The sequence below is a fragment of the Sorex araneus genome, chromosome X (genome assembly GCF_027595985.1).
Source record: "Sorex araneus isolate mSorAra2 chromosome X, mSorAra2.pri, whole genome shotgun sequence".
Lineage (NCBI taxonomy): Eukaryota > Metazoa > Chordata > Mammalia > Eulipotyphla > Soricidae > Sorex > Sorex araneus.
This window is the reverse complement of record NC_073313.1, coordinates 154,471,997-154,544,085: the sequence shown is the minus strand read 5'-3', so window position 1 is coordinate 154,544,085 and position 72,089 is coordinate 154,471,997. Positions and strand designations below refer to the sequence as shown.

General features: G+C 45.4%; 4 gene segments (V, D, J or C); all 4 read left to right on the top strand.

Annotated features, from left to right (window-relative positions):
* Positions 1-33,997: 33,997 nt before the first annotated feature.
* LOC129399823 (Ig heavy chain V region PJ14-like) lies at positions 33,998-35,184 on the top strand. The segment is given in 3 exon segments: positions 33,998-34,064; positions 34,144-34,439; positions 35,119-35,184. Coding segments are annotated over 3 exon segments (429 nt in total).
* Positions 35,185-47,619: 12,435 nt separating this feature from the next.
* On the top strand, positions 47,620-48,060 carry LOC129399980 (immunoglobulin heavy variable 1-69-like). The segment is given in 2 exon segments: positions 47,620-47,665; positions 47,744-48,060. Coding segments are annotated over 2 exon segments (363 nt in total).
* Positions 48,061-60,413: 12,353 nt separating this feature from the next.
* LOC129399822 (immunoglobulin heavy variable 3-23-like) lies at positions 60,414-64,025 on the top strand. The segment is given in 3 exon segments: positions 60,414-60,459; positions 60,561-60,925; positions 63,861-64,025. Coding segments are annotated over 3 exon segments (576 nt in total).
* A 7,716-nt stretch (positions 64,026-71,741) lies between these two features.
* The window catches only part of LOC129399821 (immunoglobulin heavy variable 1-69-2-like), a 441-nt gene continuing 93 nt past the window's right edge, over positions 71,742-72,089 (top strand). Inside the window, 2 exon segments of the V gene segment in view lie at positions 71,742-71,787; positions 71,866-72,089. The exon segment at positions 71,866-72,089 is cut by the window's right edge and continues 93 nt beyond it. Of these exon segments, the coding sequence occupies positions 71,742-71,787; positions 71,866-72,089 (270 nt within the window).

Sequence of the window (72,089 nt, the reverse complement as noted above, 5' to 3'; positions counted from 1 at the left end):
ACAGGGGCTTGAGTGGATGGGATGGATATACCCTGGTAATAGTGCTACAGGATACGCACCAAATTTCCAGGGCAGACTCACACTCACTGCAGATAATTCCAAGAACACAGCCTACATGGAACTGAGCAGGCTGAGCACTGGGGACACGGCCGTGTATTACTGTGTGAGATACAGACACACAGTGTAACAACCACATCCTGAATGTGTCAAAAAGCTGAGGGAGAGACAGCTGTGCTGGGTGAGGAGATGACAGGGACACTGATCCTCCTGACTTCCTCCTCAGAGAGTCAGGGTCTGAGGCACTAACTGGGGCTCACAGGGTCAGGCTTCATTTGAGGGAAAGGCTCAGGATCTCTCTCTGTCCCTCAACAACAGGCAAAAGGCGAATGGCTTCTCTCGAAAAGACCTGTGTCACTCAGATTTTCTTATAGGATTTTGTATTGATCACCACAGATGACATAGGAAGAACCACATATAAGTTTGGGCTGGGGTCATTGCAGGTTCCTGAACTGTAGTTCTACCCATGGCAGACTACCAGTGTTACATATTTTGTTTGAAATTCGGTCTCTGCAAGAAATCCTTTTCTCTGAGCTGAAATCCTGGTGTTGCCAGACCACCTTCTGGAGTTTCTATGGAGCCCTGAAACGTTGTACATCTTCATATCTCTATATTGCTGAGCTGGAATCCTGCCACTGACAAGGGACAGTGTAAGAGATGACCGGCTACTGAGATGTGACCCCGGGGGCCCCACTCGTGTGCGGCTCCTCCGCAGCTGCACGAGCGTGAATCCAGACCCAGCTGAACCAATCTCAACATGGGCAGCTACTTGCAGAATGTCTCCAGCCTGAGAACTAAGTCGCGACCCCATGCCCACCCAGGAGGGGAAAGGTATTTCTCTCTCTCGCCTGTCCCTTCTTGAGGATGAAGGGCATGGGGACCGCCATATTATGACAACCACAGATGGGGTTTACAAGCTTACAATGATCCAATATCCGGAAGAAATCTCCCTGGACTTAGTTGTTAAAGTACAGAAATACAAAACCGCGCGACCTCATTTCTCTTCACAGCAGGTCTGACTCTAGTGGGGTGCTCCTAACAATAATGTTGAGGTTTGTGTTGAAATATTGAATGTAACCAAAGTAAATAGAAAGTAAAGTGAAATTTATCAGTTACAAGGCGGGAGGGGGGTTGGGGGCGGGCGGGATGGGAGGTGTACTGTGTTTTGGTTTTTTTTTTTGGTGGTGGGATATGGGCACTGGTGAAGGGATGGTTGTTTCAGCATTGTATGACTAAAACTTAAGCCTGAAAGCATTGTAATTTTCCACATGGTGATTCAATAAAATAAAATTTTAAAAAAAGAGATGACCCTCTATGAAAGGGACGATGGTCACATTTCTCCTATCATGTAAGGAAAAGGTCAGGGTTAGGGTCAGGATCAGGGTCTATGAAGTCCTGATGCTGGGGTCAACTTAGCCCAGCTCAGTGAAAGGTCATTACCGAAGCACAGACACATGGTCTGGGATGTGTCCAGGAGGGCTGGCAGTAGCATGGATCAGCAGACAGGATCTAGAGGTAGGTCTCAGATGTTGCTGCCACGACCCAACGGTCATGCATTCAAGCTGAGTTTACCTGGGGCCTGATTGAACCAACTGACAAATATTCCTGGGAAATACATGCTATTGAGTGAGACATTAATTTTGTCCATGCCTTGTAATATGGTAATAAATTATCACAATTTATCACTTGCTCTTAATTTATATCAAGGACATATATCCATGCACAAATGCATAAGTCGTGTGAACAGTTCGCCACCAACATCTGTCTCCATACTCCCTGCCCACCCACAGTACCGGGATAGAATTGACCTCAGACCCCTATTGGAGCCTTTTCCAGCCCATTCCACCCCTTGCTTCCCACTGTCCCATCACATGGGAAAGCCAGAGGAACCACCTCAGCCCATGGCACCCAAACACTTTCGTCCTTGTCACCCCAAACTTTTTCAATCAAGGGCTTGAGAGAAGCCGTGTCCACCAAGAGGCTACCTTGAAAAGAGGCATCTGGTACCAGCTTCTATCAGATCTGGGGCTCAGAGCCCCTAAACTGGGCTGCAAACAAGCCTCCCCCACCACCACTCTAGGGGTGCAGAGCCCCAACTCATTGAGTCACATGGCCCAGCACAGCTGTACCCACCTGTCACAGTCTTGGAGACACGGTATCCCAATGTTGTTAGTCATCCCAGGGAGATTTCTGACAACACTAGGAAACAAAGAGTTAAGTCCGATGGGCACTTTCTATGAGGTAAGATGGTAAATATTGAATGTTGCTGTTGAGGGGGAAGAGGTCTGTGGGCAGGATTCTATGAACTCTTTATGCTCCTTCTCCCAGAAGAAATACCCCTGAGATAAACCCACTTTAGAGACGTTGCCCCTCAGTCCTGCAGTGCAGAGAAGCTTTGGCAGTAAACAGCTTCCCTGGGCAGGTTAGCAGGTGAATGTCTGTAGTAGCCGCCCCTGAGCTTCTGATGACCGTTGGTGTAGAGCAGTGAGAAGGGGCGAGTCAGGACTCTCAGTCCACGATCCTGTGAGCCCCCGGCCCCGTGCTTCTCTTGTGTGTCTGTCTCGTTTCCTTAGTCCTGGCGTTGACCCTGCTTCAGCTCCGTTCCCTTGGGGTCGGTCCCCGGCAGGTGTGTGCTGACCCTCTGCAGGGCCTGCTGACCATGTCCCATTCTCTGAGAGCTATTGAGATGCAGCTCAGTTCCTCACTGCAGTTGCCTGTCCTGCTCCAGATTTTCTCGGGACCCTCTCCTATCCTGAGATCTGACCACACTGTCCCTCCACATGGTTCTGTGTGTTCTGATGGACAGGAACAGGATTCTTTGCTCAGGGGCAGAGCAGGGGAGTGACGACACACCCAGGTCTGGGGTCTGTGTTGTAACTCTGTGGCTGGGATATCAGCTCATCGTTCCTTGACACCCCCCCGTGTACCTAAGCCCGCTAGCACCCTTTCCCCGTTGCTCCTCTCTATCCTCTCTCCCCTCCCCTTTAAACTCTGGGACCAGTCCTTTAAATCCTCCCTTTAAATTATTGCATTTCCTCATCCAGTTGACAGAAACACCACATATAAAAATGTCCCCATGTGTTCATCATTCTCCTGGCTTACTTCATTTAACATGATATCTTACAGTTCCACCCATGTTTCAGCAAACTGCATAATATCTTCATTCCTTAAAATAATTTTAAAGTCTTTCTGTTTTGTAACAGTGACTAATAATGAGAAAAACCAAAGTAAATGATCTGGACTTTCATTTCTAATGTTTCTTTAAGTATCTGTAATATATTACTAACTAAAATCTAGAATACTTTACTTATAATGAAATTAATGTAAGCAAAATATTTTATTTAGTTTACATCTGAAGGCATGGAACACCGATAAAATGAATGAATAATGAGAAAAATATCTATGTAATGTAATGACATGAAAATAAAGCAAAGAGGTTAATAAAATCTTCAGTTAAAGTTGGTGCTTGGAACCACGTTTTCATAGAGTTAAGGAGCGTCCCATTGATCTGTTGGTATAGCTCTAGGAAAGGGTCCCATTTCCTGTGCTCTGGTCCAAGGACAGGATTGGGTGGAGATTGTCCTTGGTCCTGACCTGACCTCACCCTCCCACGTGGACCTCATCTATAAAATACTTGTGAGTCAGCAATTCACAGATACATCAGTGTGAGGACTGTGCTCCCAGCACTTTTGTAGGAGAAGGGTCACGAGATCAGAGCTTTAACACAATTATTTTCAGTAGTCATGAGGGATGGAATTTCATGATTGAAGATCTAGCAGACCTTGAGAGCAAAGATACACTTCAGGGATCATGCCCCTCGGAACTAAGTGACCCTCTAACTTCCTAGTTCTTCCCCATCACACATTAAACTCTGCAAGCCATGTACCTGTTTATAACCATCATGGGCACCTATTCCTCTGCAGAATTTTCCATGAACCACCAAGCAATCCTTAGAATAACCTGGTGCTGTACACATTCTCCTTGATTCTGCAAATTTCCCTGGATGCAGCATCACACCCGCAGGTTCAATCTCAGTGCGGGAAGAACCACAGGATACTCCTGGGCTTCTGACCAACCCTTACTGAAGGGGGTCTCACGACTTCATCTTTAGTGAGATTACTATGATCAACTTGGTCATAGAATGTAGAAAATAATTTTTGTTAGAGAAACGCTATTTCTCTAACAATTCTCAATGTTGAACTGAAGATGAGTAGAAGGAAGAGTTGCACAGGGCAGGTGAGAGGAAGGCCACAGAGTCAGTCTCTCTCTGGCACCCCGCTCTCGTGAACTTCACCAACCCATGGTCTGCTTGAACTCCTTATACTTAGGTTAATGGAGACCATTGCAGATATGATTCTTAATGTGTTTGTCATGTTGACTAACCTCTTTCTCCACTCAACTTTATCAAGAACATGAAATGTAAGGATTAGAATCTAAATTCCTCCTCCCTCACAAGTGACCCCACTGAGCAGCTCTCCTGTTCTGGTGACCTTCCACAGTGCCTGTTAGACATTCAAAATGAACCATTAAGTCTTTCCTAATCAATAAAGATATAATACTTTAATGTCAGAAACAAAGACTGAAACTGTGTTTCTTATGTGAATCTCACTCTCATCCAAGGACAGTTATTACATGAGGATAAAATTGGGAAAACTGTGACAGACAGACAGTGACTGGGGCTGTTACAGGACTTCTCTGCAGGGGGCACTCACATACACTCAGCAGAGCTGCAGCCCCCGAGCAGGAGCACAGGGCCGGGAGGCATTCTCACCAAGGGTCCCGGTTTCCTGTTGGAACAGCAGCAGAAACGCTCTGATGACAGGTCAGCAGGAGCGTGTTACCCAGTGCGGGTTTCTGTCTAACACCAGAGTCACTGTGAGAACTGACCTACTCAGGGCAGCCGAGACATTATTAATGACAGTTTTGGGCATCAGGACCCTCACCCGCTGGACAGTGGACAGTTACATGTGCATGTGAGTGGACCCAAATTGGCCCTTCTGTCCACACACCGGCCCTGCTGGAGACAGGATTCGAGGACACACAGGGCCCGTCAGCCCCCGACTTCTGCAGCCCAGGGCTGTGTCACACCACACTGTTACCTCCTGAACCCTGTCCTCAGGTGACATGGAACCTACCCCAACAACCTCTGCCCACGTCTAAATTCTCCCCCACTCTGTGCTGCCCTGAGGCCCAGGGGCTGGACTCCTGCTCACTCTCCCTGCTGAGTCTCAGTTCGTCGCTAATGTCCATCTCTGCTGTCTGCCCCCATGGACCTGCAGACATGTGACTCTCACATGGACTGGTGAGGCCTCACCCTGCTCACCCACATGCCCTGCAGACAGGGACTCAGGGCCAGGGAGGCCACACACGGCTGCTGAGCCAGCAGCTCTCAACAATCTACAACCCGTGGTACTGGGAGAATCGTGGGGGTCATCCCATGGTGTCAATGGAGAGACCCAGTCAGGAACGGGGAGCTTGTCACTCATACACCCCCTCTGCATGCTGGCTGCCCCATCTGCATCCGGTCTTTCTGAGGGGCAGGACAGGAACTGTGCAGCTCTCTCTTGGGTGCTGTGAAAACACTGTTCTCTGACGTGAGAAATCAGTGCTGGTGACCCGGAGAGCAGGTAAAGGACCCTGCACAGTGTGAGTCTGTGCATTGAGTCCAGATCCCGAGCTAATAGACTGAGAGCTGAGGACCCCCCACTAGCTCTGCCCTGAGTTCCTGCAGGGTTGGGACCCCTCAGCGATCACCCCATGAAGAGGGTCCTGAGATTCAATGCGACTGGCTGGACTCTGAACTGTCTGTGGAATTGAGCAGAATTAAGTGCCTTGACCAGGCAACCCACAGCAGGAGCCATGGCACAGAGGCAGAAGCATCTTCCTTGTCCCAATAATGAGTTGCTGGAGGGTTCCACAGGTCACAACTGTGAAGTGGAGGAGGAGTGAGACAGCAGCATCGCAGCCAGGAGGAAGATCCACCGCATTCCTGTGCTTGTCTGTGACGTGAAGAGAATTGCTCTTCGCAGGAAGGAAAACTAGTCCTAGACATTCCCCGAGGTTTATGGGTTTGTTTTTTATCACAAAGAAGAATTCAAATAGGAGAAAAGCAGTGAAGCAAATTGGCTTTTATTTAGTTAATCTGAGGAAGAGGAGGGAGAGACAGGAGAGAGACAGAGAGAGAGAGACAGACAGAGACAGAGATAGAGAGACAAAGAAATAGAGATAAACAGAGAGAGAGACAAACAGTCTGAGACAGAGAGAGAAAGAGAGTCACAAACCTGAGATAATCGGACTTCTGGAGAGGCAGAGAGAGCTGAGGGTCATGTCTCAAGAGGGGAGACATGGGCAGCTCGTGTGAGGGCAGCATGGGCTGGCTCCATGCCCGCTCTCTTCACTGTCCCGTGTAGTCTATATCCACATCTCCCTACCTGTGCCACGTGGAAATTTCACCCAGGGATGAGACCAGTTGCTTGTCATTGTCAAGTAGTCGAGACTGAGACTTTCCTGGTCGTCCTTTGATACTCTTTCCCTGGCTTCTGTTCACTCTGTGACTTCTCACTGTAGGGTTTCTGGTGGTGCTTATCAAGGTCTTATTAGGCCTCAGGTGGGTTTTTAGCGCTTTTGAATTATGTCCCAAGAATTCGATGGCAGGCTGTTCCTTCAATACTTGCCTGAATGTCTGCATCAGCACCATCAGTGACAATGAAAAGATCCACCCTTATAACTATCTTTAAATGTCAGAGTTTCACTCACAAGGTAAGTGAGTGAACAAATACTGAGAAATTTGAATAATCTTGGATTGGTCATGCCCTGTGTGAATTTCACTGGGACAATGACCCTGCGTGTTAGATCCCAGGATTTGCATTCACAGTGGGAGAACAGGAGCCACCACACAGGGACACAGAGGGACAGGGATCTGTCTACATGGTAGAAGCCCTGGGGGGGGGGGGCGCTGGTTTTGGTCATCAGGGACCTAAGACACGGGGACTCTCCTCCCCAGCTGCTGTTTCCCCCTCAGCAATTCCTGTTTCCTGAGAGCTCCTCAGGATGTTTCCTGTGCTGGAGGAAGTGGCCCGGCTCTGACAGGGCCCCAGGGAAAGGCCTGAGTGCTCTGAGCCACAGTCAGCACCTCCTCCAAGGGAGCCCACACGCCAATCTCCCCTGGGTCCCCTCCTTTCTCTACAGAGGCTCCCACATGCAAATCTGCACTCAGGACCCAGGGTTAAAACCACGTTCATACTCACCCCAACTCGGGTTCCCTCTCTCCCTGGCACAGTGTCTGAGATCATGGACCTCATGTGTAGGAACATGCATCAGTGCTGGTTTTTCCTCTTTCTGGTGGCAGCTCCCAGATGTGAGTATCCCCTGTACAGAGGCTCCAAGGTGGGCATGGGGCCTCTGAGCCTGTGACTCACTGTAGTTCTCTGTCCCCAGGTGTCCTGTCCCAGGAATAGCTGCAGGAGTCGCAACCAAGCCTGGTGACGCCCTCGCAGACACTGTCCCTCACCTGCTCGGTTTCTGGATTCTCTCTAACTGGCTATAATATAAACTGGGTCCGCCAGGCCCCTGGAAAGGGGCTGGATTGGATTGGTGCTATATGGAGTGGTGGAAGTACATACTATAACCCAAGTCTTCAGTCCCGAGTCAGCATCTCCAGGGACACCTCCAAGAACCAAGTTTACCTAAAACTGAGCAACTCAGTGACTGAGGACACAGCCGTGTATTATTGTGCAAGATACACAGTGAGGGCAAGTCCCTGTGATACACAAACCTGCTGAGGATGACAGGGGAGCTGCAGGGGTGCGTGTGACCACCAGGGGGCGCTCTGCTCCTGGGACTCTGGGCAGGGGAGAGGGGCTTTAAGGGCTCACTTTTTCCTCTTTTGTTGAAATATATATTGAAAAGGCTGGAGCGATAGCACAGTGGGTAGGGTGTTTGCCTTGCACGTGCCTACCCGGGTTCGATTCCTCCGCCTCTCTCAGAGAGGCCAGCAAGCTACCGAGAGTATCCCGCCCACACAACAAAGCCTGGCAAAGTACCCGTGGCTTATTCGATATGCCAAAAACAGTAACAACAAGTTTCACAATGGAGACGTTACTGGTGCCCGCTCGAACAAATCGATGAGCCATGGGATGACAGTGACAGTGACTTTTTTTTATCAATTCACCGTGAGATACAGTAACAAAAATTTCATGTTTGCACTTTGATCCAACAGTTATCCAACACCAGTGCAAATTTTCCACCACCAAAATCCACATTATTCCCTCCTTCTTTAATGTACCGCTCCTGCTTGTGTGGCAGACAATTTACAAGGTATCCTTTCTTTAGTTACCTTCGAAATTTCGAGACCAATCTTATATCTGCCGAAAATAAGCAATGTGTTTTGTATTGCTTGTTATGGATATAATATAATGTTGCTTTAGAAATTCTAAGATTTTAGTAACAAAAGACCACCGGAACCTAGCTTCAGCCATGCTCGAAGCCCCTCTCCACACGTTCGGACAGACCTCATGCATGAAGGTACTGGCAGAGGAACCCAGGTGTGTGTAATCCCATCACAACATCCAGAGAAAGACTTAAAAGCAAGCTCTCAGAAGAGAGTGATGCAGAGAGTCTCTTGCCCACACACCTGGCTGTCTTCCCCGGGGCCCCTCGGAGGGGATGGGCTCCAGCTTTCCTCCCCACCCCGAGCAGAGCTCCTGAAAGCAGAAGACCACCGGAACCTAGCTACAGCCATGCTCGAGGCCCCTCTCCACACGTTCGGACAGGCCTCACACATGAAAGTACCGGCAGAGGAACCCAGGTGTGTGTAATCCCATCAAAGGCCAACATCCAGAGACTTAAAAGCAAGCTCCAGAAGCGCTTGCTTTTAAGTGCAAAGCGGCAGCCTGATTGATATCTTTAGCCTACTTCTCCCTCTGGGAGAAACTGGCAAGCTTCTGAGAGTTTCCTGCCCACATGGGACAGCCTTGCAAGCTTCCCATGGTGTATTCATATGCTAAATCCAGTAACAAGCTGGATCTCATTCCCCTGACCCTGAAATAACCCCCAGTGCGACATCTTTGGGAGGGCCAAGTCGACATAGCCTTCTAAGATCTCAGGGAAAGGACGAAATGAGATGTTACTGAGCCCGCTCGAGAAATCGGTGATTAACGGGATTTCGTGATCGTGATCACGAAGATTTTAATAATTAGAGTCTGAAGAAATTGCTGCTGCAGGTTGCTCATGTCCGAGATTCCTGTGTGTGTCGCTGGATCGTGGCCACGTGGGAGCTGGTGCTTCTTGCTGGCTTCTAGAAAATGGCGACCTCTGGGGCTCTTAGAGGGCAGGCGGTGGGACGGCACCTGCCCCCATCTGGAGCGGCCCAGCAGAGAAGGCCTATTGCAAAGTCCCGGGCCATCTCTGCCACAAGTTGCTCGGGTCTGAGATTGCTGTGTGTGTCCTGGTTTTCCTTCTAAAAAAATACTTTTAAGCAACTGAGAGTTTTCCATCTTTCATTTTTGTTATTTTAACTGAGGAAATAGTCTGAGAACTGATGGTTGTGGGTCCCAAAGTACCTGCGCTTCTCCCAGCACCAAATCCCCACAGACCCCCACACGCTGCTGTGGCCCCCGAGCTCAGCCTCTTCTTCCCGGGATCTGAGCCTCCACTCGTCTCCTCTCGGGAACCCCAGCATGTGGTTAGGATGCAGGGGCCGTTATCATTGGATCCTGTCCATCCTGACGCTCTGTTCTCTGTGTACCACAAGTGAATGAGATTATCGCATTTATCCTTTCCCTGGACTTCATTTAATTAATTCCATCCATGTTGCAGCAATCTGTGATATTGTGTTTTCCTGGAACTGGGTAGTTCCACTGTGAATATACACCACAACTCATCCATGAAACTGTGATTAAGCATTAGGATTATTTTTATGTACTGGCCAGTATATGAAATGTTGCACTGAAATTATACTTACTTCTATCTTCTGAAATTGATGTTTCCAGATTTGGGCAATGTTGCCAAAAGTAGAATCACTGGATTATGTGGAAATTCTATTTTCACTTTTTTATAGAAATTTACTGGTGTTTTGCATAGACATTAAATTAGACAACAATCCACAGTTAGAAACATAACAGGGAGCCTGTTGTGAAGAATTAGGTAGTTTTCAAGTCTCTACCATTAATGTGAGCACTACAACAAGCATATAGTCAAATATTTTTCTCAAAATAATGTTTTTAGGTTTAGGTGTATTTATTTGGGTGAAAACTCTAGGTCATATAGAAACTTTAATTAAGACATTTATTTAATGACCATTAATAACAAAGTTACAAGACTATTCATAATGTGGAAACTTTGTTTTCACTTTTTTTTGAGAAATTGCCTTACTATTTTTCATGATTAGAACCAAACTTTGACATTGTAAACCAAACTTGAAACAGCATCCCTCATTGGGGACATCCCAGCCATCAACGGTTGTTTCCAGTCTCGATATTGGCCTTCTCCCTGGGCTGAGAGGATCCACCCCTGTCCTTCTGATTGACATTTCCCTGACAGTCAGTGCTGATAAACACTTTCTATGCATACAGCCCACGGGGATGTCGCCTCTAAGGAAGTCTCTGTGCATGTCCCCACAGCATGTTATGATGGGGGATTTACAGTCAGGGATTTCCTGGTGTGAGCTTTGTGAGTGCTATCCTTATCTTAGATATTAGGGTCGTAACTATGATGTGTGATGGGTAAACATTTCCTCCCCTTTCATCTGTAATCTTTTTGCTTTAGTGTAGTTTGCCTTGCCATGTAAAATCTTTTTTTTTAAGTTTTATTGAATCACCATGTGGAGGGTTACACAGTTCTCAGGATTATGTCAGTTATACAATACTCAAACACCCTTCCCTTCACCAGTGCCCATATTCCATCACCAACCACCCCAGTATACCTCCCACCCCCTCCAACCCCCCCAGACCCCGCCCTTGTAAGTGATAAGTTTCACTTCGTTTACGATTCATCTTGATTACATTCCATGTTTCAACACATAACTCACTATTGTTGCTGGGGTTTCCCCCAAAAAAGAAAAAGACAGTCCTACTGCCAAGGAAGCATTTGATAGTTCTCCATTGCTGAGAATGTAGAGATATTAAGTCCCGCTGTTTGTTACATAACTTTTCTTCCCCCCCCCCCTTGTCCCGCGCCACCGAGTTCATGCCTGTTTAGTAATCGTCACGCTGCCTGACAAAGGGAAAAGAACCGAAAAAGATGGTTATTTCCCGTCATCAGCCAGCGTGGGGCTCTGGCTTAATTGATAGTCTAGTAGAATGTCTGCAGGCAGTTTCTGGAACCAAAAGTAGTGCGCTGGTATCGGCTCCGGCTCGAGATTCCACCAGCGTCCCGCTGTTCCATGTACATAATTTTTTCCCTTATATCCCATTCCCACACCACCAGGTCTGTGTTTGCTTAATGGACATCATACTATGGTTAACGCCATGCCGCGTTTCTTCCTGAGAAAGAAGGATATTTCTTCTCAGCCGGCGTGGGGATATGGCTTAGTTCAGTCTAGAGAGATGGCTACCACTTTGATTGCCTTCAATATTTCAGCAAAAGACTTACTATTCTTGTTAGGATTTCCCCCCAAAGTCCGACCCGTTAAAAAGGAACCATTACATATTGCTGATGCTTAGATGACATTAGGTCGCACGGCCGCGGCAGCGGCTTGCCATATAAAATCTTTTAAACTGATTGGGTTTTTGGTTGTTTGTTTGATTTAACTTTTAGATGTGATTTCCAATCAGAGTCAAACTATTAACTATACTTCTCTGATCAGTATGGAGCGTTCTGCCTACATTTTCCTCAATGTTCATGAAGACCTTGGCCCAATAACCAGGCCATTAATAAACCTTCAATAAAATTGTGCCAACGATGTGAGTCTTAGATTCAGTTGCTTTTTATTCTTTATTTGTGCACTTTCCTTGCCGTTCTTGACCATTCAAGCAAGCACTTGCCAAAAATTACTGTGGTGATTCTAAGGATTTATCTCTGGGATCCAGTTTTTATTCCAGTGTGTGATCATTTATGTATATTCTGATAACAAACACATAGTTTACCAGTGAGGCCCTGACCAGCACCAAAACCCACCCTGCTCATTCCAACATAGCTCAGGCCCTGCCAGCACACTGAGATTAAATCACAGTTACAAAGTTCTAGGATCTCAGCACTGGTGAGAGACTGTGAGCAGAGCACAAATCCATGTCCAGATCACCCATCAACCACACCCCTAGATCCCACGAAGCACCAGGAATAATGAAAAACAGAGAAACACTATGATTTCAATGGGTGGTGACCAAATCAGGTAAACACTCAGGTTCATCTGAACATTGGATGCTCTCTGTGGAAGAATTGAGAGTAGCACTTCTCTCAGTGGTCACTGAGTCTCAGAATACACGGACAGGAAAACTCAGAACTCTCAGTGAAGGAATGAAGGAGTTAATGAAAATATCATTTGAGGGCTGGAGGGATGATACGGTGGGCAAGCTGCTGGCCTTACACATGGCCGACTAGGGTTTGATTCTGTATCTCATGTGGTCTTCAAGCTGGTCAGAAGCCTGCCCCTGGGTACAGAGACAAAATTAAGCACTGAAATGTGTGTGTATCTAAAACAATAATACACAAAAAAGAAAAACACATTCCAACTAAAATGAAGACACTGAAGAACGGACATCAACGGGAATGAAGAAGGTAAAAATGGAATCGAGGACTGGGGTTCAAGCACTGTGTGTGCATCTTGTCGCAGTGCCTCATGCTGTAGTGAGCACAACCACACATACATCTCTCAGATTAATGCTTTTTATACAAGTACCCAAGGCTCACCTTCATACGGAAGGTAAGTCTGAAGGTCTCAAATCCTGTGAATCACCTAAAAAACTACTGGGGGTCGTGAATAGTGTCAGATCCGGTTTGCTTTTGTGCTGTGGAAGTTGGAACCGCACCCCAGACTGTGTTGTTTGCACAGAGATGCTGAGGGGAGAACAACACGCACTTGTGAAGACACGAAAGGGGAGTGTCCTGACTCCAAACACCCTGTGATTTGTGTTCTTCACAATTCCACATCTGAGAATTCACCGACAATCTAGGATGTTTGCACTCAGCAGGGAAGGTGACTTTGGTTCTGTGTGTGTGGTCAACATGGGGCAAGCATTGTGGATTTTCAAAAACACACACTGCAAGTCGAGCAAGATACATGATTCACTGATTTCTCTCCCCCCGGGCCTGCATGCTGCTCCTCCTGACACGCGTTTTACATGTAGACAGAAGCTTGAGCTCTATAGGGAAAGTGCTACTAGTTACCTGCTTCCCACTCCAAGGTGCCCGTCAGTTCTATTTCTCCTTGGATGAAAGTCACCGCTGGTCTCTGAATCCCCTCTATCATGACCCCCAGGCCCCTTCAGTCTAGGACAGGGGTGGCTCCTCTTGGGTTTCTGATGTGGTTGGTGCCAACGTTCTTCCCAGGAGCGCTGTCTCCCGAGCTCAGGCTCTGCAGCTCTGGGGTCAGAGTGGAGAGGAACAAGGTCAGGGTCACCCTGGGGGGGGGTGCTTCTCTGCCTTCCATCTCACCTTATAATACCCAGGGTATATCACATCAACTCTGAGGACTGCTGGGGACAGAGGGACAGGAGGACTATCAGTCCTGTAAAGCACAAACTCCAAGTCAGTTCCCCGTGCCAACACTAGGGTCTTACACCCCCATCTGCTTGAGGTGACAACATTTTGGCGAGACTTTGGCAACTGACTCATCCTAGGAAGACCCAAATGCCCCCAGTAAGATCTCTTGACCCTAGGTGGGAAGGGGACAGATGGAGTCCCTGCATATGGGCCAAGGCGCAGTGCTTGACCCACCCGCATCTGGCTCTTGCCACTGACAGAAAATGTCTAGTCTTTAGGATAGATCTCAGGCCAGAGAATCACCTGCACTTGAGCATCCCAGCTGAAAGCCTGAGGCCTGCCGCCACCTATGAAACTGTGCAACAGCCCCAAACTTCACAGGGATGCTAGCCCAGGAGAAATGCAAAATTAGATGGGAACATTGAGTGGAAGCCCACTGGGCTCATGAGTGAAACACTACCGCAGAAGGCCTGAGTGCACCTAAGAGCTCAGAAAATTCTCAGGGTGTGATTGTAGCAGCACTTAGGAGACAGGTGTTGCAACAGTGTAAAGTCAATTAATTAGTGCCTGCTCAGCGAAGTGGCTTGAGGGGTGGGACCTGGGGATGTTGGTGGAGGGAAGAGCACATTGGTTGTGGGATTGGTGTTGGCATGCTGAATACCTGAAACAACTGTGTTGTGAAGAACTTTCTAAATCACTGTGTTTAAAGTAAGAAAGAAGAGATAGAGACAGAGACAAAGACATACAGAGAGACAGACAGAGATACAGAGAGAGACAGACAGAGATGACAGAGTTCCATCAGTGACCGAGTATGAACAGATCAGTTCAGACTGAGCTCGTGCCGGAGTCTGCAGTGACAAGGGGGTTTGTGGAAACGGTCTGTCAGACGCCCTTCAGTCATCTCCAGAAATAAACTCCTCCCATGACACTTGTTTCACTTCAGTGTCATTGGATGTTACCCACTGGCAGAGGCACATGTCAGAGCAACAAAACCAACTGTGGCACTGGTGGAGGGTGACAAGGGTGGGAACAGCAGGACTCTGAGCAGGGACAACCAAGTTCTGATAGAGATGAAAGATGCGCAGATATGAACAGAAGCAGAGTGACCTCAGTGGAAACATTGAGACATGGCTGTTGCAGATATTTTTTTTGAAAGTTAGAAAAACTACAGGTTCCATTAAAAATTTGAAAGAACCGTATGGAATAAATTAAATATAGCCTATATCAAATGTCTGCCCCGTGAGAATGCACAGTAGACCCCAACTCCAAAACGCAAATATCAGAGAGCCAGAGTGATAGTACAATTTGTAGCTTTCTTTTCTTGCCCTCCCAAAAAGGGGTCATCCCCAGCATTCCAAATGGTTCCTCCGAAGGCTGCCAGGAGTAGTTTATTTTATTTTAAATTTAATTTTAATTTTATAAATTTGTTCACGATATTTTATTACATTTAATATTCAAACACCAATCCCACCACCATTCCAGCTTCCTACTACCATATTTCCATCCTGAATCCCAAGCCCTGCCCTCATATCAGAACTTAAATCATTTATTTTGTATTGTTAGTTCTGAATAATCCACAAAATGAGACAAAAAAAACCGGTTCCTCAGAGGAAAGTTTGTGAAGATTGCTGTATTTCACCCAGGAGCCATTAAACCCTTCTATAAGATTAGTAACATGTTGTTATAGGTTGAGCTTTATCTGCTTTTATACATTCATAGATATGTATATATATGTATGTACATATAAATGTATTTAACACTGAGATCCATTGCCTTCTACTTTAAACCCCATCAAATGAGGTGTGCTACTCTTGGTATATTGGTGGGGTAAGTGTGACATGTCCAGGGACAGACTGGCTCTTGACTGAGTTCTGTCCAAGCATGTGGAGAGTGGCCTTGAGCACGGTGGCGGTTGAGTTCTGGAGGGTCTCGGCTGCTGGGGATGGCTCACTTGGGGCTGAGGGGCTTCACCCGGCCCCCCTTCGGGGTGCCCAGAATAAAATGGCCATTGCCAGGGGTAATTCTTTTGTGGAAAGTTATGAGTTACCACCAAGCATCATCAAGTGTGGCCCCAAGCAAGCAAACAAACAAACAAAACCACAAAAATAAAACTCAAACTGAATTTTTTTTCTCTTTGGGTCACACCCGGTCATGCACAGGGATTACTCCTGGCTCATGGACTCAGGAATTACTCCTGGAGGTGCTCAGGGGACAATATGGGATGCTGGGAATCGAACCGGGGTCGGCTGCATGCAAGGCAAAAGCCCTACCCACTGCCCTATCACTCTAGCCCCTCAAACAGAATTTTTTTATTAACTATATACTTTGCAAACAGTTATCAGATACAACTATATCATAATTTAATATGGATATAAATGAGTACTGGGAAGGGCAGTTTTATTTTGGATATTATTTTATAGAGAGACTGAAGTGAAACACATTTAAGTATGATTATAATTATAGCAGAGCAGGTAGGGCGTTTGCCCTGCAGCCGGCCAACTAAGGTTCAATTCCTCTGCCCCTCTCAGAGAGCCTGGCATGCTACCGAGAGTATCTCACCCACATGGCAGAGCCTGGCAACCTACCAGTGGCGTATTTGATATGTCAAAAACAGTAACAACAAGTCTCACAATGGAGACATTACTAGTGCCCACTGCAGCAAATCGATGAACAATGGGATGACAATGATACAGTGATAAATGGTGGTTTATTAAAAATATTAAACATAAAAAATGCAAACTATTTTCTTTTTGGGGGGGGGCTCACACCCGGCAATGCACAGGGGTCATTCCTGGCTCATGCATTCAGGAATGACCCCTGGCGGTGCTCAGGGGACCATATGGGATGCTGGGATTCAAACCCAGGTCGACCGCGTGCAAGGCAAATGCCCTACCCGCGGTGCTATCAATCCAGCCCCGCAAACTATTTTCATTAGCAATTCGAAGTTCAAAAGATTGTGATTATTTTAACTTGACTCAGACAGATTATAAAAATAAGTGAGGAGCCTCCTATTACATGTTTCAATGTATTTCATTAATAAGTGCTCAATCCACCAGACAGGGTGTGTGCGTTCAGCGCCCTAATGGGACAAGGAGATCCAAGGTGATAAAGTTTCCCCTTATAACAGACTGGGTCACCTCATGCAAATCCCTCTCAGGCTCTGGGGTCAAATGCTCTCTGGGCTGTGGAGCTCACAGCTGTCTCCTCACTCAGGGCTGAGTCTCTGGGGAAGGCAGAGCTGTGCTCAAGAAGAAGATGATTCTGTGGGGTATCCTCCTCTGCCTGGTGACAGTCCCCCTGGGTGAGTGTCCCAGATGTGACAGGGTCTAGGGGAGGGAGTGACTGCAGGGACTGACAATGACTGATTCTCCTTGTCCCCAGGTGTCCTGTCCCAGGTGCAGCTTCAGGAGTCGGGCCCAGGACTAGTGGCCCCCTCCCAGACCCTCTCCCTCACCTGGTCTGTCTCTGGTTACTCCATCTCCTCGGGTTCCTGCTGGGCATGGATCCGCCAGGCCCCAGAGAAGGGCCTTCTCTGGTTGGGGGATATATGTTATACTGGAAACACCTACTACAGCCAGACCTTCAAGAGCCGCGTCTCCATCACCAGAGACACGAACAAGAACCAGTTCTCCCTGCAGCTGAACTCAGCGACCCCCGAGGACAGAGCTGTGTAATACTGTGCTAGAGAGAATCACAGTGAGGGGAAGTCAGGGTGAGCCCAGACAGAAACCTGCTGAGACAGGCTAGGCTGCAGGGGCCTCCAGGGCCACCAGAGGGCGCTCAGGACTGAGAGGGACACAGGGACCAGGAGGGGGTCAGGCCCACAAAATGAATCCTAACAGCACAGTAACTAACCAACACTGCACTCAAAGTGAGGAGGAGAAGGGGGCAGACGGAAAACAGGGGTCCCTGTCCTGTCATCACTCACTCTTAGGACAGGTCCATTCTCAAATCTTGCGCAGTCACCTTTGTACCAACCTTCATCACGATCTCACACAACCCGGTTCCCCATCACTCCCTCAGAAGCGGCTCCATGTTCAGTGACACCCTCACATCACAGTCACAGTGCCTCTTCCCAAACTCTTCTTCCACCCATCAAGACCCTTCCAGAGCTGGTTCATGCCTCTGTCCATCACTGACCCACACTCTCCAGCTCTTCTGTCAGTCCGTCACAGAAACTCAGCCTGGCACTTCTTGAGCTGTTTCTGTCTCTCTCTGTTTTTGTCTCCATACGTGCCCCTTTCTGTTCTTTCCATCACATCTCCCGCACTGCGCCATCCTTGGTCTTCAATATGGTTCAGGCATCTCAACTTTCACCTGAGTTCCTTCAGCTCAGGTCTCAGTGAGGCCCAGTCAGGTAACGTTCCTGTGTGTAAAGTGAGATCCCTCCACGGCTCTGCAGGAGAGTGTGATGTCAGGGAAACTATCCAGAAACAAATGCCTCAGGGTCCTTCCCCTCTGGGACTCCTGCTGAGACTGTCCACAGCCTCTCACTTCTCTTGGGTCCAGCAGGGGTGGCCTGGGTTCTCACATGACGTTTCATTTCCTGTCATAGCGATTGGTTCTTAGTTTGTCTTATTAGTATTATGGTGCTCCGTTTAATTGGCCCATAAGTATCTTTTTATTAGAAGAGCCTTGAATTATATATTTTATTTTTATTCATTTATTCAATATGCCAAAAACAGTAACAACAAATCTCAAAATGGAGACATTACTGGTGCCCGCTCTAGCAAGTCAATGAGCAATAGGATGACAGTGAAACAGTGATACAGTGATTTATTTTGGGTGGGCAGCCTGTTTTTGGTGTGAGCAGATGCTATTGCGTACACTAGCACGCAACACTGATGAATTGAGACGTTACTGGTGCCTGCTTGAACAAATCGATGATCATCCGGATGACAGTGATATAGTGATTTATTTTTGCTTTTTGTGTCACATCCGACAATGTTCAGGGGCTACTCCTGTCTCTGCACTCAGGAATTACTCCTGGCAGTGCTTAGTGGACCATATGGCATGCAAGGGATCAAACACAGGTCAGGTGCATGCAAGGCAAACAAGCTACCCGCTTTACTATTGCTCTGGCCTCAGCCAACCAGTATTGACTGACACTTTCAATCTCAGGCTCCCGATCTATTTGCACTTTTAAAGATCCCTGAATCCGACACAGGGTCACACTTCCCTGGTCTTAATACTCTGAACTTGAAATTACAAAGCTTTTCTCAGTGCACACCAGCGCTCCTGCCCACCCAAATCCATCGAGAGCTGAGGAAAGGGAACTCTAAGAACTCGACAGAGAGTCTTCTCTTCTCAGGCAGATTGTGGGGCCCTAGTCAAGTTATTGTCATGGGACGTTTGCCTTCAACAAACCGTACATTATAGACTCACAGAAAAACTGGTTGCTCTTTCCTGAGAAATGTCATAGCCTGGGTGGAGCTGGACAGGCCTCTGCACTGCCCGAGCGCGTCCATCCCTTCCCTGTTGGGGATGACGGACTGTGGCCTGAGGGAGAAGTGGTGCCGAGGGAAAGTCTGCAGCCCCTCCAGGAACCAGCCCCTTCCATGCTTCTCTCGACACACAGGAAGTGCCTCCCACCAGGGCCACACTCTGAGGGGCTCAGGGGCTCCCACAGGGGCTTCAAACCTGTACCCTGAGCGGTGGGACAGTTCCTTCCCTCACATCCCAGATGAGACTCTGCTGGGATGGTGCTCGCTCCCCAAGTCAGGCCACTCCCCTTTTGTTATAACTGCCACGTTGCCTGGAGTGTGTCTCTGATAGTTCAGGAAACTGTGAAAATAATTGTCTATTGAGCTGACCTGTGACTCTCTCTGTGTCCTACCCCTGGGCCACGTAGAGTCACGGAGATCAATATCTTTAGCACACTGTGTCTTACTCAGAAATGTGTAGTTGGAAATAATCTCCCCTCAACCCAGTTTGGGAGGATGGAGTCCCTGAGGCAAAGTCACCTGAAGCTTTTCTCACAGATTGTGCACCAGTTCATACTCCCTCAGCTGGAGCATCAGTCCCTCCACAGACACCCTCGTCACTCTCTTCTGAGCTACTGCTCTGCTCAGCACATTGAGTGAGACACCCTGAAACAGACCTGCAGGGGAGGAAGGAGGAGAGTGCGGACTCTACTGCTGTCCTTTGTGCCAACATAGCCAGTAAGTTGGTGACTCAGCCCCAGACTTGCCATGTTTCTACTTTGAAAGAGCCCTGTAACGTTAACTCCTTGACAGCTGGAAGATAAGCACCTTCTGTTTCTCTAGCTTCTGTTGTTGACATTGTTCTCAGGTGTAGAACATTCCTCCCTCCTCTCCATCTACACAGCAAGTGCAGAATCTACATGCAGGGTGGACACGTTGAAGGTTCACCTATTTTTGACCCACACAAACAGGATGCGCTGCTGGGAGCATGACTTAGGGGTGAGTTGTGGAGGGAGGAATAACATTGGACAGGAAAGTCCACAGTGGGGACAAAAGCATCAGTTAATCTCAGACCCGCTCATGGCTAAACAGACCAGGATAAATTGGAGGGAAGTGAGTTGGCCTGGTGCCTGCTCAAACAGAGCCCCTGGCAGCTACTTGCTTCCACAATCCAAAATCGCTGCCATGCTCCAGGCCTAACACTACTGTCTCAGGACAGACCTCAGCAAGATACAATCTGCTGAAAAATCGGGTACGTGGGTTTTATGAGTGAAATGTACAGGCTTTCTCAGGGTCGATATGGGCTACCTCCCCCACCTCCCTATACTTCTGGAAGCCCCGGCAGTCATGTCCACACCCCAAACCAGCAACCCAATTGAGGAGCTACTCCAGCCTTACTGTCCTGATAAAAAATGCCGAATGCCCTGAATAAACGCTATGATCTCCTAATACCTGTATTGCAAATCATAATGCACAAAATGAATAGAACAGAGAAAGCAAGAAGGAAAGTGCCTCCCATAGAGGAAGGCTGGGGGTGGGGAGTAGGGTTTTGGGGGGTGGTGGGAGGGAAACAGGAGATATTGGTGGTGGGAAATATACACTGGTTGAGGATGGGTGTGGGATTATTGTATGTCTGAAACCCAATTATAAAGAGCTTTGTAATGGTGTATCTCACAGATATTCAATTAAAAAATATTTTTAAAATAATGTGCTGTTCATGCCCAATTCAATTACCTTAACCAATGGCTGAATAAATAACAGTACTCCTACATTAAATTCAAACTTTTTAAAATAAAAAAATAATTAAAACATTTTTAAATAAAATAAAAATTACTGTGGGGAGGGATTCATCGACGGTTTAAGGTGATGATCACTGCCCTGTGTCCAACATGTCAGGGCTCATGATACATAAACGCCCTATAGGCCAGTCTCTGTGTAGGGCATGGCCATGTGATATTTCCGACTAACCAAATGCTGACAAGGTAATAAGGAGAGACCCAACCAAGGCTGATATGAAGAGTCACACTCCACGCACCTCCTTGCACCCTGGACTCCAACAGGCTCCACGTTAATCCCCAATTCACAGGAAACAACTGGTTCCCACCGCAGAGAAGAAGTTCTTGACAACCCACTAGCCCATTGTTTTTGCTTTTTCTTAGGTTTCTGGTTTGGGGTTTGGTTTCAGGGCCACACCCAGCTCTGCCAAGGGTAATGCCTGACTCTGTGCTCAGGGTTCCCTCCTGGCATGGGATGGAAGATAAAATTCAGTGTCACAAATCAACCCAGTAAGCTCTATACAAGACAAGACCTGAGTCCTGTACTGCCTCTACAACCCAAGTCCACGTTATCTGCCTGTGTTCAGGGGATAAGCTTGTATGATAACACGGTCGAATATTACCCAACGTGTGGATTGGCATGGAACACACATCTTTCAAACTTTTCCATGTCCATTTACATCAGAGTAATAAAAGTGAAATTAAATACAATGCATGATTTATCCCAATATATAAAGGTGAACCAATATCAAATTCTGTATCAAAAAATAATGACAGGCTTAAGATAATGGTTTTCCAACCTTTCCTATTCATAAACATCTCCAGACACCTGCACCTTGACTGGAGTCTTACCTCTCTCTGCATGTTCAAAACACACATTAAATAGAGAAGGGGGATATGCAAATGAGTCTCTCCTGTTACAATGAAAACAACCCAGCCCAGCTGAGCTCTGGGAGAGCAGTAAGTTCAGGGGTTTTCAGGGGTTCCAGGCTGACTCAGAGAACCAATATATTGTGTGGGCTGAGCTGGCTTCTCCTGGTGGCTGTGTTAGGAGATAACTCAAAGGCGACAGAGACACAGAGCATGGGAGAGATGGGAGAGGCAGATCCTCTGTGTGAGGAGAGTTTCCTGACCAGGATGTCTTTGTTTTTGCAGGGGTCCAGTGTGAGGTGCAGCTGGTGGAGTCTGGGGGAGACTTGGTGCAGCCTGTGGGGGGGGGGTCCCTGAGACTCTCCTGTGCAGCCTCTGGATTCAGCTTTAGCAACAATCACATGAGCTGGATCCGCCAGGCTCCAGGAAAGGGACTAGACTGGGTCTCAACCATTACTACAGATGGTCGAATATATTATGGGGACTCTATGAAGGGCCAATTCACCATCTCCAGAAACAACAGCAAGAACACGCTCTCTCTGCAAATAAGCAGCCTGAGGGAGGAGGACACGGCCCTGTGCTACTGTGTGGGACACCGTGTGGTGAATGCCCTGTGGGCCCAGACACAAACCACCTGCAGGAGGAAGCAGGGTGAGCTTCAGGGATGCAGGCCCCCAGGAGGCTCTGAGGACTCCCATGAGGAAACGTTGCTCATGCCCAGATGCATCATGCTTCTATGGAGATCAGGACTGACCTGACCCTCAGATCTCAGATGGTTCCATGGGCTCCTTGTCCTGTGGTTTGTGGCTCTAAGTTTCCATCCCCACTGTTGGCAGGAAAGACTGTCAAACTCTCTGCCTCCTAATGAAAGTTTCCAGTGGTGGAACCATAACTCAGCTGAGAAGCCCATTATTCTCTTGCATAAAATAAAATCACTGTGAAAGGGTTTTAATCCTCCCCCTGGGAAGAGTCACTTCAAAAAGTGAAGCAATGAAGACTCCCAGCCACGCCTCCCGAGTGCGCCCCTGGTTCCCACGCGGCCGCCGGGACTTGGGACCCTTGCCGCCGCCACTTTCCGCGTCCCACCGCCCCGGCTTTCCTGGGACCATTGTCCCAGGAGCCCCTGCTAGGAAGAAACGGGGGCGTGGCCTAAAAGGGGCGTGGTCTAAAAGGGGCGTGGCCTCCTTCCAGAGTGGCCACCGCTAACGCGGCCACAGATATTATTTCCTACCTTAGCACATTACGTATAGTCTTCTTGCTTTGAAAATCGCTTTAACACATCTCATTCACTTATGCGAACTAGCCTATCAGCTCTAAGTTTAGAAAAATTATCAGTGGATAAGAGAAGCTTAGCAAGCTTTCGTAAAGACAACTTAGCCTTAAGTCTTCATTAAAGCCCCAACATCAATCAGAAAGAAAGGGCTGAGTGTAAGGAAGACTTCTAGAATAGGAATAAAGCTGCCATCAGCAATAGCACAAACAGAGCCCCCTCCTTCTCTCAGCAAGAGGTAGTAGGAATAAACACCTACAAAGTTCCAATCCTATACTTCCATAACAATATGAAGAAGCAGCGAAAATCCCCTCCAGGAAGAGAGGGAGAAGAAAAGATACTAGAAACCTCAAAAGAGGCTCCCAACATCTACGACCTCTCAGATAAACAATTCAGAGAGGAAATCTGGAGGAGAGTCGACCTACTCCAAGCAACCATGGAACAGACGTCCAATAAATTAAGGGAGGAGATGAATGAATCACTGGAACGATCTACCAAAAAATGCAGGAAGAAATGAGAGCAGAAATTTCAAACCTTCGAACGGAAGTCTCACAAATAAAGGAATCGGTAGATGAAATAAAAACCTCACTAGATGCCCTCAACAGTAGAATGACTACAGCCGAAGACAGAATCAGTGATCTGGAAGATGAGCTGCAGAAAGCTTATAGACAACAACAAATCATGGCCAAAGACCTCAAAATGGCTATAGAGCGAATCAGAGCCCTGGGGGATGACTTCAAGAGGAACAACATAAGAATCATTGGAGTACCAGAACCGCAGGGAAGCAACCCCAATGAAAAAAACACAGTCAAAGATATCATTGCTAAGAAATTCCCAGAGCTGGAGAAGGCAGGCATCCAGATACAAGGAGTCCGAAGAGTACCAGCAAAAAGAGACCCGAATAAAAAGACCCCAAGGCATATCATAGTCAGAATGACGGATACCATCGATAGAGACACAATTCTGCAAGCAGCAAGGGCAAGGAAGGAAATCACATACAAAGGAGCACCCCTCAGATTTACGGCCGATCTGTCAGAAGAAACCCTCCGAGCCCGAAGACAATGGTGGGACATAGTGAAAAAACTCAACGAAATGAATGCCTCACCAAGAATACTTTATCCGGCTAAACTCTCACTCAAACTCGAAGGAACCATACACTACTTCTCGGATAAACAACAGCTCAGGTCCTTCATAGACTCAAAATCAATCTTGAAAGAAGGTCTAAAGGGGCTACTGTAAGACAAGGAGGAGCCCCATAAGAACAACAAATCCCACAGAAAGATGACACAAAACCACATCACAATAATCTCTCTCAATGTCAATGGCCTAAATGCACCTATCAAGAGACACAGAGTGGCTAAATGGATCCGGAAATTAAACCCAACATTCTGTTGCCTGCAAGAAACACACCTGAACAAACAGAGTAAACATAGACTCAAAGTCAAAGGATGGAAAACAATCATCCAAGCAAACAACCCCCTTAAAAAAGCTGGAGTGGCAATCCTGGTATCCGACAACATAGATTTTAGGATGAAAAAGATCAAAAGGGACAGCAAAGGTCATTTTCTGTTTATCAAGGGATATGTACAACAGGAAGAAATCACACTCTTAAACGTATATGCTCCTAACGAACGACCGGCTAAATATTTAAAACGACTCCTAACAGACTTCAAAGAGGACGTCACTAACAGCACAATTGTAGTCGGAGACTTCAATACGGCCTTATCGCCTCTAGATAGATCCACAAGAACAAAACTCAACAAGGAAACACTGACTCTGAAAGAAGAAATTGGAGAGGCCTAATAGACCTATACAGGGCCTTACACCCCAAAAAGAAAGAATACACATTCTTTTCCAGTGCACACGGAACATTTTCTAAAATAGACCATGTACTGGGCCCCAGAACATACCTCAATAGAATCGGAAAAATAGAAATTGTATCAACCATTTTTTCAGACCACGATGCGCTGAAGATAGAAGCTAACCACCCACAAACACGGAAAATCAAATCAAACACCTGGAAACTAAACAATTCAATGTTGAACAATGAGTGGGTCAGGAAGGAAATCAAGGAAGAAATCAAAAGATACTTAGAAACTAATGAGAATGAAGACACGAGCTACCAAAACCTATGGGACGCAGCTAAAGCCGTGTTAAGGGGAAAATTTATAGCTCTCCAAGCATTCCTCAGGAAGGAAGAAAGGACCCACATAGATAGCTTGACTTCACGACTCAAGACCTTAGAAAAGGACCAGAAAAAGGACTCCAAACCAGACCGAAGGAAAGAAATAATAAAAATTAGAGCAGAAATTAATGACATCGAAACCAAAAAAACAATTCGAAAGATCAATGAAACAAAGAGTTGGTTCTTTGAGAAAATAAATAAGATTGATAAACCGCTAGCAAGACTCACAAAGAAAGAAAGAGAGAAAACTCTAATAAGCCGAATCAGAAATGAAAAGGGGGACATCATAACAGAAACCAGTGAGATTCAAAAGATCATTACAGACTACTTTGAAGGTCTTTACGCCACAAAAAAGGAGAACCTAAAAGAAATGGATGGATTCCTTGATTCCTACAATCTCCCAACACTGAAGAAAGAAGATCTGGAATACCTGAATAGACCCATCAATGTTAAGGAAATTGAAACTGTAATCAAAAACCTCCCCAAAAACAAAAGCCCAGGCCCAGATGGTTTCACTGGCGAATTCTTCCAAACATTTAAAGAAGACATATTGCCTGTTTTCCTCAAACTTTTCCAGGAAATTGAAAAAACAGGAACTCTCCCAAACAGTTTCTATGAAGCACATATCTCCCTAATACCAAAAGCAAACAAAGACACCACTAAGAAAGAAAATTACAGACCAATTTCCCTGATGAACACCGATGCGAAGATCCTCAACAAAATACTAGCAAATAGGATCCAACAACTCATCAAAAAGATCATACATCACGACCAAGTGGGATTCATCCCAGGGATGCAAGCATGGTTTAACATTCGGAAATCAATCAACATAATACAGCATATCAACAAAAGTAAAGACAAAAACCATATGATCATATCAATAGATGCAGAGAATGCATTTGACAAGATCCAACATCCTTTCATGATGAAAACCCTCGCCAAAATGGGGTTTGGAGGAACTTTCCTCAAGATACTCGAAGCCATCTATCACAAGCCTACGGCAAGCATTATCCTCAACGGGGAAAAACTAAGGGCCTTTCCTCTGAGATCGGGCACAAGACAAGGATGCCCACTCTCACCACTCCTCTTCAATATAGTACTGGAAGTACTTGCGATAGCTATTAGACAAGAAAAAGAGATTAAGGGCATCCAGATAGGAAAGGAAGAAATCAAACTCTCACTATTTGCAGACGACATGATACTATATCTAGAGAAGCCTAAAACCTCTACTAAGAAACTCTTAGAAACAATAGACTTATACAGTAAAGTTGCAGGCTACAAAATCAATACCCAAAAATCCATGGCCTTCATATATGCAAACAATGAGGCAGAGGAAAGGGACATGAAAAAAGCAATCCCATTCACAATCGTGCCCCAGAAAATCAAGTACCTCGGAATCAGCTTAACCAAGGAAGTAAAAGACCTTTACAAAGAAAACTACAAAACGCTACTCCATGAAATCAAAGAGGACATGAGGAAATGGAAACATATACCCTGCTCGTGGATAGGGAGAATCAATGTTGTCAAAATGGCAATACTCCCTAAAGCATTATACAGATTCAATGCGATCCCTATAAGTATACCCATGACATTCTTCAAAGAAATGGATCAAGCAATCCTAAAATTCATATGGAATAACAAACGTCCAAGGATAGCTAAAACAATTCTTGGGAAAAAGATGATGGGAGGCATCACCCTCCCCAACCTCAATCTTTACTACAAAGCAGTAACAATTAAAACAGCATGGTATTGGAACAAAGGCAGAGCCGTAGACCAATGGAATAGGGTGGAATTTCCCTACACACAACCCCAAATGTATGATCATCTAATCTTTGATAAGGGAGCAAGAGATGTGAAGTGGAGCAAGGAAAGCCTCTTTAACAAATGGTGCTGGCACAACTGGACAACCACATGCAAAAAAATGGGTTTAGACCTTGACCTGACACCATGCACAAAAGTCAGATCAAAATGGATTAAAGACCTCAACATTAGACCACAAACCATAAGGTACATTGAAGACAAGGTCGGCAAAACCCTCCACGATATTGAAGATAAAGGCATCTTCAACGGTGACACGGAACTAAGCAATCTGGTAAAAACAGAGATCAACAAATGGGACTACATTAAACTAAAAAGCTTCTGCACCGCAAGATATACAGTGACCAGAATACAAAGACTATCCACAGAATGGGAAAGGATATTTACACAATACCCATCAGATAAGGGGTTGATATCAATGGTATATAAAGCACTGGTTGAACTCTACAAGAAGAAAACATCCAACCCCATCAAAAAATGGGGCGAAGAAATGAACAGAAACTTTACCAAGGAAGAAATACGAATGGCCAAAAGGCACATGAAAAAGTGCTCTGCATCACTAATCATCAGAGAGATGCAGATCAAAACAACCATGAGATACCACCTCACACCACAGAGACTGGCACACATCCAAAAGAACAAAAGCAACCGCTATTGGAGAGGATGTGGGGAGAAAGGGACCCTTCTACACTGCTGGTGGGAATGCCGGCTAGTTCAGCCCTTTTGGAAAACAGTATGGACGATTCTCAGAAAACTAGAGGTTGAGCTCCCATTTGACCCAGCAATACCACTGCTGGGAATATATCCCAGAGAGGCAAAAAAGTACAATCGAAACAACATCTGCACATGTATGTTCATCGCAGCACTGTTTACAATAGCCAAAATCTGGAAAAAACCCGAATGCCCCAAAACGGATGACTGGTTGAGGAAACTTTGGTACATCTATACAATGGAATACTATGCAGCTGTTAGAAAAAAGGAAGTCAAGAATTTTGTAGTTAAGTGGATGGGCATGAAAAGTTTCATCAGAAAGAGAGAGACAGACATAGAAAGACTGCACTCATCTATGGTATATAGAATATCAGAGTGGGAGACTAATACCCAAGAACTGTAGAAATAAGTACCAGGAGGTTGACCCCATGGCTTCGCGGCTGGCCTCACGTTCCGGGGAAAGGGCAACTCAGAGAAGCGATCACCAACTACATTGTAGTTGAAGGCCATGTGGGGGAAGGGAGTTGCGGGCTGAATGAGGGCTAGAGACTGAGCACAGCGGCCACTCAACACCTTTATTGCAAACCACAAGAGCTAATTAGAGAGAGAGAACAGAAGGGAATGCCCTGCCACAGTGGCAGGGTGGGGTGGGGGGGGAGATGGGATTGGGGAGGGTGGGAGGGACGCCGGGTTTACGGGTGGTGGAGAATGGGCACTGGTGAAGGGATAGGTTCCCGAACTTTGTATGAGGGAAGTATAAGCACAAAAGTGTATAAATCTGTAACTGTACCCTCACGGTGATTCTCTAATTAAAAATAAATAAATTATAAAAAAAAATAAAAAAACAAAACAAAAAAAAAGTGAAGCAATGGTCTGTAATCAGCTGTGTTCTTGTCCTGTCCCTCTGCTCTCAGACACACTCTATCCTTTCTGACTTTTCCCCTCAGCCCTGCACCCAGGCAGCCTCTATCTGCTCGTCCTGCACCTGGGAGTCCTGCTCTCTGGGATGGGTTGACTTTTGTCCCCTCATCAACTCTCCAGGTGGACATTCAAGGGTTCCCATTCCCTCTGCACCCCTCAGCCATTGTAATGGAGAAACCAGGTCCTCTGACACATGCAGCTCAGTGAGACAAGAGACATCCCATGTGAACCCTCAACCTTCCCCTCAGGGAGTCTTGGGGCCACCACAGCAGCCCTGGATGAGTCCTGACATGAGATTCCAGCACCCACAGGGAGACACCCTGAACCATGGGACCAGCAGCCTCTCCTCAGGGAGTCTGACCCTATCAGGTCTGAGTTTCTCACACGTGTCTCCCATAGTCACGCATGGCCGTGAGCTCAGACCTCAGACTGCTCAGTGCTCCATAGCCTGTGCTCATATGAGGCCTCATGGTACCTCTCAGAGGCACAGGGAGTCACAGACAATGTGGGAATCTCATATCCCACCTGGGGTCTTTGTTCTCATATCCTTTATCTGTCGTCCTGTAGCACCTGCGCAGATGACAGAGACAAAAAAGTCCTTCTCTGAGGCTAAGTCTTCTCCCTTCAAGGCCCACACCTGACAGGTGGAATTAGGAGTGGAGCCACGCAGGGTGGAGGGACATGGAATTGTTTGTGCCCATGTGCTGTCCTCCTCCTCACACACGACCCCCCTCTACATGACTGCCATGTGAAAGGAATTCCAACTCCTGAGGGTCACCAACGAGGGTCACCAACGAGGGCGTCTGTGCACAGACAAGTTAGCCAGCTTCTGATCTTAGCAATTACTCCTAGTGGGGCATGGGGGACTATAGGGGATGCTGGGGCTCAAACCCAGGTGGCCGAATATAAGGCAAGCACTGTCTCTGCTGTTTTATCACTCCAGCCCCTCTGACTTGATATTCCTTCTCCATCACATCTGGAACTCTGTGCCAACAGGTCTTCTATGTAAACCATGTACAAAGTTACATCATTATAGGCACTAATTCCAGCGTTGAGTTTATCCCCCGCCCCCCAGGCCTGGTGCCCTACAGTCCCTTGATTCTGTATCTTGCCCTGGAGACAGCATCACACCTCCAGGTTTGATCTCAGCACGGGAAGGTCCCACAGGCTTCCCCTGTGCTTCTGACCAACACCCACCGGGCACAGGCTCACAGCTTCATCCTCGGTCACATTACTGTGAGAGACTTGTGCTCATATCTTAGAAAATGTTTTCCTCTGATGATTCCTAATATATTTTCAAAATGTAGAGCTAAGGAAGAGCCAGATGGTAGACATGCACAGGGCAAAGAGTGAGGAAGGATCCAGAGCATTGAAGCTTTCCGTGAGCCCCCTTCTCCTGGCACCCCCAGATACACCACACCCTAGAGCCCAGGGACCCTCCTTACTATGAGGCCCGATACAAACATCACTGTAGATATGACTCGTAATGAATTTCTCATCGTGCCTAAACCTCAATCAAGAAACACCCCTCCTGAGACACTGAAACTTGGATTTAAAATCTAAATACCTCCCTTCCCTCACATGGTGACCCCACGGAAGCAGCAGTTCTGGTATGGTGACCTTCCCAAACCAACAGTTCTACATCACACATACACCCTTTAATCATTCTTCACTTAGAGAACTAAAGCAATTTTATAGGGTTATGTCAATAATAAAGGCAAAGATTGAAGATAAGACTTTTTACTAGAATTCACACTATCAGTCAACATAACATATGACTAAATTGGGATAAAATTGAAGAGTATCTAATTATCATGAAAACTTGTTGTTATCCATATACAGACAATGGATGGTTTCTTTGGTTTGGGGGTCATTCCTGAGAATACTGTGCGTTTACTTCATGTTGTGTGCCAGTGCCCCTTGCAGTGCTCAGGGGCTCAGGCTTAGTGGCACTGGAAAATGAACTTGGGACACTCACGTGCAAAGCATGAGCCCATTCCATTGTGCCTGCCCAAATTGCCTAAATTGCTGTCAAGAAGAAAATTGTAAAAGTGTTTCTGTCAAGCTAGGAGTATCTAATAATGCGAAATACAAAATGAATGAATTAGGGTTTTATTCATTTTTAAGTCATTTATTTCATTGTTTTAACTAAATTACTAATTATGAGCCAAGATGATATTTTCAGTCCAAATTTTAAGGAATGAAAACACATAAATGAGTATGAGTCATGAAGGATTGAAAAAAAGAAATATATCCTATTTAATATGCTAAAAATAAAGCAAAAATGTTATCGACACTTACAGTTAAAGATGGAGGCTGAAAACAAGTTTTCATCAATTTAAAAACATTCCCAATTTAGGGTTTAGGTGACGGGGCTTTAGGAAATGTCCCCACCATTGTGCATCTCCCATTCACTCCAGGTCCTTCCTGAGCTCTGGGGTCCAGCCTCCCTGAAAACTGCTGGTTTGGGTGGAGCATGGGGAGACAGCACAGGTGAGGGCAGGGCTGTGAGGAGTCTCGGGTGCTGGGCCTGCAGCTGTGCTGGGACAGGAAACCCGGGACAGAGCTACAGCAAGTCGTATGCTTTGTATACTAGAGAGTCTATCAATCGTCTTAGTGTTACAGCCTGTTTTGGAGAGACTGCAATAGTATTGAATTGGCAAAGAGAACTTCAGCCATATACTTTGCCTTGTTGGGTCACACAAGGGTTACAAGTTTGTCCCCGAGATCCCGGGGCACCCGTGTTTGCCTACTCTTTATCTCCGTGCTGTGTCTAACTTCTGGATGGCCCCTGCACTTCTCCAGCACCACCTGGACTGGCTCCCTACAAGGTACGGGAACAGGTGCCCTGACCCTGACCCTGTAAAGGAAATTGGTTCCTCCCATTTGCTCATATGACTGCAAACACACCTTGTTCTCTCGCGTCTTGTGATGATGTGAGACAATGTTTTGTTTTCCAACAGACAAGAGTCCATCTTGTCTGCTCTGAGTTACACACTGGAAAGCAGGGTTTTTTTTTCATTTTATTTATTTATTTATTTTTCTTTATTTATTTTTAATTAGTGAATCACCGTGAGGGTACAGTTACAGATTTACTCATCTTTGTGCTCTTGTTTCCCTCATACAAATTCGAGAACCCATCCCTTCACCAGTGCCCATTCTCCACCACCAGCAAACCCAGCATCCCTCCTACCCTCCCCAATCCCATCTCCCCACACCCCGCCCCGCCACTGTGGCAAGGTATTCCCTTTTGTTCTCTCTCTCTAATTAGGTGTTGTGGTTTGCAATAAAAGTGTTGAGTGGCCACGGCCACTGTGTTCAGTCTCTAGCCCACATTCAGCCCGCATCACCCTTCCCCCGCATGGCCTCCGACCGCATTGTACTTGGTGATCCCTTCTCTGAGTTGCTCTCTTCCCAGAATGTGAGGCCAGCCCCCAAGCCATGGAGTCAGCCTCCTGGTACTTATTTCTACTATTCTTGGGTGTTAGTCTCCTACTCTGTTATTCTATATTCCACAGATGAGTGCAATCTTTCTATGTCTGCCTCTCTCTTTCAGACTCATTTCACTTAGCATGATACTTTCCATGCCGATCCACTTATATGCAAAATTCATGACCTCCTTTTTTCTAACAGCTGCATAGTATTCCATTGTATAGATGTACCAAAGTTTCTTCAACCAGTCATCTGTTCTAGGGCACTCGGGTTTTTTTCCAGATTCTGGCTATTGTAAACAGTGCTGCGATGAACATATAAGTGCAGATGTCATTTCGACTATACTTTTTTGCTTCTCTGGGATATATTCCCAGCAGTGGTATTGCTGGGTCAAATGGGGGCTCGATTTCTAATTTTTTGAGAATCGTCCATATTGTTTTCCAAAAGGGCTGAACCAGTCGGCATTCCCACCAGCAGTGTAGAAGGGTACCTTTCTCCCCACATCCTCTCCAACAGCGGTTGCTTTTGTTCTTTTGGATGTGTGCTAGTCTCTGTGGTGTGAGGTGGTATCTCATGGTTGTTTTGATCTGCATCTCCCTGATGATGGAAAGCAGTTTTGAGGTATAAATCTGGAGTCTTGAGGTCCTTGGTGGAGGTGAGAGACCCTGACCCACGGTGCAGTGATGGGAAGACAAGTAACGCTTCTTTTCAGTGTCTCCTATTTGGCTCCGAGGGCTCTCACTGAGCTCAGGGAAACTAGGTTGCCACATTAGAGCTGCCGTGGATGTAAGGAGGAGATTCAGTCATCCCCAATCGTCACACTGCCTGCCTTGTTTCTGCATCTGTCTTTAGTCAAATTTTGTTGAATGTTTTGGTTACATTTATCACTTTTGATCATTAAAGCTGGATTTTTAAATCAAATTTTAAAGCATATTCACCTGTCCCTTGGATTTATCCCAACCCAACCCTTTCCTGGAAATAGTAGGTAAATATATGACACAGCCTCTCTCTAGGGTCTATTCATTTGGGGTCTGGGGTTGGGCCACACCTGGCAGTGCTCAGGGCTTGTGTGAGTCTGAGCACTAAAACCAGGCTCCCTGCCCAATGGATTGTGTGCTGAGGGTCCTCCATGAGCTCTTGCCATGCTCGTGACAGGGTCAGGATTCCTCAGTGATGACCCCAGTGCAGGGTCCTGAAGCTCATGCTGAGTTGGACCCTGAGTTATAGACAGGACAGAGCAGCATCAGGTGCTGTTACCAGGCCAACCACACCAGGCAGAGGCTTTTCTTGTCCAGATTTAGGCCCAGCATCACAGAGCATACACATTCGAACACTACACTGAATAAATAGTCCAGTCTATTCCAGGGCAGGAATTTTCATTCCGAATTAGTGTATGAAGAAATGCCTGTAGTATTTGACAGACCTTGGGAAGAACACAGATCTGTCAGAATTCACTGCAACAATAAACCTGGCTACCACCATGTTTCTATCACAAATATTGCACAGACAGTGGGACACAGGAGCCACAACACAGGGACACGGAGGGACAGAGGCCCTGGAGGTGCTGAGGTTGGTCATCAGGGACCTGAGACACGGGGACTCTCCTTCCCAGCTGCCATTCCCCCTCAGAAATTTCTGTTTTCTGAGAGCTCCTCAGCACGTTTCCTTTGCTGGAGGAAGAGGCCCAGCTCTGACAGGGCCCCAGGGACAGGCCTGAGTGCCCTGAGCCACAGTCAGCACCTCCTCCCAGGAGCCCAAACACCAGCTTCCCCTGGGTACCCTCCTTTCACTATAGAGGCTCCCCCATGCAAATCTGCACTCGGGACCCAGGGTTAAAACCACGTTCACACTCACCCCAACTTGGACTCCCTCTCCCCCTGACATGGTCTCTGAGATCATGGACCTCGTGGGCGGGAACGTGCGTCAGCGCTGGTTCCTCCTCTTTCTGGTGGCAGCTCCAGGATGTGAGTATCCCCTGGACAGAGGCTCCAAGCTGGGCATGGGGCTCTGAGCCCGTGTCTCACTGTGGGTCTCTGTCCCAAGGTGTCCTGTCTCAGGTACAGCTGCAGGAGTCAGGAACAGGCCTGGTGACGCCCTTGCAAACGCTGTCCCTCACCTGCTCGGTCTCTGGATTCTCTCTAACCGACTATGGTGTGATCTGGGTCCGCAAGACCCCTGGAAAGGGACTGTATTGGGTTGGTACTATAGGGTATGATGGAAGCAAATACTATAACCCAAGTCTTCAGTCCCGACTCAGCATCTCCAGGGATACCTCCAAGAGCCAAGTTTACCTAAAGCTGAGCAACTCAGTAACTGAGGACACAGCCGTGTATTATTGTGCAAGAGACACAGTGAGGGCAAGTCCCTGTGAGCCCAGACACAAACCTGCTGAGGGAGACTGGGGAGCTGCAGGGGTGCGTGTCACCACCAGGGGGCAGTCTCCTCCCAGTCTACAGAGGTTAGGCCCAAAGAGCTCAATTTTTATTTTAAAATTAAAATATATAAAGAAAATTTAATCAAATTAGGTAGGTATATATTAATACTTTCTTTTCTCCTCTAGTATAAATTTTCAATCCACTTTTTGGAAGACTACTAAATACTATCTTTTAATTCCCATTTTACGAAGTATGTTATAGTCTGTGTTCCTGAACAGATATTCTTTTCAACACTGTCACTGTCACTGTCATCCCATTGCTCATCGATTTGTTCGAGCGGGCACCAGTAACGTCTCTCATTGAGACGTTACTTATTGTTACTGTTTTTGGCATATCCAATACCCCACGGATAGCTTGCCAGGCTCTGCTGCGCGGGCTCTATACTCTCGGTAGCTTGCTGGGCTTTCCGAGAGTAGTGGAGGAATCTAACTCGAGTCAGCCTCATGAAAGGTGAATGCCCAACCCCTGCGCTATCGCTCTAGCCCATTCTTTTTATAGAAATTATTTTTGTTTTTCTATTTTCAGTCTTTTGTAATTGATGTGCATATGACTACACTTGTCTTATTGCCCATCTGTGGTTTAGAGTTACTGTGCTGCTTCACAGCAACTCATTGCCCAGGATGATTCACGACTGCTGTGTCATTTGTAGTCGGCCTCTTCTTCCTGGTAAATGGAAAGTGTGGTTTTCTAAAAAATGAGTATTTTTTCATTTTAAATTTAGAAGTTCAATTATCTTAATTTTTTCCACAGTTACAAAGTTGTTCATGATTGTGTTTCAGCCATATAATGTTCCAACGAGTCATTATTCTTCTTTTCTTTTAAAAAAATTTATTAATGAATCACCGTGAGGTACAGTTATAGACTTACAAACATTCGTGCTTGCATTTCAGTCATACAATGATCAAGTACCCATCCCTCCACCAGTGCCCATTCTCCACCACCAATGGTCCCGGGATCCCTCCCACCACCCCCACTCCATCCCCTCCACCCCACCCCGCCTCTGAGGCAGGGCATTCCCTTTTGCTCTCTCTCTCCTTTGGGGTGCTGTGGTTTGAAATAGAGGTATTAAGTGGCCATCATGTTCAGTCTATAGTCTACTTTCAGCCCGCATCTCCCATCCCACTTTTTACTTGTTGGTCCCTTCTCTGTCTGAGCTGCCTTTTTGCCCCAGCATTCGAGTCTGGCTTCTAAGCTGTGGAGTAATCCTCCTGGTACTTATCTCTACTAAAAAGTGAATATTTTTTAATGAAGCAGGAGAGCATGACCATGAATCCTGCTGTGCTGACGGCCACAGTCCCGTGTCCTCAGACGCACTTTTATGGTCTCTCATGCTCTGGAGGAGAGACCCATGGGGAGGAAACCCAGAATCCAAGCCCACCAGGACCCACCCAGTACACAGTGAGGACAAGTCCCTGTGAGCCCAGACACAAACCTCCTGAGTGAGACAGGGGGAGCTGTAAGGCTGCATGTGAACAGCAGGGGGCGCTCTGACCCCAGGACTCCAGGGCTGTGCTCCAGGAGCAGATGGGGAGGGGCCTGTAAGGGTTACATTCTTTTCTTTCTTCTTCGTTCTTTTTTAAAATTTTTATTTTTATGATATTATTATTAGATCACTGTGAGATGAATCTTTCCAAAGACATTCATAATTGTTTCAGTCATACAGTGTTCTAATCCCCACCCCTCCACCAGAGTACATTTCCAGTTTCCCCCCATCACCACCCGACCCCCCACCCTTTGCCCACCTGCCTCTATGGGAGCACTTTTCTTCTCTCTTTCTCTTTCTCTTTCAGTTTATCTCTCTCTCTCAGTGTTAGGGTTTGCAGTACAGATACTGAATATTCTCCATTCTTTTACAACTTGTTTTTTGTTTTTTCTGGAATAACATTTTTAAAAAATAATACATCAAATATATAGATTTTAATTATTACTTTCTCTTCTAGTACAAAACTGAGTATTCCACCTTCTGTTCAGTGTCTCTTAGAGACTGTTATATTTCATTAGGTAAATTTTAATCAGTTTTTCTTCTGAATAAGGTTATTGCTTTTCACATAAAGGAGAGATTTCCCCCATTATCTTTTTTATTATCAGAGAGGGAACACATCTGAGTGTTGATGCTTGTGGGTCACAAACTCCCTGCACTTCTCCCAGCACCAAATCCCCACCCCCCACACACACACTCTGCTGTGGCCCCTGTGCTCGCTCTCTTCTTTCCAGTGATCTAAGCCCCCACCTGACTCCTCTAGGGAACCCCAAAATGTGGTTAGGATGCAGGGACAGTTATTGTTGGATCCTGTCCTTCCTGACGCTCTGTTCTCTGTGTACCACAGATGAATGAGATTGTCTGAATTTGTCCTTCTCCCTCTGACAAACTTCACTTTATCTGATATTCTCTACTTCCATCCATGGTGCAGAAAAGACTAGTATTTTGTCTTTTCTTATAACTGCATAGTATCCCGTTGTGTATATATACCACAGTTCTTTATCCATAAAATTGTCATTAAGCATTAGAATTGTTTCCATGACCTGGAAACTATTCTAAATGCCACAACTGACATATGTTTACATGTATTTTCTCTAATGATTGTCTTCATGCTTGGGTGAAGTTATTAAAAATAGAATCACTTACAACTTGGAAATTCTGTTTTCACTCTTTAGAGAAATCTCTTAGTATTTTCTACAGATAGGTTCCCACAAACACAGAAACAGTGTTTCTTTGGCTACCTTCCAACTCTGGTTGTTTCCAGTATTTTCCATATAAGCTATTCTCATTGGGAAGAGATGGTCTTCATTGTACTTTATATTAACATTTCTTGAATAATAAGTGTCCATAAAAGACTTTTCATATGCCTATAGCACATACTGATGTTGCTTTTGGAAAGAATCTGTTTCTTTGCCCCACCATTTTATGATTTTTATCAGTGTCATGGAGAGACTGGCCGAGGTTTTCCTCTGTGTGCTTTAAGGATTCTGCAGTCAAAGCTGGACTATAAATCCACTTTTCAATTAATTCTATGTCTGATGTAAGATATGGATTCAATTCTATCTTCTGTTGTTCTTTTTTTATTTGGTGTTTCCCAACACCATTTGTTGAAGAAATTTTCCTTGCTTCACTTCACTGGATGAAATTCTTTCCCAAAGATTCACCGTAAAAGATCTAAGGATTTATTCTGGGCTCTCAATTATATGCAGTTGGACTGAGAGTTTTTATTTCTGAATATCACGTGTTAATTTCAATAACTTTATTATTTAAATCCTGTTCCCGAGGGATGTCACAGGTCTCAGTGAGGCTCTGTGGCACCAGAATCCACAGTTATTCCTGCTGATCAACCTCTGGCACTCCCAGGCCCACTGAGAAAATACCACAGGCTTTGTGGCTACCAGAAGTTACTAGAGTCACAGCCCTAGCTGAATAGAGTAAGGAACTTGACCCAGTCCATGCCCAGACCACCGGGAACTTACACTCTCAGTTCCCACAGAGCAAAATCATAATGAAAACATAATTCTATTGTTTTAACGGATGTGGATTGAATCCAGGGAAGTACAATATAACATTCCATGATCTGTGGGCGTGTGGTGAGCAACAATCCTCTCAGTGCTCTCTGGCCTGAAGAAAACACTGACAGGGAGACTCAGGAGTCTCGATAGAAGGAAGGGAACAATGATCACTGTCCTTCAAACAAAACTGAAGGAGAGAAAGAAAGGACTCCATGACTGAATAAGGGAACACACACAGAACTGAACCCCGCTGTTGTGTGTTGTGTGTGCATCTTGGCTACTGTACTTGGTGCTGCCGTGAACACAACTATGATCATCTCCACTAGTGAATGCTTTTGGGTTTCCAAGAGACACAAAAAGAACCCAAGGATCAGCTTAGTCTGAAGGGGAAGTGCTGAGCCCTGGTGACTCTCAGAGAAGGCAGTGGGGAGTGAGGCCAGAGTCGAGTTTGTTTTGTTTTGTTTGCTTGTGGAAGGAGGAACCACATCCTAGGACCTTGCTGTGTGCACAGAGACTGAGTGAGGGCATGTGCTGTGAAGACATGTGAGGGGTTTCCCAACTCTGAACCTGCAATGATCCACCCACATTTGTCACAATTCCACCTGAGGATTCACTGACTCCTTCAGCTGTTTGTGCACCCACCATTGAAGGGGACTTTGTGTTTGTGATTGTGGTCAGCCCATGACAAACGTTTTGTGTTGCTAACAAGCAGTTACTCTCCGCTGAGTTCAAACACATGGTTCTTTGTCTTCTTGATTCAATTTCCCTCCCATAAACTATTTCAGAATCTACATGGAGCCAACGTTTTCACCATTTCATGCTTTGAGTTGTCAGTCTATCTCTTTTAAAAAGCCCAGTCAATGTAAATGAAATGATGACCAGAATCAAAAGACAATCAAAAAACTGGAGGAAAATATCTGCCTGCCCCTCACTGATGTAGGATCAATAAAACATATATAAAATGGGACCCTTGCCGCCGCTGCCACTTCCCGCGTCCCACCGCCCCAGCTTTCCCGTCCGTCCGGCTCCCTCCAACCCGGCCTTTTCCCAGGTAATCAGGAGACTCCCAGCCACGCCTCCCGAGTGCGCCCCTGGTTCCCACGCGGCCGCCAGGACTTGGGGACCCACGTCCCAGGAGCCCCTGCTAGGAAGAAACGGGGGCGTGGCCTAAAAGGGGCGTGGTCTAAAGGGGCGTGGCCTCCTGCCAGAGTGGCCACCGCTAACGCGGCCACAGATATTATTTCCTACCTTAGCACATTACGTATAGTCTTCTTGCTTTGAAAATCGCTTTAACACATCTCATTCACTTATGCGAACTAGCCTATCAGCTCTAAGTTTAGAAAAATTATCAGTGGATAAGAGAAGCTTAGCAAGCTTTCGTAAAGACAACTTAGCCTTAAGTCTTCATTAAAGCCCCAACATCAATCAGAAAGAAAGGGCTGAGTGTAAGGAAGACTTCTAGAATAGGAATAAAGCTGCCATCAGCAATAGCACAAACAGAGCCCCCTCCTTCTCTCAGCAAGAGGTAGTAGGAATAAACACCTACAAAGTTCCAATCCTATACTTCCATAACAATATGAAGAAGCAGCGAAAATCCCCTCCAGGAAGAGAGGGAGAAGAAAAGATACTAGAAACCTCAAAAGAGGCTCCCAACATCTACGACCTCTCAGATAAACAATTCAGAGAGGAAATCTGGAGGAGAGTCGACCTACTCCAAGCAACCATGGAACAGACGTCCAATAAATTAAGGGAGGAGATGAATGAATCACTGGAACAATCTACCAAAAAAATGCAGGAAGAAATGAGAGCAGAAATTTCAAACCTTCGAACGGAAGTCTCACAAATAAAGGAATCGGTAGATGAAATAAAAACCTCACTAAATGCCCTCAACAGTAGAATGACTACAGCCGAAGACAGAATCAGTGATCTGGAAGATGAGCTGCAGAAAGCTTATAGACAACAACAAATCATGGCCAAAGACCTCAAAATGGCTATAGAGCGAATCAGAGCCCTGGGGGATGACTTCAAGAGGAACAACATAAGAATCATTGGAGTACCAGAACCGCAGGGAAGCAACCCCAATGAAAAAAACACAGTCAAAGATATCATTGCTAAGAAATTCCCAGAGCTGGAGAAGGCAGGCATCCAGATACAAGGAGTCCGAAGAGTACCAGCAAAAAGAGACCCGAATAAAAAGACCCCAAGGCATATCATAGTCAGAATGACGGATACCATCGATAGAGACACAATTCTGCAAGCAGCAAGGGCAAGGAAGGAAATCACATACAAAGGAGCACCCCTCAGATTTACGGCCGATCTGTCAGAAGAAACCCTCCGAGCCCGAAGACAATGGTGGGACATAGTGAAAAAACTCAACGAAATGAATGCCTCACCAAGAATACTTTATCCGGCTAAACTCTCACTCAAACTCGAAGGAACCATACACAATTTCTCAGATAAACAACAGCTCAGGAACTTCATAGACTCAAAACCAAACTTAAAAGAAGGTCTAAGGGGGCTACTGTAAGCTAAGGAGGAACCCCATAAGAACAACTAACCCCAAAGAAAGATGACACAAAACCCCATCACAATAATCTCTCTCAATGTCAATGGCCTAAATGCACCTATCAAGAGACACAGAGTCTCAAAATGGATCCGGAAATTAAACCCAACATTCTGCTGTTTACAAGAAACACACGTGAACAAACAGAGTAAACACAGACTCAAAGTCAAAGGATGGAAAACAATCCTGCAAGCAAACAACTCCCTTAAAAAAGCTGGAGTGGCCATCCTAGTATCCGACAATATAGATTTCAGGTTGAAAAAGATTAGAAGGGACAGCGAAGGCCACTTTCTATTCATCAAGGGATATGTACAACAGGAGGAAATCACACTCTTAAACATATACGCACCCAATGAACGACCGGCTAAATACTTAAAACAACTCCTTACAGACCTCAAAGAGGACATCACTAACAGCACAATAGTAGTTGGAGACTTCAATATCCCTCAATCACCTCTGGATAGATCAACAAGAACAAAACTCAGCAAGGAAACACTGACTCTGAAAGAAGAAATGGAAGAGAGAGGCCTAATAGACCTATACAGGGGTTTACACCCCCAAAAGAAAGAATACACATTCTTTTCCAGTGCACACGGAAAATTTTCCAAAATAGACCATGTACTGGGCCCCAGAACATACCTCAATAGAATCAGAAAAATATAAATTGTATCAACCATCTTTTCAGACCACGAAGCGCTGAAGATAGAAGCCAACCACACACCGACATGGAGAACCAAATCAAACACCTGGAAACTAAACAACTCAATGCTGAACAATGAGTGGGTCAGAAAGGAAATCAAAGAAGAAATCAACAAATACTTAGAAACAAATGAAAATGAGGACACGAGTTATCAAAACCTATGGGACGCAGCAAAAGCCGTGTTAAGGGGAAAATTTATAGCTCTCCAAGCATTCCTCAGGAGGGAAGAAAGGGCCCACATAGAGAATTTGACTTCACAGCTCAAGACCTTAGAAAATGACCAGAAAAAGGAACCCAAACCAGACCGAAGGAAAGAAATAATAAAAATTAGAGCCGAAATTAATGACATCGAAACCAAAAAGACAATCCGAAAGATCAATGAAACAAAGAGCTGGTTCTTCGAGAAAATAAATAAGATTGATAAACCGCTAGCAAGACTCACAAAGAAAGAGAGAGAGAGAACCCTAATAAATCGAATCAGAAATGAAAAGGGGGACATTATAACAGAAACCAGTGAGATTCAAAAGATCATTAGAGACTACTTCGAAGGTCTATACGCCACAAAACAAGAGAACCTAAAAGAAATGGATGAATTCCTTGAGTCCTACAATCTCCCAAGTCTGAACAAAGAAGACTTGGAATACTTGAATAGACCCATTAATGTTAAGGAAATTGAAACTGTAATAAAAAATCTCCCCAAAAGCAAAAGCCCAGGCCCAGATGGATTCACTGGTGAATTCTTTCAAACATTCCAAGAAGACCTGTTGCCAATTTTCCTCAAGCTTTTCCAGGAAATTGAAAAAACAGGAACTCTCCCAAACAGTTTCTATGAAGCACACATCGCCCTAATACCAAAACCAAACAAAGACACCACTAAGAAAGAAAATTATAGACCAATATCCCTGATGAACAGCGATGCGAAGATCCTCAACAAAATACTAGCAAATAGGATCCAACAACTCATCAAGAAGATCATACACCATGACCAAGTGGGATTCATCCCAGGGATGCAGGGATGGTTTAACATCCGGAAATCGATCAACATAATCCATCATATCAACAAAAGTAAAGATAAAAACCATATGATCATATCAATAGATGCAGAGAAAGCATTCGACAAGATTCAACATCCGTTCATGATGAAAACTCTCACCAAAATGGGTTTTGGAGGAACTTTCCTCAAGATAGTCGAAGCCATCTACCACAAGCCTACGGCAAGCATTATTCACAATGGAGAAAAACTAAGGGCCTTTCCTCTAAGATCAGGCACAAGACAAGGATGCCCACTCTCACCACTTCTCTTCAATATAGTACTGGAAGTACTTGCGATAGCTGTTAGACAAGAAAAAGAGATCAAGGGCATCCAGATAGGAAAGGAAGAAATAAAACTCTCACTATTTGCAGATGATATGATACTATATCTAGAGGAGCCCAAAGCCTCTACTAAGAAACTCTTAGAAACAATAGACTTATACAGTAAAGTTGCAGGCTACAAAATCAATACCCAAAAATCCATGGCTTTCCTATATACAAACAATGAGGCAGAGGAAAGGGACACGAAAAAAGCAATCCCATTCACAATCGTGCCCCAGAAAATCAAGTACCTCGGAATCAGCTTAACCAAGGATGTAAAAGACCTCTACAAATAAAACTATAAAACGCTACTCCATGAAATCAAAGAAGACATGAGGAAATGGAAACATATACCTTGCTCATGGATAGGGAGAATCAATATTGTCAAAATGACAATACTCCCCAAAGCATTATACAGATTCAACGCGATCCCTATAAGTATACCCATGCCATTCTTCAAAGAAATGGATCAAGCAATCCTAAAATTCATATGGAACAACAAATGCCCACGGATAGCTAAAACAATTCGTGGGAAAAAGATGATGGGAGGCATCACCCTCCCCAACCTCAAACTCTACTACAAAGCAGTAACAATTAAAACAGCATGGTACTGGAACAAATGCAGAGCCGTAGACCAATGGAACAGGGTGGAATATCCCTACACACAACCCCAAATGTATGATCATCTAATCTTTGATAAGGGAGCAAGAGATATGAAGTGGAACAAGGAAAGTCTCTTCAACAAATGATGCTGGAACAACTGGACAACCACATGCAAAAAAATGGGCTTAGACCTTGACCTGACACCATGCACAAAAGTCAGATCAAAATGGATTAAAGACCTCAACATTCGACCACAAACCATAAGGTACATTGAAGACAAGGTCGGCAAAACCCTCCACGATATTGAAGATAAAGGTATCTTCAAAGGTGACACGGAACTAAGCAATCTGGTAAAAACAGAGATCAACAAATGGGACTACATTAAACTAAAAAGCTTCTGCACCGCAAAAGATACAGTGACCAGAATCCAAAGACTATCCACAGAATGGGAAAGGATATTTACACAATACCCATCAGATAAGGGGTTGATATCAATGGTATATAAAGCATTGGTTGAACTCTACAAGAAGAAAACATCCAACCCCATCAAAAAATGGGGCAAAGAAATGAACAGAAACTTTACCAAGGAAGAAATACGAATGGCCAAAAGGCACATGAAAAAGTGCTCTACATCACTAATCATCAGAGAGATGCAGATCAAAACAACCACGAGATACCACCTCACACCACAGAGACTGGCACACATCCAAAAGAACAAAAGCAACCGCTGTTGGAGAGGATGTGGGGAGAAAGGGACCCTTCTACACTGCTGGTGGGAATGCCGACTGGTTCAGCCCTTCTGGAAAACAATATGGACGACTCTTAAAAAATTAGAGGTTGAGCTCCCATTTGACCCAGCAATACCACTGCTGGGAATATATCCCAGAGAGGCAAAAAAGTATAATCGAAACAACATCTGCACATGTATGTTCATCGCAGCACTATTTACAATAGCCAGAATCTGGAAAAAAGCCCGAATGCCCTGGAACGGATGACTGGTTGAGGAAACTTTGGTACATCTATACAATGGAACACCATGCAGCTGTCAGAAAAAAGGAGGTCACGAATTTTGTATTTAAGTGGATGGGCATGAAAAGTTTCATGCTGAGTGAAATGAGTCAGAAAGAGAGAGACAGACATAGAAAGATTGCACTCATCTAGGGTATATAGAATAACAGAGTGGGAGACTAACACCCAAGAATTGTAGAAATAAGTACTAGGAGGTTGACTCCATGGCTTGGAGGCTGGCCTCACATTCTGGGGAAACTGCAACTCAGAGAAGGGATCACCAACTATAATGTAGTCGAAGGCCATATGGGGGAAGGGAGTTGCGGGCTGAATGAGGGCTAGAGACTGAGCACAGTGGCCACTCAACACCTTTATTGCAAACCACAACAGCTAATTAGAGAGAGAGAACAGAAGGGAATGCCCTGCCAGTGGCAGGGTGGGGTGGGTGGAGATGGGATCGGGGAGGGTGGGAGGGATGCTGGGTTTACTGGTGGTGGAGAATGGGCACTGGTGAAGGGATGGGTTCCCGAACTTTGTATGAGGGAAGCATAAGCACAAAAGTGTATAAATCTGTAAATGTGCCCTCATGTTCATTCACGAATTAAAAATATATTAATTAATTAAAAAACATATATAAAATACTTGTACAATTTATTTTTTAGAACTTGTATGATTTAACAAAAATATCTAAAATGGTGGTTTGAAACAGATAGATCCTTAAAGGAGACTGAGGCAGAGAACTTTTGGAATACATTTTCCCCATCACATATCAGAGAAACGCAAATTAAAACAATAATGGGATATCACCTCATACCAAGGAGTAAGTCACACCTCACAAAGAACCTAAACATTCTGTGTTAGCCTAGATGTGGGGAACATTCAATCCTCATTCTCTGCTGGTGGGAATATTAAACAGATTGACCTTTTTCAAAAAGACTTAGATACTAACCAATATACTAAGAATTGAGGTTCCATATGACCCAGAAATTCCACTCTTGGTATTGACCCCACTGGACCCAAAACACTAATTTGGAAATAGATTTGCATTCCCATGTCTAATGCATCACAACGTTGTATTCACAATAGCCAAATCTGAATCATCACGAGTATCTCAGAGCAAATGATTGGATGGAACATAGTATATCTACACAATGAAACACCACGCAGATACCAAGAAAAATGAAATCATGAAATTTGCTTATAAATGAAGGGATATGGAGAGTATCAGGGTGAGTGAAAAGAGTCAGAAGGAGAGGGACAGGTATAGATTAATTTTACTGTCCTGTGGGATTTAAACTTTTATAAGAGATTTATATTCAATGTCAGGAAAAAAGGGGACCAGAAAGACTGGACAATGATTAGAAGCTTGCCACAAGTGTGTGGGGGGACAAAGGACAGAGAAGGACCAGTCTGACAGGAATAGTTAGATATGATCACTCAGGACAAGAACTGAGTGTTGAAAGTAGTAAAAAGGACATACATGATAATCTTTCAGTGTCTGTATTGCAATACATAGATGAGAGACAGAGGGGGGGGGAGAGAGAGAGAGAGAGAGAGAGAGAGAGAGACTGTACAGAATCCTAGGGATCATCAAAGAGAAGGATGACTCACGTGATGAAGACCAGATTCTGTGTTTGGACTGTACTTCCTGTCACAATCCTGTGCCATCTCTTTTTCTTTCTCTCTTTCTGCTTGCATTTCTCTAAGTATATTTATTTTGATAATACTATTTTGCTCCTCTGTCCATCTCACTTTTCATAGAATTCACAGAAACTGAAAGTGAATCTCTGATTCTCACTTGTTCAAGTTTTCACTTGTGCTAGGTGGAAAATTTTCTAAAGACTTTCCAGACTTCTAACATGTCTGAAAAAGAAATCAGAACTCAAGGATTTTTCCCACTTGGAGAAACCCATGTGCTCTTATGAACACGGGTCTCTCTTTCTCTCCCCTTTCATTTCTCTAAGTAAATTTCTTTAAATAATATATTATTTTGTATCACTGAAAAAATTAGAGTTCAATTAATATATGCCATAAAGCTTTATTTATATTATTCTACTCATTTTGTGTTTACTAATATTTGTTAGAATAATACTGCTATATAATAAATATATTGACAACAGTATTATGACTCGCATGGTTTTTAAAGTCTTCATTATTTTAGCAAATTTAATATATCTGTTTAAAGTCTTTAGTTATATATTTGAATCCTCTTTTCGTTTGATAGTTTATATCATTCTATTTGAGTAAATTATTTATTGTATCTCCTTTACATAATTTCATCAAAGAATGCACAGTATCACCTTGTAATTTTATATATATAAGAATTTGATTTGCCAATGTTTTCCTAGGATGTATAAACCTGAGAGATTCCTGAGCACAGAGTCAGGAGTAAGTCCTCAGAAATGCCAGATGTGGCTCAATACCAGAGTACAAGGCCCATAAAAAGAATGAGTCTAGAACAAGGCTTCTGAAGTGAAGTCCGAGGATTCAATCCTGTATTAGAACCACCAAGAGGTTAAAGCCCCTGAGAGCCCAGAGGTTCTCCCTGCAGTGTGGAGACCGGGCTGCAGGGGGTGACAAGTCCCAAGAGCACCAAGTTGCAGGCCTGGAGTGAGTTCAGAAGTGAGAGGGGTTTCTCTTCAGAAACAAGAATACTATATGATGGAAATCGAATCATGAACCGTTTTTTAAGGTTCGATCTCACAGTGATTCAATAAAAAGTAAAAAAATAATAAAAATTACTTTTAAAAAACTAAATTTTGCACTCACTCTCACAAAAAACAAAATTAAATTAAGTATAGGATACAGAAAGATAAATTGTGCATACTTATCTTTTGGGGAGGAACACTTATTAATTGATGAGCAGTAAAGCCTGTATGCAGGTGGTGTTTATGGAATTCTTAATATCTCCAATGGAAAACACTGGAGCATTACAATGGTTTTGTAATGTCACTGTTATATCCCTTTGGGAGTTACAAGATCCCAGAAATAACCTCAGAGCCCAGGTGTGTCCAGATGTCTCCAGGCCACACAAATGTGGGAAGCCCAGAGAGGAAGGTCCTGAAAGGGCTTGGCTTCTTGAGGGGGAGCTCTGTGTGCACAGACTCCTGGGACAGGGCAGGTCTCATCTCCTCAAACAAGGGTCAGAACGTGGACCTCTTCCCTCCCCTTGAATGAACTCAGTGTTTCCCCCAGCCCCTTCTCAGGTTGGACCAGGCCTTCAGCTATGAATTCTACCTCCTCATGAATATGCAAATCACACCAGGGACACTGAGTTAAATACAGATGTGTCTGTGTCCTGACAACCTCACACAGCAGGCACACCCACACCTTCAGGGGCCCTTGAGTGCACAGTCCCCACCATGGGCTGGACCTGGAGAATTCTCTTTCTGGTGGCAGTGGCTGCAGGTAAGTGTCCCCATTCCTTGGGCTGAGGGAACAGGGCCAGTCAAGGGGAGTCCACCCACTCCTGTCTGCTGTCCACAGGTGTGAACTCCCAGGTACAGCTGGTGCAGTCAGGGGCTGAGGTGGGAAAACCTGGGACTTCAGTGAAGATCTCCTGCAAGGCGTCTGGATACACCTTCACCAACAATGGGATGAACTGGGTGCAACAGGCCCCGGGACAAGGGCTCGAGTGGATGGGAAGGATATACCCTGGTAGTGGTAGTACATATTACGCACCGAAGTTCCAGGGCAGACTCACACTCACTGCAGACAAGTCCAAGGACACAGCCTACATAGAACTGAGCAAGCTTAGCACTGATGACACTGCCGCGTATTACTGTGCGAGAGACACAGTATAACAGCCACATCCTGAGTGTGTCAGAAAACTGAGGGGAGGCAGCTGTGGCGGGTGAGGAGATGACAGGGACACTGATCCTCCTGACTTCCTCCTCAGAGAGTCAGTGTGTGAGACACAGAATGGGGCCACAGGGGAAGGCGTCATTTGAGGGGAAGTCTCAGAATCTCTCCCTGTCCGTCAGCAACAGCCAAGAGGCAGATGGCTTCTCTCGAGAACACCTGGTGTTATTCATGTTTTCTTATATGATTGTTTAGTGGCGTGTCCCAGATGGTAGTACAAACAACACATGTAAGTTTCGGCTGGGATCATTGGAGGTTCCTGAACAGTAGGTTGACCCATGGCAGACTCCCAATGTTACATCGTTTGTTTGAAATTCTGTCTCTGCAAAAGTCCTTTTCTCTGAGATGAAATCCTGGTGTTGGCCAGAGCCCCTTCTGGAGTTTCTGTGGGGCCCTGAAACTTTTTACACTTTTGTATCTCTATATTGCTGAGCTGGAATCCTTCCACTGCACGAGGGGTAGTAGAGGAGATGACCATCTATGAAAGGGACCATGGTCACATTTCTCCAACCACGTGGTGGTAAGGAAATGGTCAGGGTCAGGGTCTGTGAAGTCCTGAATTTGGGGGCTTCTCAGCCCAGCCCAGGGGAAGGTCGTTACTCAAGCACAGACACATGGTCTGGGATGTGCCCAGGATGGCTGGCAATAGCATGGACCAGCAGACAGGATCTAGAGCGAGGCCTCAGGTGCTGCTCCCTCCACCCCAGCATCATCCATCCAAGCTGAGTTTACCTGGGGTCTGATCTCACCCATTGATCAATATGCCTGGAAACCTGGAAAAAATATGGTATTGAGTGAGACGTTAATTTTGTGCGTGCCTTGCAACTTGGAAATACATAATCAAAATTGATCACTTTGTCTCAATTGATTTCGAGGGCATATATCCATGCTCAAAATATAGACTAGATGAGTAGAATATGGATAGATTTGTATACCTATCCTATTAATATCAACTGGTAAGCCTCAGAGAGCATGACTACATGAGGAACTATTAGTCATGCAGAACACAGTATTACTGGGAATATTCATGCTCCCATAGTTGAACTATGACTTTTACATCTTATGCAGAATCCAGTTCATAACTGGATTAATTAACATAATTAATTAACATAATTAAATTATGTTGCCATTATGTCAAAATGGTCAGTTTACAAAGAGTGAGCAAAACCCTTTCCAATGACAGGTAAAATGCACATATCTGATGTGAGACTATTTTCATTCCTTCCCATAGGAGAACATTGAACATACAGGTATCAGGACGACCCTTCAATTCCTGACGTCACAATAAGCACTTATGGGCAAAGGGTCTAACCCACGTTAATGCAGAACACAGAAGGGCAGCCTGGATTGTTAATGTGATGAGAGCAGAAAGGCACAGACAGATTCCTGGGACAAGGCAGTCTAGAAATCAGACCTCAATGATTGTTCTCAATGCTCCCTTCCTGCCTCTGCACAAAGCAGGCCCGTAGATGGGGCTCTTGGTGACTGAACTGCTACCTACAGTTCTGAAGTGTCAGACTGTTCTCAGTCTCCCCACTATCCTCTGTGTAGTGACAACTCCAAGTGACACTGGGAAAGCCACGTTCTCAAATCACCAAGCACTCTCCTAGTGCTGCACACTTAGAACTGAATCCAGAAAGTCTGGAGCATTGCCCTGAAGACATTTTACTCATAAATTTCACATGTAAGAAGAGCACCTGGAAAGAGTCCTAATCCTGTCTACTCGGCGTGGGCCTTAGCGTGCTGAGTTGAAAATCACTCAACTTTCTGAAATGCAGATAAAACTAGAGGATTTCATGCTGAGTGAATCAGTCAGCAGGAAAGGGAGAGATACAGATGATCTGTCTCATAATATGGGGCTTAAAGGATACACAGCAGGGTAGCAACAAGGGCTAAGAACAGCGCAATAGGAGAACTGATCCACACAGTTGAGTGTTTTGGGGGAAGGTTTTAACCCTGACTTCAATCTCTGAATCCTCACAGCATCCTTGTACCTAAACTCGAAGACTTGAACCTGTTTCAATCTCCCAGGCCCCGCACCAAGTGCCAGGGGCACAGAATAGTTGTCCCAGCTGCACACAGACAGGGCACTGGGACAGGAATTGCTCCCTTGTGAGCAGAAGTGTGGGGGAGTCTCCTAGCCTTGACACTGGTCTAACCATCCATCCGTGTTCTGGGCCAGACCAGAACCTCAGTTCCCCTCACTCAGTCCTTGGAGGAGACTTTCAGTTTCCTGTTCTGGGAAGACCCAAGGCACACAGGCTCCTGCATTCAGCATCTCTACAGGGGACCCTCAGCTCACATTGAAAATGACAGGAAGAAGTGTTTGGCTGACACTGGGGGGCATGTTTTGTGCACCTTCTAGTTAATGAGGAAAATCCTCTCCTCTCAAAGGTGTTGAGTTCAAAACTCCCAGATAGTTCGATCCATGCCCTGTCTTCCTTGATGAGGTTTCAGCATGAAGTGAGGAGCATACCCGTGGGACTGGGGAAATGTCTTCCTTGTAGAGGCCATTGATCAAATGCTTGGACCCCCATCTCCTTGCATATAGTAATCTCGTAACTACAGGGACTCTGGGGAAAAGGAGATGGTCCATCTGTCTTGGGCAGTAGATGCTCAAAGATTTATGAGTGCAGAATGGCTGGGACATAGCTACCCTCATGGGCCATAGACCCTTAGTCATATGACAGAGTTTATTAGGAGAATAGTGGGTCCATAGAGGCTGAGGGAGAATGTCTGTGTGCACTAAGGAGCAGGTGGCAGAGAGAAGCAGGGTACTCTTATGACTGGAAGAAGCTGCAGGAGCTCTGGCCTTGACGTTCTAAGGCAAAGGCGAGGTTGAAGTTTTGCTGATGTCAAAGTTGTCTATTTCCCAAGTCTCAAGCCACTGGGCACCAGCCAATCAAGGCCAATTAGTATACATTCACTTGTATCACTGTATCACTTATCCTGTTGATCTTTGATTTGCTCGAATAGGTGCCAGTATCGTCTCCATTTGTCCATGTCCTGTGCTAGTTTTGCCCAGTGGCGTCTGCTCGCTACAGGAACATGAAGAGCCTCAAACCGTTTTTTCAGAGTTTTGACGAAGAAGTCTGACGATCTCCTAGGTGGGCTGCCACGCGGTCTTTTGCACAACTGCCGCCAAGCTCCAGGCCACTTTTCCAGATGCTTGGGCCAAGCTTCACACAGGAGTGAAATCCAGGTAATACGGCACTTTGTGACCTTGGATTCTAGGCCCAACGGGACCCAGAAACAGAGATCCTCTGCCTGCTTCCACCAATCTCTGGCAACCCAGGGGTCACACCGTAATATATAATATTCTTAGAAATGTCACACATTGGGGCCTGGGGAACTCTCTACAGGTCCAATGACCTACCTCTAGTGGCCAAGGGGCTGTGCCAGGGAGAATTGCAACACCTCAAGGTATCCAGTGGGACACTGTCCCCTTAATAATGAGCCAAAAGTTGGGTGGTCCACTGAGTGTTCTGAGACTATCTAAAGGGATTCTAAAGCAGGCAAGACTAGAAAACTCTCAGGACTGTGCTCCAGGCAAGAATAGCGTAGGAAATTACCATCACTGAGTCATGCTTTAAATGTGGTTGCTTTTTTAAGATTTTTAAAATATTTTATTAGTGAATCACCATGAGGTACAGTTACAAGCTTCTGAACTTTCTTGTTTGCATTTCAGTCATACAGTGACCATTTACCCGTCCCTCCACCAGTGCCCATTCTCCTCCACCAATGTTCCCAGTATTCCTCCCACTGCACCCACCCACACCCCACCACCCCACTCTGCCTTTGCAGTAGGGCATTCCTTTTTGTTCTCTCTCCTTTTGGGTGTTGTAGTTTGCAACAGAAGTATTGAGTGGCCATTGTGTTTAGTCTATAGTCTACTTTCAGCACACATCTTTCAACCCAAATGGGTTCTCCCAACATCTTCTACGTGGTGTTTCCTTCTCTATCTGAGCCGCCTTTTCCCCAAGCATGTGAGGCCAGTTTCCAAGCTGTGGGGCAGACCTTCTGGTCCCTATCTCTACTACTCTTGGGTGTTAGTCTCCCATTCTGTTACTTTATATTCCACAGATGAGTATGTTCTTTCTATGTCTGTCTATTTCTTTCTGACTCATTTCACTTAACTTGATACTTTCCATGTTGATTCACTTATATGCAAATTTCATGAATTCATCATTTCTAACAGCTGCATAGTATTTTATTGTGTAGATGTACCAAAGTTTCTTTAACCAGTCATCTGTTTTTTGGCACTCCTTTTTTTCCAGATATGGCTATTGTAAACAAAACAAAACAAAAAATCAATGTGATTGATGGTTGTGTGATCACCCTATGGCTACAGCTGTGTGAATATCTCAGCCCTGCTCTTAAGCTATCGAACTCTTCTTAGTGTTTGTTGTGTTTTAGGCTTCACTGGTGAATTGCCCCTTTCCTCCTCCTTGAGAAGCTTGCTAGCATCCCAAATTTAGTTTAAGTTTATCTTTAACCTTTCCTTTTAATTTGCCTCTCATTGTCTCAGTTCCACAAGTTACTCTTGATTACTTATAAGGCAAAACTTTCTGGTAATTCTGAACTTTGTATTTGTATTGCTTTGTGTGTGAAGTGCTATGTGTTTGCACCTGTTTCCCTATTTCCCCTAAAGCTTTTTTATATTTTTACTATAGTGTAATGTTCTTTGGTTAAACACAGAGAGACGATTAATTCTATGGTCCTAATATTTGGGAGTTGATTGAATATGAAATATATCTACTCCTAGGCATAATTACTTGGTGATAATTACTTTACTCAGGCTTTAATTGCTGTATTTCCTAACACCCCAAAAGGGCGGTCCTGTCTTGGGACTGGGATGGACTGGGGCGAGTGGAATAGCCACCCTGTCATCAAAACAGGACATTCTAGGAAGCACAAATGCATGGTCTTGATGCAATCTTATACAACCCAAGAGACAGGACTACCATGGGGAAGGACAAGCTGAACTGGCCTGAGGACTTAGTCTGGGATTTATGGTTAATTTATGCTTGCTCTCAGAGACCAGAGAACTAAGTGTTGGGATCTTTGTCTCTTACTGTGCTTATCCAAACAATTGAAGGTATTAATAACAGATGCAGCAAGAGGGAAAGATAAAAGCAATATAGATGTCCCTGGGAGATCATGTATTCTTGGGTTAATCTTCCCAAGATAATTTCCTCTGTCAAATATTTATCTATCTAATGATCAAATGATCAGTCACACCTGTACCCTTACAGCAATCTATAAGTATGCTAACAGCTCTTCATTAAATGAACCATTTTTACTATCTAGCTGTGCCCCAACCTCTCTGTGGGGGGGGGGCTCTGGGGAGCTGGAGAGGTGACTCTGGGCCAGGCCACCAAAGGCATAGGCACCATGCACAAGAGTCAGATCAAAATGGATTAAAAACTCAATATCAGACCAGAATCCATTAGGTACTTTGAAGACGAGGTGTCGGCAAAACTCTTCACAATACTGAAGCTAAAGCTATCTTCAAAGATGACACACCACTGACCAGCCAAGTGCAGACAGAGATAAACAAATAGGACTATATTAAACTAAGAAGCTTCTGCACCTCAAAAGATACAGTGACCAAAATACAAAAACAATCTACAGAATGGGAAAGGATATTCACCCAATATCAATCTGATAAGGGGTTGCTATCAAGGGTATATAAGGCACTGGCTGAACTCTACAAGAAGAAACCATCAAACCACATCAGAATATGTGGCGATGAAATGAACAGAAACTTCAGTCAAGGAAGATATTCTAATGGCCAAAATACACATGAAAAAATGCTCTGCATCACTAACCATCAGGGAAATGTGGATCAAAACAACTATGAGATATCACCTCACACCACAGAGACTGCTCCACATCCAAAAGAACAAAAGCAACCACTGTTGGCATGGATGTGGGGTGAAAGAGACTCTCCTTCACTGCTGGTATGAATGCTGACTGCTTCAGCCCTTTTGGGAAAAAGTATACATGCTTCTCAAAAATTTAGAAATTGAGTTTCCGAGTCTCGGGCCGGGGCCGGTGCCGGCTCCAGCTCCACCGAGATTCAACCCGGGTGGCCATGCCTTTGCACAGCATATTGGCTGCTGAACGAGCAGGATCCAGAGCCAGCTATATGACTTGGGGTTCCAGCAAGTGCTTGCAGCCATGGATCCAGACTGTGAACTAAGCTTTTTCCCCCACACCGGATAACGGAGGAAATATGCTTCTTCCTTGGTTTTTCTTCCCTCCGGGAGGAGGAGGTGTGGTGTCCGCCATTTTATGGGACTTTTAAGCAGGTATGAACTTGGTGGCGCAGGGAAAAAATAAAAATGTGCTTTGAACTTGAAACAGCGGGACACCTGGGCAGTCTCGGGCCGGGACCGGTGCCGACTCCAGCTCTGCCGAGATTTGACCTGGGTGTCCATGACTTTGCACAGCCGTTTGGCTGCTGAACGAGCAGGATCCAGAGCCAGCTATGTGACTTGGGGTTCCAGCGAGTGCTTGCAGCCATGGATCCAGACTGTGAACTAAGCTTTTGCCCCATGCTGCTCCAGGAAGGGAAATGATTCAATTTCCAACTTAAATCTCCCTAGACTTAATTACCAAAATACAGAAATCCTAAACCGCGCGGCCGTGACGTTATATCTCTTCATTCTCATCAGTGGAAAACTAATTATCAAATATTTCCCTGTCAATAGGGCCGTATTCTTGGGGGATAAATTCCAACAAAAATAGTGAGTTCTGTGTTGAAACTCCAACAACAATAGTGAGTTTTGTGTTGAAATATGGAATGTAATCAAGGTAAAGAGAAAAGGAAGTGAAATATATCAGTTATGCAGGGGGGGTGGTTGAGGGTGGGGGTGGGATGTATACTTGTTTTTTTTTTTTGGTGGCGGAATATGGGCACTGGTGAAAGGATGGGTGTTTGAGCATTGTATAACTGAGACATAAGCCTGAGAACTTTGTAACTTTCCACATGGTGATTCAATAAAATAAATAAATAAATAAATAAATAAATAAATAAATAAATAAATTGAGTTTCCATTTGACCCAGCAATATCACTTCTTGGAATATATACAGAGAGGCAAAAAAGTATAGTTGAAATGGCATCTAATCTTGTATGTTCATCACAACACTGTTTACAATAGCCAGAATCTGAAAAAAAAAAAAAAAAACGAGTGCCCAAGAACAGATGACTGGTTAAAGTAACTTTGGTACATCTACAAAACGGAATATTATGCAGCAGTTAGAAAACATGAAGTCATAAAATTTGCATACAAGTGGATCAACATGAAAAGTATGCTAACTGAAATGAGTCAGAAAGAGAGAGACAGACATAGAAAGAGTGCACTGATCTATGAAATATAAAGTAACAGAATGGGAGACTAACACCCAAGAATAGTTGAGATAAATACCAGGAAGTTTGTTCCATGGCTGGGAAGCTGGCCTCACATGCTGGGGAAAAGGCAGCCGAGACAGAGAAGGGAACACCAAGTAAAGGGGATTTGGAGGATCCACTTAGGATGGGAGATGAGTGCTGAATGTAGACTATAGTCTGAACACGATGGCCACTCAAGTCCTCTATTGCAAACCACAACACCCAAAGGAGAGAGAGAACAAAAGGGAATTCCCTGTCACAGAGGCGGGGTGGGGTGAAGGGATGGGGTGAGGGATGGTGGGAGGGATACTGGGATCACTGGTGGTGGAGAGAAATAGTGAGGGGAAGGCCGGGTGAGACCAGACACAAACCTGCTGAGACAGACTGGCCTGCCGGGGTCTCCAGGGCCACCAGAGGGCGCTCAGGACTGAAAGGGGCACAGGGACTAGGAGGGGGTAAGGTCCACATGAGAATCAGAACACCATAATAACTAATCCGTGCTGTGTTCAGAGTGACCTCGGGTCCCTGCCCTGTCATCACTCAGTCTTTGCGCAGGTCCATTCGCAACCCCCTGCAAGGATCATTGTACCAACTTTGATCAAGGTTCTCACACTTCCTACAACCTGTTACCACCCAGCCTTAATGAGTCAGGCTGGATCCAGCGTCTGTACCAGGACCCTTCCCCATCACTCCCTCAGAGCGCCTCCATGTTCAGTGACACCCTCACATCTCAGTCCCCGTCCCTCTTCCCCCAACACTCACCCCCATCAGACGCTCCCAGAGCTGGTTCATGCAGCTGCCTCTGGCCCTCACTGACCCACACGCTCCAGCTCATCTCTCTGCCCACCAATCAAACTCAGTCAAGCACTTCTTGAGCTGTTTCTGTCTCTCTCTCTGTTTTTGTCTCCATACTTGCTTCTTTCTGTTCTTTCCATCACATCTCCCGCACTGCGCCATCCTTGGTCTTCATTATGGTTCAGGAATCTCCGCTTTCACCTGAGTTCCTTCAGCTCAGGTCTGAGTGAGGCCAGTCAGGTAACGTTCCTGTGTGTAAAGTGAGATTTCTCCACGGCTCTGCAGGAGAGTGTGATGTCAGGGAAACTATCCAGATACAAATGCCTCAGGGTCCTTCACTTCTGGGACTCCTGCTGGTGGGGCTGTCCCACAGCCTCTCCCTTCTCTTGTGTCCAGCAGGGAGCAGCCTGGGTTCACACATGGTGTTGTATATCCTGTCATAGAGGATGGTTCTTAGTTTGTCTATTAGTATTGTGGGGCTCTGTTTAATTGACCCGTAAGAATTGGCTGCAACTTTCAAGCTCAGGATCCTGATCTATTTGCACTTTCCAACATCTGTGAGTCTCATTCTCTTGGTCTTAAGACTCTGATCTTGAAATTCCAAAGCTTTGCTCAGCGCACACCAGTTATCCTGCCCACCCCAAATCCAGCCCTATCTGAGGGAAGGGAACTCTAAGAACTCGACAGAGTCTTCTCTTCTCAGGCAAATTGTGGGGCCTTACTCAAGTTACTGCCATGGGACATTTGCCCTCAACAAACCATATATTATATACTCATAGAAAAATTAGTTGCTCTTTCCTGAGAAATGTCGTAGCCTGGGTGGACCTGGACAGGCCTCTGCACTGCCCGAGCGCGTCCATCCCTTCCCTGTCGGGGATGATGGACTGTGGCCTGAGGGAGAAGTGGTGCTGAGGGAAAGTCTCTGCAGCCCCTCCAGGAACCAGCCCCTTCTCTGCTCCTCTGGGAGACACAGGAAGTGCCTCCCGCCACGGCCACACTCTGAGGGGCTCAGGGGCTCCAACGGGGGCTTTAAACCTGTGCCCTGAGAGGTAGAAACGGCCCTTCCCCCGCATCCCAGATGAGACTCTGCTGAATGGTGCTCGCTCCCTGAGTCAGGCCACTTCCCATTTGCAGTAACTGCCACGTTACTACCTGTGTGTGTCTCTGATGGCTCAGGGGTATGTAACAACATTACATCTGAGCTGGCCTGTCATTCTTTATGTGTCCGATATCTAGTCGGTTGTACTGGAACAGTCGATCCTCAGTCTTTCATGTAAACTCACAGAGAACAGAGTCTTTAAACACCACATCCTGCTCTGAAGTGTGCAGTTGGAAGTAATCTCCCCTCACCCAGCTGGGAGGATGGATTCCCTGAGGAAAAGTCACCTGAAACCTTCAGAGACTCAGGCTCAGGCTCCCTCAGCTGCAGGCTCAGTCCCTCCACACGACCACTGTCACTGTCCTCTAGGCTGTGTGACACCCTGAAACAGCTGCAGGAGGACAGGGAGGATGGATATTGAGGACTCGGCTGAAGCCTTTTCTGAGAACAAAGTAAGGAACTTGGAAACTCACCCAGGCCCTGACTTGCCATGTTTCAGCGTTGAGGGAAGCCCAGGACTCCAACTTCCTGATGGGCTGAAGGTTCATCAAACTTTTCAGTTTCTAGCTTTCTTCTCATTCAGATTTCTGTAAATTTCTAGAGCAACTTTTATTCAGTTATACTCTTCTACAATGCTATTGTGACCTTCTTTGTTAAAGTCTGGGCTGAAGGTTAATCCAGGACTCCCCCCGCCAGGCATGAATAAGCAAACAGAACAAGAAGCCAACTGAGGGTCACTCTCCTCTGAACCAAACACACAGGATGCATTCTGGGAGCATGTGTGCGGGGTGAGGTGTGGAAGGAGAAATAACATGGGCCAAGAGGAAATCCTGAGGTGAAGGGTTTGCCCACCATTTGAGGGTGATGATCACTACACAGGTGTCCATGTATGTCAGTGGTCATGAAACACAATGTTCTGTAAGTCAGTATTCTGGGCAGGGCGTGGCCTGATGTGAGCTTTGTTACTGCTCAAACCCTTCCAGGGTTAGAAGGCGGGAAGGAGCCAGGGCTGATGTGAAGAGTCACACTCCACGCCCCTCCTGCTCCCTGGGCTCCAACATGCTGCAGGTCCACAAAACATTCAGGATAAACACACTTGTTCTCATTTCAGGGGCAATATTCATGATATCTCATTGGTTCATATTTTGTGTGTTTTGTTTGGTTGTTTGTGCCACATCAGGTGTCCCCAGGCCATACTCCTGCCTCAGTGCTCAGGGATCCCTCATGCTGGGGCCTCGGGTAACCATATGTCATGCTGAGGATAAAGCCTGATGAGCTACATGCAAGAGACCACCTTTCACCTGGACTTATGCTTCCTCCATTTTGCTGGGACCAGTCATTGGGAAGGGGAATGCAACATGGGATGCTGCGAGTGTCAATGACAACAAACAGACAAGAAGGTAAAGGCATGAGGGACAGGGGCCTCCCATCCTCATGCACATAGAACTTGAATACCAACACATGTGTAATCATCATTTAAGATAGGTGATCATCAGAAGAACAGCTCACTTAGGTCACTTGCTAATGCCATCTGTCTGAGATAAGCTTTTACACATCTTAAGATCTTAATATAGGGGGACAAACATCTTTTACTTAGATGTTTCCTCTGAGAGAAAGAGCAGAGACAGAGCAGACACAGGAGTCTGCCTCAGTGGTTTTCCATATCTCAGGGTCCTGAAATCTGGCCTTTCTCATTTTTCTATCTAAACATTTGATACCTGGGGAGAAAGGGACTCTCATTAATTGTTGGTGGGAATGCTGACTGGTCCAGGCTTTTTTGGAAAACAATATGGACATTCCTCCCAAAACTATAAATTTAGCTTCCTTATTAGCCAGCAATACCACTCCTGGGAATATATCTGAGAGATGTAATAAAATACAGTGAAATGACATTTGCACTTGTATGTTTATTGTAACACAGTTTGCAATAGCCAGAATCTGGGAAAAACCTGAGTGCCTGGGAATAGATGACTGGTTCAAGAAACTCTGGTACATCTATATAAGTGGAATACTATGCAACTGTTAGAAGAGATAAATTTATAAAATTCGCAACAAGTGATGGACAAGGAGAGTGTCATGCTAAGTGAAATTAGTCAGAAAAAGAGGAATAGACGTAGAATGACTGCACTCATTTGTGGAATATAAAGTAGCATAGCATGAGACTAACACCAACAACAGTAGATTAAAGGGTCAGGAGGATCACATCATGGTTTGGAAGGTGGCCCCATATGCTCGGGGAAAAGGCATTTGGGATGGAGAAGGGACCACTAAGTAAATGATGATTGAAGAGATCTCCTGGGATGTGTGCTGAAATTAGACCAAGGACCAAACATGGTGACCTCTTAGTATCTGTATTGCAAATCATAATGCTCCAAATTAGAGAGAAAGTAAGGATTGTATCTGCCACAGAGGCAGGGAGTGGGGGGTGTGGAGGTGGTGGGTGGGAGACTGGGAACAATGGTGTTATAAAATGTGCACTGGTGGAGGAATGGGTGCTCGAGCATTGTGTGACTGAAACATAATCATGAAAGTTTGTAACTGTATCTCACGGTGAATTTTTCTGAAAAAAATAAATATTTGGTTCCCATAACATTTAAACTGGGAGTGGCTCAGTGGATTACCTTTGTCTAGATGCTGGGACCAACTTGAATGAGATAGGAGTACGTTATTACAAACATTTCCAGCTTTATTGTGTCAATTTATATCCCAAAATAAAAGTGACACTATACACAAAAAAGTGAATCATATCTAAAAATGCAACAATGTCACATAATTTATTGTATGTAATAACTGAATGCTGTGACACCTCAGTTCCTAATCTTTTCAAGTCACAGCATCCCCATGTCACCACACCTGCCCTGAGTCTTACAAACTCTCTCCCAACTCAACCAAAACTTTACATACAGAAAGAAGACATGCAAATGAGCCGCTCCCTGTGATGATGTAAAGAGCCCAACCTCGGCTCTGGGAGAGGAACTCAGGGATTCTGTCAGACGGAAACAACATGGCGTGTGGGCTGAGCTGGCTTCTCCTGGTGGCTGTGTTAGGAGGTAACTCAAAGGCGACAGAGACACAGAGCATGGGAGAGATGGGAGAGGCAGATCCTCTGTGTGAGGAGAGTTTCCTGACCAGGATGTCTTTGTGTTTGCAGGGGTCCAGTGTGAGGTGCAGCTGGTGGAGTCTGGGGGAAACTTGGTGCAGCCTGGGGGATCCCTGACACTCTCCTGTGCAGCCTCTGGATTCAGTTTTGGCAGCTATGGGATGAACTGGATCTGCCAGGCTCCAGGGAAGGGCCTAGAGTGGGTCTCACGCATAAGTAGTAATGGTGATATTACATACTACGCCAACTCTGTGAAGGGCCGATTTAGCATCTCCAGAGACAAAAGCAAGAATGCGCTCTCTCTGCAAATGAGCAGCCTGAGGGAGGAGGACTCGGCCCTGTACTACTGTGCGAGATACACAGTGACGAGAAGGCCCTACGGGCCCAGACACAAACCACCTGCAGGAGGAAGCAGGGTGAGCTTCAGGGGCGCAGGCCCCCAGGAGGCTCTGAGGACTCGCCCCTGAGGAAACGTTGCTCATGACCAGATGAATCGTGTTTCTGTGGAAATCAGGACTGGCCTGCCCCTCAGCTCTCAGATGACACCAACTCTCCTAGTGGGTTGTTGCTGAGTCCTCCATCCACACTGTGTGCACTTTATTACACTCTCTCTTTTCTGATGAAAAGTTTCCAGTGACAGGACGACTTCCCTGGGGCCTGAGGGGCACATTATTCTCCTGTAAAATTAAAATGACCCTGTAGGAGTTATCATGGTCTCCTGGTAAGACTCACTTCTTTGGAAAGCAGAATCCTGCCATCCACTCAGCTGTGTGCTGGCTCCTTCCTTCTGCTCTCAGACACACACTCTATGCCCACTGACCTCTACTCTCTCACCTGATCCCAGGGAGCCTCTACCCGGTCACCCTACACCTGGGAGTCCTGCTCTCTGGGATGGGCTGGCCTCTCACCCCCCACCCACTCACCAAATGGACATTCGGGTTTTCCCATTCCCTCTCCACCCTTCACCCCTTGTAGAGGAGAGACCAGATGCTGTGACACGAGCAGTGTTGACCACTTCACAGTGATTAAAGAGGCAGGACCCAGAGCATTAATGCTTTCCCTGAGCCCCCACTCTCCCGGCACCCCCAGAGTCCAGGGACCCTCTTTACACTGAGGCTCCATATAGTCATAACTCTTTATGACTTTCTCACTGTGGTTCCACTCAATTCCCGATCTGGCCTCCAATCCAAGACAGAAATTTGTGGATTAGAATCTACCTTCCTCTCCCCCCTCACATGCTAAATCCCTGAAGCAATATTCCTGTTCTGGTGACCTTCCAAAGTCACCTCTTTAAAATCACAAGTGCACCATTAATTCCTCATTAGGGAACTCAAATAGTTGTTTTTATTTTGTTGTTTTTTTTTTCTTTTTGGGTCTCACCCGGCGATGCACAGGGGTTACTCCTGGTTCTACACTCAGGAATTACTCCTGGTGGTGCTCAGGGGACCATATGGGAATCTGGGATTTGAACCCGGGTCGGCCGCGTGCAAGAAAAACGCCCTACCCGCTGTGCTATCGCTCCAGCCCCGGGAACTCAAAGAGTTTTAAAGGTTCAATATCAACAATAAAGACTAATGTTGAAGAGTATTCTGTGTTTATTTCCTGTCTGTGTCCTGTAGTGCTCAGGTATCAGGCTCCTGGTGCAGAAAAATGAACTTGAGCAAAGATGTTCCAATTCCATTGATCCTGCTCAAGTTGCTGTGAAAAAGAAAGTTTCAAAGTTTTTGTTATGCCAGGAGTGTCTAACAGTGAGAAAATATGAAATGAATGTTCTAGGTTTTCTTTCTTTTCTTTTTTTTGCTTTTTGGGTCACACCCAGCGATGCTCAGGGGTTACTCCTGGTTTTGCATTCAGAAATTACTCCTGGCAGTGCTTGGGGGACCATATGGGATGCCGGGGATCGAACCCGAATCGGCCGCGTGCAAGGCAAACGCCCTACCCGCTGTGCTATCGTTCCGGCCCGTTTTCTTTCCTTTCTAATTTGTTTTTTTTCAATGTTTCTAATACATTACTAATTATAAACCATAATATTTTAATTATTCTACACCTGGAGGAGTGAAACAGCCACAACATGAGTCAAGAAGGTTAGGAAAAGAAATATGTTTAATCTAATAAGGTGAAAATAAAACAAAAAATGTTAAAGTTAATAGTGATGGGTGAAAACTGTCATAATGCTGGTGTGTAAAAATTTCTCATAAATTTAATTAAGTGTCCTGTTGGTCTTAGTGAATTGAAGCAGCTTTAGGAAATATTCCCAACATTCCACAGGCACTCCAGCATCCTTCCAGAGGTCTGAGGTCCCAGCTCCCCTGGAAAGTGCTGACTGTGGAGGATACAAGGACAGCGCAGGTTGACGGGCCTGTGAGGATTCACTGTCCCGACTTGCAGGAGTACTGCTAGGGTCATGTCTGGTGCTATTCAGGGCCAGCACACTTGTGTCCATGTAAAATCTGTGAGTCTCAGCTCAGGTTCAAGATGCAAGAGTTTGTAGGTTGATGATGCTCCAAGAGCTATTTTCAGAACCTGATAGGGCTTGGATTCCTCAGTGATGACCCCCAATAATAGGGTCCTGAGGTTCACGGTCACCTTCTGGGTGCTGAGTTATATACAGGACAGAGTGGGTTGAGGTGCTCCTGGCCAGGCCAACCACGACAGGAAGGTCACTAGGCGAGGCCTCTTCCTTGTCCCTAAATAGATCCAGCACCAGTGAGAATGAACAAATCCACCCTAGTAAGTACATTGAATATTTTGAAGCGAATCTGCTGAAGGAAAAGGCATTTTCATCCAAAGTAAGTGAGTGAATAGATATTGTGAAATTTGATTAACATGGATGGATCAAACCAAGTCAGAGTTCACTGGGAAAACAACACGGTTTGTTATGCAAAGGATTTGCATTCACAGGGGAGAACAGGAGCCACACACAAGGACACGGAGCCTGTCTACAGGGTAGAGGCCTTGCGGGGAGCTGGGTTTGGTCATCAGGAACCTGAGACACAGGGACTCTCCTCCCCAGCTGACGTTTCCAGCTCAGCAATGCCTGTTTCCTGAGAGCGCCTAAGCATGTTTCCTGTGCTGGAGGAAGAGGCTCTGACAGGGCCTCACAGACAGGCCTGAGTGCTCTGAACACAGTCAGCACCTCCTCCCGGAAGCCCACACATCAGCCTCCCCCGGGTCCCCTCCTTTCTCTACAGAGGATCCCCCATGCAAATCTGCACTTGGGATCCAGGGTCAATATCACGTTCACACTCACCCCAACTCGGGCTCCCTCTCCCCATGACACGGTGTCTGAGATCACGGACCTCGTGGGCAGGAACGTGCATCAGCGCTGGTTCCTCCTCTTTCTGGTGGCAGCTCCAGGAATATGCCCTGGACAGAGACTCCAAGGTGGGCATCGTGTCTCTGAGCCCGAAACTCACTGTGGGCCTCTGTCCCCAATGTTCTGTTCGAGGTGCAGAAGCAGGAGTCGGGACCAAGCCTGGCGACGCCCTTGCCGACGCTGTCCCTCACCTGCTCTAACTCTGGATTCCTATAACTAGCAGTAGCTCTGGTATGGACTGGTTCCATCAGCTTCCTGGAAAGGGGCTGGATTGGATTGGTGGCATAAACAGTGTAGGAAGCACATTCTATAACCCAAGTCTTCAGTCCCGACACAGCATCTCCAGGGACACCGCCAAGAACCAAGTTTACCTAAAACTGAGCAACTCAGTAACTGAGGACACGGACGTGCATTATTGTGCAAGAGATGCTGTGAGGACAAGTCCCTGTGAGCCCAGACACAAACCTGCTGAGGGAGACAGGGCTGCTGCAGGGGTGCGTGTGACCACCAGGGGCCGCTGTGATCCAGGGATTCCAGTGCTCTGCTCCAGGGGCAGGGGAGATAAGCTGTAAAGGGGGTGCTTTCTTTACTCTGTAGGTGAAATATATGAACAAACTTTAATATGTTACCTATATACATTTTTATAACTACTTTTTCTTCTATTACAAATTTTCTCATTTCTCTTCCTTTCTCAGAGTTTACTAGAGACTGTGCTGCTAGGTAAGGTGTGGTCGATTTTTTTTTTCCATAATGATCATTCCTTTATACAGAAAACAGATTTCTCTCGTTTCCTTCTTATTGTCACTGAGGAAACACGATGACAATGGTCTGAGTGTTGATGCTTGTGGGTCACAAAATCCATGTGCTTCTCCCAGCACCAAATCCCCACAGACCCCCACACTCTGCTGTGACCCCTGCGCTCGGCCTCTTCTTCCCAGTGATCTGAGCCCCCACCCGACTCCTCTCAGGAACCCCAGAGTGTGGTTAGTATGCAGGGGCCATTATCATTGGATTCTGTCCATCCTGACGCTCTGTTCTCTGTGTACCACAAATGAATGACATCCTCTGAATTGGCCTTCTCCTTCTGACAAACTTCATTAATATTCTCTAGTTCCATTCTGGAGTCATAGCACAGCGGTAAGGCATTCACCTTTCATGCGGTCGACCTGTGTTCGATTCCTCTGCCCCTCTGAGAGAACCCGGTAAGCTACCGAGAATACCAAACCCGCACTGCAGAGCCTGGCAAGCTACCCGTGGTGTATCCGATATGCCAAAAACAGTAACAATAAGTCTCACAATGAGAGACGTTACTGGTGCCCGCTCAAACAAATCGATGAGCAACGGGATGACAGTGACAGTGACAGTTCCATTCATGGTGCAGAAAACGTTGATATTATGTATGTCTTTTCTTATAACTGCACAGTATCACACTGTGTATAAACACCACAATTCCTTATCCACAAAATTGTCATTTAATATAGGATTGTTTCCATGCCCTGGCAACTATTCTAAATGCTGCAATGAACATATGGTTACAAATATTTTCTCAAATGACTGTTTTCATGCTACAGTAATGCCACCAAACATAGAATCAATTGTACCTTGGAGAATCTATTTTCAATTTTTAGAGAAATCTAGTAGTGTTTTCCATAGATAAGTTTCCACAAACATAGAAAAAGTGTTTCCTTTGACAATGTTCCAACACTGTTTGTCTCCAGTATTTTTCATATAAGCCATTCTCACTGAGGAGAGGTGGTTCCATTGTCCTTTATATTAACATTTCCCTCATAGTAAGTGTTGATAAACACCTTTTCATATGCCCACAGCCCATTGGAATGTTGCTTTAGGAAAGAATCTGTTTATTTCCCACACCGTATGATGATGAGTGATTTGTTCTGATGTTGAGTTATGTGAGTTCTATGATTATCTTAGAGATTAGGTTTGATGTCTTGTATCTAAGCTCAGCTTAGATCTGAGCTTCAGTGGGTACACATTTTCTCCAATTAAATAGAGTGTCTTAATTTAAAAGTCGTTTACATTACCATTAAAATATTTTAATTGATTTAGTCCCATTTTTTATTTTTAGTTTATCTTATCTCTGACAGTGGAGTGAAACTATAAATGATCCCTCTAAGATCAGTGCCATAGAGAGACCAGCAGTTTTCCTCTGTGTATTTTAAGGATTTTGCTGTCAATGCTTGACCATAAGTCCACGTTTAATTATATTTTGTATCTGGTGTGAGATATGGATTTAATTCTATCTTCTACTGTTGTTTTTGTATGTGGTGTTGCTTTCCCAATACCATTTGTTGAAGAGATTTTCCTTGTTTTCACTCCATAGGATGGAATCCTTTTCCAAAGCTTCACCGTAAAAAAAAAAATAAGGATTTATTCTGAGCTTCCATTTCTATGCAGTTGGATTGAGAGTTTATATTGCTGAAACTCACGGGTTAATTTCTATAGCTTCATGATATTATTTAAAGTCTGATCCCCCGGGGACATCCCAGGTCTCAGTGAGGCCCTGTCAACCAGAACCCACAGTTATTCCTGCCAACCGACCTCTGGCCCTCCCAGTCCCACTGAGAAAACATCACAGGCTTTGTGGCTGCCAGAAGTTGCTAGAGCCACAGACCTAGCTGAATAGAATGAGGAACTTCACCAAATCCATGTCCAGCCACAGGGCACTCACACTGTTAGCTCCAAAAGAGCACCAAGAACAATGAAAAAAATGATTCTCTTGTTTCAAAATATGAATCCAGGTCAGAACATCAGAACATCCGATTCTCTGTGGGTGTGCAGAGAGCAACAGTCCTCTCAGTGCTCTCTGACCTGAAGAAAACACTGACAGGGATATTCAGGAATCTCAGTGAGAGAAGGAAGGAAATAATGATCACTGTCTTTCAAACAGAGCCGAAAGAGAGAAAGAATGGACTCCATGGCTGAATGAGAGACAGAACTGAACGCTGTGGTTGTGTGTTGTGTGCGCATCTTGACTACTGTGCTTGGTGCTGCCATGAACACGACAATGACCATCTCCACTAGTTAATGCTTTTGGGTTTCCAGGAGACACAGAAAGTACCCAAGGCTCATCTTAGTCTGAAGGGGAAGTGCTGAGCCCTGGTGACTCTCTGAGAAGGCAGTGGGGACTGAGTCCAGAGTCAAATTTGTTTCACCCTGTGCTTGTGGAAGGAGGAACTACATCCTAGGACCTTGCTGTGTGCACAGAGGCTGAGTGAGGCCCTGCCCTGTGAAGACACGTGAGGTGTGTCCCGACACTGAACCTGCAATGATCCAACCACATTGGTCACGATTCCACCTGAGGACTCAGTGACTCTCTCGGCTGCTTGTGCACCCCACATTGAAGGTGACTTTGTGTTTGTGATTGTGGTCAGCCAATGACAAATGTTTTGTGTTGCCCACAAGCATTTACACTCAGCTGAGTTCAAACACATGTTTTTCTACCTTATAGTTTCAGTTTCCCTCCCATAAACTAATTATGATTTTGGGATCAAGGTGGAACCAAAGTTTTCACCCATTTCATGCTTTTACTTGTCAGTCTCTCTGCTTTAAATGACCCAGTCAAAGTAAGTGAAATGATGACCAGAATCAAAAGACAACCAAAAAATTGGGGAAAAATATCTGCCCACCCTCATATGATGTAGGATTAATAAAACACGTGTAAAGCACATGCAGAACTTAACAAGAAAAAAATTAACCCCATCTAAAATGGGGTTTTAAATAGATACATCCTTAAAGTAGACTTTGAGGTAGAGAACTGCAGGAACAAATTCTCCTCATGTCTTATAAGAGAAATGCAAATGAAAACAATAATGAGATATCACCTCATACCAGGGAGAAGGGCACACCTCACAAAGAACCAAAAAATTCTGTATTGGCATAGATGTGGGGGAAATGCAATCCTCATTCTCTGCTGGTGGGAATATTTGGATTGGGGACTATCTGGATTGGGGCTGGAGCGATAGCACAGCGGGTAGGGTGTCCACCTTACACTCGGCCAACCGGGTTCAATTCCTCCACCTCTCTCGGAGAGCCCAGCAAGCTACCAAGAGTACCCTGCCCACACAGCAAAGTCTGGCAAGCTACCCGTGGTGTATTCGATATGCCAAAAACAGTAGCACACAAGTCTCACAATGGAGACATTACTGGTGCCCACTCAAGAAATCAATGAACAATGGGACAACAGTGTTGCAGGCCTATTTGGAAATGAAAACTTGGGCACTGTCCAATATTATAAGCACTGAGCTTCCATGCTTCCCAGAAATTCCATTCTTGGCACTGGAATTCACAAAGGACCCAAAACACAAATTGGGAAATATATTTACATGTATAATTTTACTGCATCACAACATTGTATTCAAAATAGTAAAATCTGAAACAAACCAAGTGTCTGATAACAGATGACTGGAATACACATCTACACAATGGAATACTGTACAGCCACCAGAAAAAATGAAATCATGAAATTCACTTATAAATGGAGGGATATACAGAGTATCAGGGTGAGTGAAATGAGTCAGAAGGAGAGGGACATGTATAGAATAATTGCTCTCTTCTGTTGTATTCAAACTTTTGTATGAGGTCAATAATAAGTGCCAGGAAACACAGGAGCCAGATGGACTGGTCAATGGTTGGAAGCTTGCTACATGTGTGTGGGGGGTAGGGAAAAGACAGAGAAGGACGAGTTTGACAGGAATAGTTAGATATGATCACTCTGGACAAGAACTGAGTGTTGAAAGTAGGAAAAGGCACATACATGATAACCTTTCAATGTCTGTATTGCAATTCATAGACCTGAGAGACAGAGAAAGGTACAGAGACAGACAGAGAGAGGCAGAGTGAAAGAGAGAGGGAGAGAGAGAGAGAGAGAGAGAGAGAAAACCGTTTAGGATCATAGGGACCAGTAAAGGAGAAGGACAGCTCATGTGATGATGACAAGATTCTATATTTGGGCTGTCTTTGTCCTTCCTGTCACAATTCTGTAGTATCCCTCTCTCTCTCTCTCACCAACTCTCTCTGTCTCTCTCTCAGCATCCTTTAATTTCTGTAAGTAAATTTCTTTAGATAATAAGATTTTACTTCTGTCTCCAACTCCCTTTTTCTAGTATTCACAGAGAGACAGAAAGTGAATCTCTGAGTTTCCCTTGTTCAGGTTTTCTCGTGTGCTGTGTTGGAAAGATGTTTTCCAGACCTCCAACATGTCTGACCAGAAATCAGAACTCAAGCCTTTTTCCCATTTGGAAAAGCCCAGGTGCTCTCATGAACACGGCTCTCACTTTCTCAACCTTTGCATTTCTCTGAGTAAATTTGTTTAAATAATACTATTCTCTATCACTGAAAAAGTCAGAGTTCAAGTCATATGTTCCATAAAGCTTGACTTGTTGGAGCCTGACCAGAGTCATGAGGAAGGTCCTAAGACGCTGCCTTGCAAGCAAGCCTGTGTCATGGCTTCCAACAGCTTGGAACTCTGATGGAACAGGGCTGGGGTCAGCATGTCACAATGCAGCTGCTCTCTGTCATAGATTAACGGTGCCATGTTTTACTTAGATGAGGTTAAACAAGAACCGTAATAGGCTACTGTGCAGGCCTGACTAAATATAGATATATTGAGAACGAGGATATGGGATGTATGGGAGTGGATGTAAAGATTTATGAGGTGGTCTGGCTTATTTCCTCAGGAACGCTGTACATCATTAGGTTACACGATAATACGAACTTTAATGTGTTTCTCTTTACTTTGATGTATTCTGAGATATGCTGGATATTTTGATCATTTAACCCAATAAAAGGAAGCTGCAGTTACCGATCAGTGATGATTTGCCTGAGTGAGCTGCACCCCTTCACTGATCATTCAACATGCCTTGCTTGTCTCTGCACCCCCACCTGATCACTCGATCGAGAATTAATATTTATTAATTTAATTTCTTAGTCAGGAAATAGGCTGGAGTGATAGCACAGCAGGTAGCACATTTGTCTTGCACACGGCCGACCTGGGTTCGATTCCTCCGCCCCTCTCGGAGAACCCGGCAATCTACTGAGAGTATCTCGCCCGCACAGCAGAACCTGGCAAGCTACCCGTGATGTATTCAATATGCCAAAAACAGTAACAAGTCTCACAATGGAGACTTTACTGCAACCCACTCGAGCAAATCAATGAGTAATGGAATGAGTGATTGAGGAAATACTGCAGTATTTCCTAGCCCTCTCAGAGAGCTCGGCAAGCTACTGAGAGTATCCCACCAATACGGCACAGCTTGGCAAGCTACCTGTGTCGTATTTGATATGACCAAAACAGTAACAATAACAGGTCTCATTCCCCTGACCCTGAAAGAGCCCCCAGTACAGCACTGGACTACACTATCATGCTACAAGTACGGAAGGAGTCATTACTGGCACCCACTTCAGCAAATAGATGAACAACAGGACAAGTGACAAGTAACAATTTTTTATTCACTTATATTTGTTTCACAAATATGCTATAGAATAAACTTTTTTGTCAGCTCTTTTAGAATCATGCATGGTTTTTGAAAAAGTCTCATTATTTGAGCAAATTTAATATAATTTTTGTATATATTAAAGTTTTTACTTAGATATTTAAACCTTCTTTTAGTCTGACAGTTTTTACTATTTTTATTTGAGGAATGAAGTATTTATTGTATCACATACATAATCTCAACAAAGAACACAAAGTGTCGCCTTTTAATTTTTATGTGTATAAATACTTGATTTGGCAATATTTCCCTAGGATGCATCCTCCTGAGAATTTCTTGAGCATAGAGCCAGGAGTATGCCCTCAGAACTGCCAGATGTGACTCAAAACCAAAACAAAAGGTCCATAAAAGAATATGACTTATGAACAAGGCTTCTGAGGCGAAGTCCCAGGATTCTATCCTGTGTTAGAGACACCAAGAGATTAATACCCCTGAGAGCCCATAGGCTCATCCTACAGGATGGGAGCTGGGCTGGAGGGGGTGCCAATTCCCAAGAGCACAGGGAAGAAAGGGTGAAGAGAGGCAGAAATCTCTTGAGAAGAGGATTTCGTTCTTCAATAATACTGTTTTCCTTTCTCAAGAAAACCAAAATTAAAATAAATATAGGACACAGAGAGTATCCTGCCCACACAGCAGAGCCTGGCTAGCTACCCATGGCGTATTTGATATGCCAAAAACAGTAACAAGGGGTCTCATTCCCCTGACCCTGAAAGAGCCTCCAATATGGCAGCGTTGGGAAAGACGAGTAAGAAGAAGTGGCTAAAATCTCAGGGCTGGGACGAATGGAGACGTTACTGGCGCCCACTCAAGTAAATCGATGAAAAATGGGATGACCGTGACAGTGACAGATAGGACATAGGAGGTTAAATTGTACACAGATACCCTTTTGGAGGAACATTTATCATATTGATAAGGCAGTAAAACCTGTATGCAGATGGCGTTTCTGGATTTTCTAATATCTCCACTGAAGCATTAGGATGGTTTTGTAGTCTCTCTGTAGTATCCCTTGGGGAGTCGCAGGATTCCAGAAATAACCTCAAAGCCCAGGTGTGTCCAGATGTCTCCAGGCTATACAGATGTGGAGGGCCCTGAAGGGAAGGTCCTGAAAGAGCTTGGCTCTCTGTAGGGGGAGCTCTGTGTGCACAGAATCCTGGGACAGGGCAGATCTCATCTCCTCAAACAAGGATACAAATGTGGACCTCTTCACTCCCCTTGAGGATGGACCCAGTGGCCTCCACCAGCCCTTCTCAGGTTGGACCAGGCCTTCAGCTATGAATTCTACCTCCTCATGAATATGCAAATCACAGGAGGGACACTGAGTTAAATACAGATGTGCCTGTGTCCTGACAACCCCACACAGCAGGCACACCCACACCTTCAGGAGCCCCCTACTGCACGGTCCCCACCATGGGCTGGACCTGGAGAATTCTCTTCCTGGTGGCAGTGGCTACAGGTAAGTGTCCCCATTCCTTGGGCTGAGGGAATGGGGCCAGTCAAGTGGAGTCCACCCACTCCTGTCTGCTGTCCACAGGTGTGAACTCACAGGTACAGCTGGTGCAGTCAGGGACTGAGATGGCAAAACCTGGGACATCAGTGAAGATCTCCTGCAAGGCGTCCGGATACACCTTCATCAATGCCTATATGCACTGGGTGCGGCAGGTCCCGGGACAAGGACTCGAGTGGATGGGAAGGATAGACCCTGAAGATAATGATACAAAGTACGCACCGAAGTTCCAGGACAGACTCACACTCACT